This window comes from Salmo trutta, chromosome 33 (assembly GCF_901001165.1).
Source record: "Salmo trutta chromosome 33, fSalTru1.1, whole genome shotgun sequence".
NCBI classification, from domain to species: Eukaryota; Metazoa; Chordata; class Actinopteri; order Salmoniformes; family Salmonidae; genus Salmo; species Salmo trutta.
The window spans coordinates 40,826,345-40,898,433 of NC_042989.1; the positions used below are offsets into that span (position 1 = coordinate 40,826,345).

The 72,089-nt window shown below is 44.4% G+C and overlaps 1 protein-coding gene and 1 pseudogene across 1 annotated transcript in view; both read left to right on the forward strand.

Annotated features, from left to right (window-relative positions):
* Positions 1 to 8,840: 8,840 nt before the first annotated feature.
* On the forward strand, positions 8,841 to 54,680 carry LOC115172171 (thyroid receptor-interacting protein 11-like; annotated as a pseudogene).
* Positions 54,681 to 69,566: 14,886 nt separating this feature from the next.
* fbln5 (fibulin 5) overlaps positions 69,567 to 72,089 on the forward strand; it is a 46,955-nt gene continuing 44,432 nt past the window's right edge. The window contains exons 1-4 of the mRNA XM_029730968.1: positions 69,567 to 69,921; positions 70,200 to 70,254; positions 70,751 to 70,799; positions 71,349 to 71,657. Of these exons, the coding sequence (XP_029586828.1) occupies positions 69,878 to 69,921; positions 70,200 to 70,254; positions 70,751 to 70,799; positions 71,349 to 71,657 (457 nt within the window). The 5' untranslated portion in view covers positions 69,567 to 69,877. The remainder of the gene's footprint in view (positions 69,922 to 70,199; positions 70,255 to 70,750; positions 70,800 to 71,348; positions 71,658 to 72,089) is intronic.

Consider the following 72,089-nt stretch of genomic DNA (forward strand, 5'->3'; position numbering starts at 1 on the left):
TAACCAGGTAGACTAGTCCTACTTCTATATGGGTAACCAGGTAGACTAGTCCTACTTCTATATGGGTAACCAGGTAGACTAGTCCTACATGTGTAACCAGGTAGACTAGTCCTACTTCTACATGTGTAACCAGGTAGACTAGTCCTACTTCTATATGCGTAACCAGGTAGACTTTCCTACTTCTATATGGGTAACCAGGTAGACTAGTCCTACCTCTATATGCGTAATCAGGTAGACTAGTCCTACTTCTATATGGGTAACCAGGTAGACTAGTTCTACTTCTATATAGGTAACCAGGTAGACTAGTCCTACTTCTATATGGGTAACCAGGTAGACTAGTTCTACTTCTATATGGGTAACCAGGTAGACTAGTCCTACTTCTATATGGGTAACCAGGTAGACTAGTCCTACTTCTATATGGGTAACCAGGTAGACTAGTCCTACTTCTATATGGGTAACCAGGTAGACTAGTCCTACTTCTATATGGGTAACCAGTAGGACTAGTCCTACTTCTATATGGGTAACCAGGTAGACTAGTCCTACTTCTATATGGGTAACCAGGTAGACTAGTCCTACTTCTATATGGGTAACCAGGTAGACTAGTCCTACTTCTATATGGGTAACCAGGTAGACTAGTCCTACTTCTATATGGGTAACCAGGTAGACTAGTCCTACTTCTATATGGGTAACCAGGTAGACTAGTCCTACTTCTATATGGGTAACCAGGTAGACTAGTCCTACTTCTATATGGGTAACCAGGTAGACTAGTCCTACTTCTATATGGGTAACCAGGTAGACTTGTCCTACTTCTATATGGGTAACCAGGTAGACTAGTCCTACTTCTATATGGGTAACCAGGTAGACTAGTCCTACTTCTATATGGGTAACCAGGTAGACTAGTCCTACTTCTATATGGGTAACCAGGTAGACTAGTCCTACTTCTATATGGGTAACCAGGTAGACTAGTCCTACTTCTATATGGGTAACCAGGTAGACTAGTCCTACTTCTATATGGGTAACCAGGTAGACTAGTCCTACTTCTATATGGGTAACCAGGTAGACTAGTCCTACTTCTATATGGGTAACCAGGTAGACTAGTCCTACTTCTATATGGGTAACCAGGTAGACTAGTCCTACTTCTAATGTGTAACCATGTAGACTAGTCTACTTCTATATGGGTAACCAGGTAGACTAGTCTTACTTCTATATGGGTAATCAGGTAGACTAGTCCTACTCTGTATGCGTAACCAGGTAGACTAGTCCTACTTCTATATGGGTAACCAGGTAGACTAGTCCTACTTCTATATGGGTAACCAGGTAGACTAGTCCTACATGTGTAACCAGGTAGACTAGTCCTACTTCTACATGTGTAACCAGGTAGACTAGTCCTACTTCTATATGCGTAACCAGGTAGACTAGTCCTACTTCTATATGGGTAACCAGGTAGACTAGTCCTACCTCTATATGCGTAATCAGGTAGACTAGTCCTACTTCTATATGGGTAACCAAGTAGACTAGTCCTACTTCTATATGGGTAACCAGGTAGACTAGTCCTACTTCTATATAGGTAACCAGGTAGACTAGTCCTACTTCTATATGGGTAACCAGGTAGACTAGTCCTACTTCTATATGGGTAACCAGGTAGACTAGTCCTACTTCTATATGGGTAACCAGGTAGACTAGTCTTACTTCTATATGGGTAATCAGGTAGACTAGTCCTACCTCTGTATGCGTAACCAGGTAGACTAGTCCTACTTCTATATGGGTAACCAGGTAGACTAGTCCTACTTCTATATGGGTAACCAGGTAGACTAGTCCTACATGTGTAACCAGGTAGACTAGTCCTACTTCTACATGTGTAACCAGGTAGACTAGTCCTACTTCTATATGCGTAACCAGGTAGACTAGTCCTACTTCTATATGGGTAACCAGGTAGACTAGTCCTACTTCTATATGGGTAACCAGGTAGACTAGTCCTACTTCTATATGGGTAACCAGGTAGACTAGTCCTACTTCTATATGGGTAACCAGGTAGACTAGTCCTACTTCTATATGGGTAACCAGGTAGACTAGTCCTACTTCTATATGGGTAACCAGGTAGACTAGTCCTACTTCTATATGGGTAACCAGGTAGACTAGTCCTACTTCTATATGGGTAACCAGGTAGACTAGTCCTACTTCTATATGGGTAACCAGGTAGACTAGTCCTACTTCTATATGGGTAACCAGGTAGACTAGTCCTACTTCTATATGGGTAACCAGGTAGACTAGTCCTACTTCTATATGGGTAACCAGGTAGACTAGTCCTACTTCTATATGGGTAACCAGGTAGACTAGTCCTACTTCTATATGGGTAACCAGGTAGACTAGTCCTACTTCTATATGGGTAACCAGGTAGACTAGTCCTACTTCTATATGGGTAACCAGGTAGACTAGTCCTACTTCTATATGGGTAACCAGGTAGACTAGTCCTACTTCTATATGGGTAATCAGGTAGACTAGTCCTACTTCTATATGGGTAACCAGGTAGACTAGTCCTACTTCTATATGGGTAACCAGGTAGACTAGTCCTACTTCTATATGGGTAACCAGGTAGACTAGTCCTACTTCTATATGGGTAACCAGGTAGACTAGTCCTACTTCTATATGGGTAACCAGGTAGACTAGTCCTACTTCTAAATGGGTAACCAGGTAGACTAGTCCTACTTCTATATGGGTAACCAGGTAGACTAGTCCTACTTCTATATGGGTAACCAGGTAGACTAGTCCTACTTCTATATGGGTAACCAGGTAGACTAGTCCTACTTCTATATGGGTAACCAGGTAGACTAGTCCTACTTCTATATGGGTAACCAGGTAGACTAGTCCTACTTCTATATGGGTAACCAGGTAGACTAGTCCTACTTCTATATGGGTAACCAGGTAGACTAGTCCTTGCTCTATATGCGTAATCAGGTAGACTAGTCCTACTTCTATATGCGTAACCAGGTAGACTAGTCCTACTTCTATATGCGTAACCAGGTAGACTAGTCCTACTTCTATATGCGTAACCAGGTAGACTAGTCCTACTTCTATATGCGTAACCAGGTAGACTAGTCCTACTTCTATATGGGTAACCAGGTAGACTAGTACTACTTCTACATGGGTAATCAGGTAGACTAGTCCTACTTCTAAATGTGTAACCAGGTAGACTAGTCCTGCTTCTATATGGGTAACCAGGTAGACTAGTCCTATTTCTATATGGGTAACCAGGTAGACTAGTCCTATTTCTATATGGGTAATCAGGTAGACTAGTCCTACCTCTGTATGCGTAACCAGGTAGACTAGTCCTACTTCTGTATGGGTAACCAGGTAGACTAGTCCTACTTCTATATGGGTAACCAGGTAGACTAGTCCTACATGTGTAACCAGGTAGACTAGTCCTACTTCTACATGTGTAACCAGGTAGACTAGTCCTACTTCTATATGGGTAACCAGGTAGACTAGTCCTACCTCTATATGCGTAATCAGGTAGACTAGTCCTACTTCTATATGGGTAACCAGGTAGACTAGTCCTACTTCTATATGGGTAACCAGGTAGACTAGTCCTACTTCTATATGGGTAACCAGGTAGACTAGTCCTACTTCTATATGGGTAACCAGGTAGACTAGTCCTACTTCTATATGGGTAACCAGGTAGACTAGTCCTACTTCTATATGGGTAACCAGGTAGACTAGTCCTACTTCTATATGGGTAACCAGGTAGACTAGTCCTACTTCTATATGGGTAACCAGGTAGACTAGTCCTACTTCTATATGGGTAACCAGGTAGACTAGTCCTACTTCTATATGGGTAACCAGGTAGACTAGTCCTACTTCTATATGGGTAACCAGGTAGACTAGTCCTACTTCTATATGGGTAACCAGGTAGACTAGTCCTACTTCTATATGGGTAACCAGGTAGACTAGTCCTACTTCTATATGGGTAACCAGGTAGACTAGTCCTACATGTGTAACCAGGTAGACTAGTCCTACTTCTACATGTGTAACCAGGTAGACTAGTCCTACTTCTATATGGGTAACCAGGTAGACTAGTCCTACCTCTATATGCGTAATCAGGTAGACTAGTCCTACTTCTATATGGGTAACCAGGTAGACTAGTCCTACTTCTATATGGGTAACCAGGTAGACTAGTCCTACTTCTATATGGGTAACCAGGTAGACTAGTCCTACTTCTATATGGGTAACCAGGTAGACTAGTCCTACTTCTATATGGGTAACCAGGTAGACTAGTCCTACTTCTATATGGGTAACCAGGTAGACTAGTCCTACTTCTATATGGGTAACCAGGTAGACTAGTCCTACTTCTATATGGGTAACCAGGTAGACTAGTCCTACTTCTATATGGGTAACCAGGTAGACTAGTCCTACTTCTATATGGGTAACCAGGTAGACTAGTCCTACTTCTATATGGGTAACCAGGTAGGCTAGTCCTACTTCTATATGGGTAACCAGGTAGGCTAGTCCTACTTCTATATGGGTAACCAGGTAGACTAGTCCTACTTCTATATGGGTAACCAGGTAGCCTAGTCCTACTTCTATATGGGTAACCAGGTAGACTAGTCCTACTTCTATATGGGTAACCAGGTAGACTAGTCCTACTTCTATATGGGTAACCAGGTAGACTATTCCTACTTCTATATGGGTAACCAGGTAGACTAGTCCTACTTCTATATGGGTAACCAGGTAGACTAGTCCTACTTCTATATGGGTAACCAGGTAGACTAGTCCTACTTCTATATGGGTAACCAGGTAGACTAGTCCTACTTCTATATGCGTAACCAGGTAGACTAGTCCTACTTCTATATGGGTAACCAGGTAGACTAGTCCTACTTCTATATGCGTAACCAGGTAGACTAGTCCTACTTCTATATGGGTAACCAGGTAGACTAGTCCTACTTCTATATGGGTAACCAGGTAGACTAGTCCTACTTCTATATGGGTAACCAGGTAGACTAGTCCTACTTCTATATGGGTAACCAGGTAGACTAGTCCTACTTCTATATGGGTAACCAGGTAGACTAGTCCTACCTCTATATGGGTAACCAGGTAGACTAGTCCTACCTCTATATGCGTAATCAGGTAGACTAGTCCTACTTCTATATGGGTAACCAGGTAGACTAGTCCTACTTCTATATGGGTAACCAGGTAGACTAGTCCTACTTCTATATGGGTAACCAGGTAGACTAGTCCTACTTCTAAATGTGTAACCAGGTAGACTAGTCCTACTTCTATATGGGTAACCAGGTAGACTAGTCCTACTTCTATATGGGTAATCAGGTAGACTAGTCCTACCTCTGTATGCGTAACCAGGTAGACTAGTCCTACTTCTATATGGGTAACCAGGTAGACTAGTCCTACTTCTATATGGGTAACCAGGTAGACTAGTCCTACTTCTACATGTGTAACCAGGTAGACTAGTCCTTCTGCTATATGGGTAACCAGGTAGACTTGTCCTACTTCTATATGGGTAACCAGGTAGACTAGTCCTACTTCTATATGGGTAACCAGGTAGACTAGTCCTACTTCTATATGCGTAACCAGGTAGACTAGTCCTACTTCTATATGGGTAACCAGGTAGACTAGTACTACTTCTACATGGGTAATCAGGTAGACTAGTCCTACTTCTAAATGTGTAACCAGGTAGACTAGTCCTACTTCTATATGGGTAACCAGGTAGACTAGTCCTATTTCTATATGGGTAATCAGGTAGACTAGTCCTACCTCTGTATGCGTAACCTGGTAGACTAGTCCTACTTCTATATGGGTAACCAGGTAGACTAGTCCTACTTCTATATGGGTAACCAGGTAGACTAGTCCTACATGCGTAACCAGGTAGACTAGTCCTACTTCTACATGCGTAACCAGGTAGACTAGTCCTACTTCTATATGCGTAACCAGGTAGACTAGTCCTACTTCTATATGGGTAACCAGGTAGACTAGTACTACTTCTACATGGGTAATCAGGTAGACTAGTCCTACTTCTAAATGTGTAACCAGGTAGACTAGTCCTACTTCTATATGGGTAACCAGGTAGACTAGTCCTATTTCTATATGCGTAACCAGGTAGACTAGTCCTACTTCTATATGCGTAACCAGGTAGACTAGTCCTACTTCTATATGGGTAACCAGGTAGACAAGTCCTACTTCTATATGGGTAACCAGGTAGACTAGTCCTACTTCTATATGGGTAACCAGGTAGACTAGTCCTACCTCTATATGCGTAACCAGGTAGACTAGTCCTACTTCTATATGGGTAACCAGGTAGACTAGTCCTACTTCTATATGGGTAACCAGGTAGACTAGTCCTACATGTGTAACCAGGTAGACTAGTCCTACTTCTACATGCGTAACCAGGTAGACTAGTCCTACTTCTATATGCGTAACCAGGTAGACTAGTCCTACTTCTATATGGGTAACCAGGTAGACAAGTCCTACTTCTATATGGGTAACCAGGTAGACTAGTCCTACCTCTATATGGGTAACCAGGTAGACTAGTCCTACCTCTATATGCGTAATCAGGTAGACTAGTCCTACTTCTATATGGGTAACCAGGTAGACTAGTCCTACTTCTATATGGGTAACCAGGTAGACTAGTCCTACTTCTATATGGGTAACCAGGTAGACTAGTCCTACTTCTATATGGGTAACCAGGTAGACTAGTCCTACTTCTATATGGGTAACCAGGTAGACTTGTCCTACTTCTATATGGGTAACCAGGTAGACTAGTCCTACCTCTGTATGCGTAACCAGGTAGACTAGTCCTACTTCTATATGGGTAACCAGGTAGACTAGTCCTACTTCTATATGGGTAACCAGGTAGACTAGTCCTACATGGGTAACCAGGTAGACTAGTCCTACATGGGTAACCAGGTAGACTAGTCCTACATGGGTAACCAGGTAGACTAGTCCTACATGGGTAACCAGGTAGACTAGTCCTACATGGGTAACCAGGTAGGACTAGTCCTACATGGGTAACCAGGTAGACTAGTCCTACATGGGTAACCAGGTAGACTAGTCCTACATGGGTAACCAGGTAGACTAGTCCTACATGGGTAACCAGGTAGACTAGACCTACTTCTATATGGGTAACCAGGTAGACTAGTCCTACTTCTATATGGGTAACAGGTAGACTAGTCCTACTTCTATATGGGTAACCAGGTAGACTAGTCCTACTTCTATATGGGTAACCAGGTAGACTAGTCCTACTTCTATATGGGTAACCAGGTAGACTAGTCCTACTTCTATATGGGTAACCAGGTAGACTAGTCCTACTTCTATATGGGTAACCAGGTAGACTAGTCCTACTTCTATATGGGTAACCAGGTAGACTAGTCCTACTTCTATATGGGTAACCAGGTAGACTAGTCCTACTTCTATATGGGTAACCAGGTAGACTAGTCCTACTTCTATATGGGTAACCAGGTAGACTAGTCCTACTTCTATATGGGTAACCAGGTAGACTAGTCCTACTTCTATATGGGTAACCAGGTAGACTAGTCCTACTTCTATATGGGTAACCAGGTAGACTAGTCCTACTTCTATATGGGTAACCAGGTAGACTAGTCCTACTTCTATATGGGTAACCAGGTAGACTAGTCCTACTTCTATATGGGTAACCAGGTGTGTGTTTTCGTGTCATGCCTATTATTACTGTGTTTTGACTGTTATTTTATAAAATAATTACACACCACTTTCAATTATTACGCAATTAAATTAATCATATAACAATTAATGAAGTAGTAATCTGGGGCACCACGGGAAAATTTATTTAACGAGTTGCTATCTCCCGACTAAACTCTAAAGATATAAATATGTATTACATCAGTCACGGTCAATTCATTCATTCTTATTTACCATATCAGTCTCATTCTGTATGTCGCAAAATTCTTGGATATCTGCACGAGCCGTATCATAAATGATGAATCGGCAATATACAAATTGGTTTAATTATTTACTAACTAAATAATCACGCAGAATTACATAAACACACAAACAGGATAGCTGACACATTGATTACTACATAATGCAATGAAAAGTCCCTAGCGGACTAACCCGATTTATGATGGCTTGTTACCAAATGAAAAGGGAGGGGCATGTAAGAAAGAGCGGGAGAAGAGACAAAGGACTTCACCTATCGTACATACAGTTGAATAATACGCTGGTATAATTAAACTGTATTTAACAGTAAATGTACTACTGGTGATACTGGTGTTTCATCCCGCGGCCTCTGCAATGGATTAGTCCGCTGAGACAGGCCTCCACAATGGATTAGTCCACTGAGACGGGCCTCCACAATGGATTAGTCCACTGAGACGGGCCTCCGCAATGGATTAGTCCACTGAGACGGGCCTCCGCAATGGATTAGTCCACTGAGACGGGCCTCCGCAATGGATCAGTCCACTGAGACGGGCCTCCGCAATGGATCAGTCCACTGAGACGGGCCTCCGCAATGGATCAGTCCACTGAGACGGGCCTCCGCAATGGATCAGTCCACTGAGACGGGCCTCCGCAATGGATCAGTCCACTGAGACGGGCCTCCGCAATGGATCAGTCCACTGAGACGGGCCTCCGCAATGGATCAGTCCACTGAGACGGGCCTCCGCAATGGATTAGTCCACTGAGACGGGCGTGAATCAGACAGGTGTCTCGTGTGCCATAACTTATTTGTATATATTTCCACGGCTCTACAAAAACAATCTCTGTTGACAAACAGCCTATTGACCAAACAGTGGACCAGGGGACTAAATGGGGTCATCCCTAGTGTAGCTACAGTACACGCCCATTAGACATAACATGGTAAACTAAAACCTGATTGGTTTAGCAAACCTTTCATATGCATTCTATTACAATATGAGACGTGAATATGTGGAGGTAGCATGGCTGTGAATGGCGGTCTACTTGTTATCACACAGTTTTTCATACTTTTCTTTCAGGTGTTTCCTCTGGGCTGCAGGTGTCCGGTTCTAAGATGGAACAAGTGGAGGCTGAGGTACAAGGGTTCTCACCGTAAAAGAGCTGGTTTCTCAGACACACATTAATTTCAGTCCAGACTTAAAGGCTATTTTTAATGGAGATTCACTGTTTCTTCTTCTTTCTATGTTGCAGTATGCCCCAAGTAATCTGTTCTGTCTATGTTGCAGTATGCCCCATGTAATCTGTTCTCTCTATGTTGTAGTATGCCCCATGTAATCTGTTCTGTCTATGTTGCAGTATTTACATTTACATTTACGTCATTTAGCAATCTTTTCTGTCGATGTTGCACTATGCCCCATGTAATCTGTTCTGTCTATGTTGCAGTACGGGCGTTTAACTCTATATTTCCTCTTGTTTCAGTATGAGCGTTTAAAGAGGATCCATGCAGAGCTGGAGGAGAAGCTGGAGGCCTCAGAGATCCAGAATAAACAGCAGTCTGCTGAGTACAGGACCCTGATGCAACAGAGAGATGTACGGTCTGATACATGGAGAACTATATGACACTCAATGAAGAACGCAGTCTTATAAATCATCCTATCAGCGACAGAGGTCGGCCTAGTCCAGGAGTATTCAAATCCTACCCTGGAGGTCTAGAGTACTGCTGCTTTTCTTTCCTACACGATCATTTGTTGTACCCACTTGGTGTCCCAGGTCTAAATCAGTCCCTGATTTAAAGGGGAAGAATGTAAAATGGCAGAACTGATCCACTTGGTGTCCCAGGTCTAAATCAGTCCCTGATTTAAAGGGGAAGAATGGGGTAAAAAGCAGTGGATCTGGCTTCCAGGTCCAGATTTGAATTTAAATAATATATAATCTAGAATATTATAGGCCTAGCTAGAAGTATATGAGGGGTCTAGCCTAATGATAGTATAGCCACCTTGGGACCACATACACCCCTGGAGAGGAAATGGATGATCCCCCTAGAGAGGAAATGGTGATCCCCCCCCTCCTAGAAAGGAAATGGATGATCCCCCTAGAGAGGAAATGGATGATCCCCCCCCCCCTAGAGAGGAAATGGATGATCCCCTCCTAGAGAGGAAATGGATGATCCCCTCCTAGAGAGGAAATGGATGATCCCCTCCTAGAGAGGAAATGGATGATCCCCCCCCTAGAGAGGAAATGGATGATCCCCCCCCTAGAGAGGAAATGGATGATCACCCTAGAGAGGAAATGGATGATCACCCTAGAGAGGAAATGGATGATCCCCCTAGAGAGGAAATGGATGATCCCCCTAGAGAGGAAATGGATGATCCCCTAGAGAGGAAATGGATGATCAGGTTGTGGTTTGACACTCACTTTTAGTCTGATGCTATCAAACAAAAGTCTGTAAAACATTTATATTAGTTAGACACACAGCAATGTAACACTTCCTGGATCTGGAACAGTGTCCCGCCCAATGCCGGAAGTAGTGCACCATGCACTGATATATTGACCGTGTATAGGAAGTAGGGTGTTGATATTACTATATATACTTCTTCTTCTACTACAAATCTACCATTCCAGTGTTTTACTTGCTATATTGTATTTACTTTGCCACCATGGCCTTTTTTTGCCTTTACCTCCCTTATCTCACCTCATTTGCTCACATTGTATATAGACTTATTTTTTTCTACTGTATTATTGACTGTATGTTTCTTTATTCCACGTGTAACTCTGTGTTGTTGTATGTTGTCGAACTGCTTTGCTTTATCTTGACCAGGTCGCAATTGTAAATGAGAACTTGTTCTTAACTTGCCTACCTGGTTAAATAAAGGTGAAATAAAAATAAATAAAAATATTGGCCGTGTATAGGAAGTAGGGTGTTGATATTGTGATTTACACCACCTCTTCGACCATGTTGAAAGAGAAAGACCATCAGGGATTACCATATGTTTTTAATGATTTTATCCCCTTTACAGAATTTAGACTTAGCAAAGTAAGACTTCCTATAAAATGGTTATTGAGAGGTGCTATTATTCTGTTCTTGTGTCTCCATGCAGCATGTGATCTCAGTGAAGGAGAAGCTCTCTGTTCAGCTGAAGGAGTCTGAGACTGAGGTGTCCAGGCTGCAGTCAGAGCTCAGTACCACCACCGACCAGAGGGTGGCGCTACAGGAAGAACTACAGGCCCAGCAGGTGAAACTGAGCCAGAGTGCTTACACCCTGAACGACCTCCACATGGGCAAGCAGCAACTGGAGGCCACCGTCAAGGAGTTGAGGGAGAAACTTGGACGGGCAACAGCGATGGGCAAAGAGACCCAGATGCTCCAGAGAACCGTACAGGAGAGGGAGGAGAAGCTCTCTGCTGCCCGGGCAGAGCTGTGTGAGGCTGGGGAGAGAGCGAGAGAATCCGGGGGGTCCAGAGAGGAGCTGGAGGATCTCGGGAGAGAGCTGGCTGAGATGAGGAGCTCTCAGGAGAAGGTGATGTCAGAAGACTATGAGATGAAGATGGAGAAGCAGAGGCTGAAGACAGAGACTGAGCAGGCCCAGGGGAGAATAGAGGAGCTGGCCAGGCAGGTCAGGGAGGTCCAGGATGCTCTCGGCAGGACGGTCCTGGAGAAGGACACCCTCATCGAGGCTCTGAAGCTGGAGAAGAGCCAGCTGGAAGGGGACCTGGTCCAGGCAGAGAGGGGCCTCCAGGAGCAGGTCAGGAAGTACCAGCAAACCATTGAGGAGTTGACCACTGCCCGTTCCATGGACACCTCGGCACTGCAGGTCCACTGTTGTTTCACTACTGTTTTTACTATCTTCATGTATCTACATTCATTTCGTATGTCTGGAAATGTATTGTTTTATCTTTTCACTTTTGTGTTATTTCATTAGTGCTTTGACAATGAACTGTATTTTTTGTGGTCCCGTGTGGCTCAGTTGGTAGAGCATGGTGTTTGCAACGCCAGGGTTGTGGGTTCGATTCCCACGGGGGACCAGTACAGAGAAGAAAAAAAATGTATGAAATCTATGCATTCACTACTGTAAGTCGCTCTGGATAAGAGCGTCTGCTAAATGACTAAAAATGTAAATGTTTTGTAAGGAATGTGCTGTACTAATAGCTTGATTATTTTCAGACGGCGTATGAGAGGACGGTGATGCTGAACCAGGAGAAGGACCTGGAGATCTCCCGGTTGAGGAGAGACGTGGAAAAGATGGCCTCCGAACACAGAGACACCAATGAGATGCTCTCCGTCACCGTGGCCGAGGAGAAAAAACAGCTGATAGACCTCCTCCAGGTCAGCTCACAGACCATAGAGCTAGATGGAGGACTCGTGTGTTGGAACGGGTTATATCCATCTAGAGTCCTCTATCTAACTCTATGTGACAGACCTCTCTAACATCTTTACTTTATCCTGTCCACTCTGCTTGGAAATATCCTTTTTCTATTTTGTTGTTTTTAAATTGGAATTTTGTTTTTATGAATTGTGTTTGCTGCTAAATCAAAGCAAATCAAATGTATTTATATAGCCCTTCTTACATCAGCTGATGTCACAAAGTGCTGTACAGAAACCCAGTCTAAAACCCCCAAACAGCAAGTAATGCAGGTGTAGAAGTCCTCATTGAGGACTTTGAAAATGTTCTGAATGTGAATCTCTAGGAGAAGGACTCCTTCACGGAGAGCCTGAGAGCTAACATGGCCGCCACCCAGAGGGAGCTGGAGGCTGTTGTTCAGGCAGCCACAGAGGAGGCAGAGACCCTGAGAGGAGCTCTGGAGGAGAAGGACTCCTTCACGGAGACCCTGAGAGGAGCTCTGTAGGAGAAGGACTCCTTCATGGAGAGCCTGAGAGCTAACATGGCCGCCACCCAGAGGGAGCTGGAGGCTGTGGTCCAGGCAGCCACCCAGGAGGCTGAGACCCTGAGAGGAGCTCTGGAGGAGAAGGACAAGCAGCTGGGAGGCATGAAGGAGGACAACAACCACCTGAAGGTACGTCCACAACATGTATGACATGGGTAATATGCAATGTACTGTACTGTGTAATGTACTGTGTCTATTTTGTATACAGTGGTACTGTGTGTGTTGGAGACAATTTTTCCCTCGGGACATTAACATTAATCCTATCCTATAAGGAGGAGATGGATCGTCTGAGGGACCAGCTGAGTAGACCCCAGCCCCCATGCCTGGCCGAGCCACGCCCCCCTGCCTGGCCGAGCCACGCCCCCCGGCCTGGCCGAGCCCCGGCCTGGCCGAGCCACGCCCCCCGGCCTGGCCGAGCCACGCCCCCCTGCCTGGCCGAGCCACGCCCCCCGGTCGGTAACACATCCTGTCATATCTCTTGTTGTTTAAAAAAAATAAAAAAATAATCTATGTATTGTATTTGCTGCTAAAAATGAACAGTCTTATTGAGGACGTTAACATGAACCACAGAACTGGAGACGGAGATCACCCAGCTGAAGACCTCAGGAGATGCCTCGAGGAGGACCATAGAGGAGCAGCAGGGGCACCTCCTCCTCTCCTCCCAGCAGTCTCTCCTGACGCAGCAGAATGAGTTGGAGCAGGCACACCAACGCCACGAGCAGAGCAGAGAGAACTACGATAGGCTAATCCACGCCAAGGACGAGGAGATTAGACGCCTGCAGCAGGAAGTAGATCACCTCGGCCCTACCCAATACTCCCAGGAACAGGAAGTGGTCATTCTCCAACGGGAAGACAAGAGTCAGTCGTCCCTGAATAACAGGGAGAACGGCAATGAGAAACACGACCTGTCCAAGGTGGAGGTAGAGAGACTAGTGAAGGTATTTCCTGAATTGGTGTTGTACTCAACAGCAGCTGATGATTCGGGATGAATTGCCATTCAGGATAATAAAGCATATCTGATCTCAATTTGAAGGGCATTAAGGAGACGGAGATCAGCCAGCTGAATGAGAGGAACCTGAACCTCACCAGACAGCTGGACCAGCTGGTGGTCTCCAGAGAGGAAATGGGGAAGCTCAGCCGGATAGTCCAGCGGAAAGACGTAGAGATCCAGGCGCTGCACTCCCACGTCTCCCTGGGGGGAGGAGGCCACAGCCAAGACGTGATGAATCCTCCAGCAGCAGCTGCAGGCCTACGCCGTGGAGAGAGAGCAGGTCAAAATCACAAATCAACTTATTAGAGTTGCAAAATCCGGGTCATTTTCCTAGAATGCCTAGATTTTCCAGAAATCCAAGTTGAAGGATTTCCTGCCTATTCCCTCCTGGATTCCAGGAATCTTCCAACCAGGAATTTTGTTAAAGTTATTGGAATTTTACAACCCCAATCATTTAAAGAATTTACTTGACCTGTTTTACTGTAGGTCCTGGCGGTGCTGAATGAGAAGGCGAGGGAGAACAGCCAGCTGAGGGGGGACTACCAGCACATCATGGACATTGTAGCAGGGAAGGAGGCTGTGCTCCTCAAGGTCCAACAGGAGAACATGAGGCTCTCCACCATGTCTGACCCCTCAGGGAGTCGAGAGATGTTCAGAGAGACCATTCAGAACCTGTCTCGGATCATCAGGTATTGTTTTGTAATATATACAGTACCAGTCAAAAGTTTGGACACACCTACTCAAGGATTTTTCTTTATTTTGACTATTTTCTACTTAATAATAGTGAAGACATCAAAACTATGACATAACACATATGGAATCATGTAGTAACTGAACATTAAAATATATTTTAGATTCTATAAAGTAGCCTCCCTTTGCCTTGATGACAGCTTTGCACACTCTTGGCATTCTCTCAACCAGCCTCATGAGGTAGTCACCTGAAATAGAGAAGATAGCCCTATTTGGTAAAAGACCAAGTCCGTATTATGGCAAGAACAGCTCAAATAAGTATGCTTCTGCTGCCATGGTGATCATGTATTGTCAGGGTGTATTTCGCTGCCATGGTGACCAGGTATTGTCAGGGTGTATTTCACTGCCATGGTGACCAGGTATTGTCAGGGTGTATTTCGCTGCCATGGTGACCAGGTATTGTCAGGGTGTATTTTGCTGCCATGGTGACCAGGTGTTGTCAGGGTGTATTTCGCTGCCACGGTGACCAGGTAAATGTCAGGGTGTATTTCGCTGCCATGGTGACCAGATATTGTCAGGGTGTATTTCGCTGCCATGGTGACCAGGTATTGTCACGGTGTATTTCGCTGCCATGGTGACCAGGTATCGTCAGGGTGTATTTCGCTGCCATGGTGACCAGGTATTGTCAGGGTGTATTTTGCTCTCGGGATTCATTTTGATTGCGTACTTGGACACAATGCTCCATTTTTAAAGGTAATTTCCGATATATAGCCGACATAATGCAGCGTTTTAGCATTCGGACTCTGCGGACGTGTGAACATAGTGTGATCGGATTGAATCCCGTCCTTAGTAATGTCACGTTCTATTTCCTGTTTTATTCTGTCAGTGTCCTTGGGTATCTTGATAGGTGCAAATATAATGAAATATTATTGTATTTTGTTGTTATTATTATCATCAGAGAGAAGGACATTGAGATGGACGCGCTGACACAGAAGTGCCAGACCCTGGTGTCGGTGCTGCAGGCAGGAGACTCTGGAGGCGTCAGCTCCAACCAGTTTGAAGAGCTGCTGCAGGAGAGGGACACACTGAAACAACAGGCAAGATAAGATTTTAGCATTTTATTGTCTTGGTTTTTATAGAAATGTGCCTTGTTTCACAAAACAAGACAAACTCCTTACAGGATATAAAAACAACAGACAATACAGGAAAAATATGACATGGGTAAAAACATTATTCACATCACAGATCAGGAATCACACAGATGTGTGTATTGTAGTGTGTGTGTGTATTGTAGTGTGTGTGTATTGTAGTGTGTGTGTATTGTAGTGTGTGTCTATTATATTTAACCTTTTGAGTCATGCAAAGACACAAGGTCTCTTTTATAGATGACTGCTGTAATTTATAATATTTTATTAATGTGCAGTGTAGAATGTGCAGTATTGTATGTGCAGTATTGTACTGTATGTATTGTACTGTATGTATTGTACTGTATGTATTGCCATTGTCCAGGTGAACAGTGTGTGAATCGAGGTGTGTGTGTATGTATTGTAATGTATCCAGGTGAAGAAGATGGAGGAGTGGAAGATGCAGGTGATCACCACGGTAAAGAACATGCAGCATGAATCTGCCCAGCTGGTCGAGGAGCTCCACAAGCTACAGGGACAGGTAACCGTCATAATATATTATAATAATGAATCATATGTAATATAATGAATCTGGCCAGCTGGTCGAGGAGCTCCACAAGCTACAGGGACAGGTAACCATCATAATATATTATAATAATGAATCATATGTAATATAATGAATCTGGCCAGCTGGTCGAGGAGCTCCACAAGCTACAGGGACAGGTAACCATCATAATATATTATAATAATGAATCATATGTAATATAATGAATCTGGCCAGCTGGTAGAAGAGCTCCACAAGCTACAGGGACAGGTAACTATGATAATATATTATAATAATGAATCATATGTAATATAATGAATCTGGCCAGCTGGTAGAAGAGCTCCACAAGCTACAGGGACAGGTAACCATCATAATATATTATAATAATGAATCATATGTAATATAATGAATCTGGCCAGCTGGTAGAAGAGCTCCACAAGCTACAGGGACAGGTAACCATCATAATATATTATAATAATGAATCATATGTAATATAATGAATCTGGCCAGCTGGTAGAAGAGCTCCACAAGCTACAGGGACAGGTAACCATCATAATATATTATAATAATGAATCATATGTAATATAATGAATCTGGCCAGCTGGTCGAGGAGCTCCACAAGCTACAGGGACAGGTAACTATGATAATATATTATAATAATGAATCATATGTAATATAATGAATCTGGCCAGCTGGTCGAGGAGCTCCACAAGCTACAGGGACAGGTAACTATGATAATATATTATAATAATGAATCATATGTAATATAATGAATCTGGCCAGCTGGTAGAAGAGCTCCACAAGCTACAGGGACAGGTAACCATCATAATATATTATAATAATGAATCATATGTAATATAATGAATCTGGCCAGCTGGTCGAGGAGCTCCACAAGCTACAGGGACAGGTAACTATGATAATATATTATAATAATGAATCATATGTAATATAATGAATCTGGCCAGCTGGTCGAGGAGCTCCACAAGCTACAGGGACAGGTAACTATGACACCCACTGGACTCTACCCACACACCCACTGGACTCTACCCACACACCCACTGGACTCTACCCACACACCCACTGGACTCTACCCACACACCCACTGGACTCTACCCACACACCCACTGGACTCTACCCACACACCCACTGGACTCTACCCACACACCCACTGGACTCTACCCACACACCCACTGGACTCTACCCACACACCCACTGGCCTCTACCCACACACCCACTGGACTCTACCCACACACCCACTGGACTCTACCCACACACCCACTGGACTCTACCCACACACCCACTGGACTCTACCCACACACCCACTGGACTCTACCCACACACTCACTGGACTCTACCCACACACCCACTGGACTCTACCCACACACCCACTGGACTCTACCCACACACCCACTGGACTCTACCCACACACCCACTGGACTCTACCCACACACCCACTGGCCTCAGTTTTCAAATAACTTAATTCTGAAACTTGTCATTCTATTCTTGTTCTGAGAGATAAAGGCTATTCCATGTGAGAAATTGCCAAGAAACTGAAGATCTCGTACAACTCTGTGTACTACTCCCTTCATAGAACAGCGCAAACTGGCTCTAATTAGAATAGGAGGGTGAGGCCCCGGTGCACAACTGAGCAAGAGGACAAGTACATTAGAGTGTCTAGTTTGAGAAACAGACGCCTCACAAGTCCTCAACTGGCAGCTTCATTAAATAGTACCCGCAAAACACCAGTCTCAAGGTCAACAGTGAAGAGGCGACTCTGGGATGCTGGCCTTCTAGGCAAAGTTCTTCTGTCCAGTGTCTGTTTTTTTGCCCACCTTAATTATTTATTTGTATTGGCCAGTCTGAGATATGGCTTTTTCTTTGCAACTCTGCCGAGAAGGCCAGCATCCTGGAGTCGCCTCTTCACTGTTGAGACTGGTGTTTTGCGGGTACTATTTAATGAAGCTGCCAGTTGAGGAGTTGTGAGGCGTCTGTTTCTCAAACTAAACACTAATGTACTTGTCCTCTTGCTCAGTTGTGCACCGGGGCCTCCCACTCCTCTTTTTATTCTAGTTAGAGCCAGTTTGCGCTGTTCTGACGAGTTTCAGAACAGTTTCAGAAGAAAGTTATTTGTTTCTGGCCATTTTGAGCCTGTAATCGAACGCACAAATGCTGATGCTCCAGATACTCAACTAGTCTAAAGAAGCCAGTTTTATTGCTTCTTTAATCAGAACAACAGTTTTCAGCTGTGCTAACATAGTTGCAAAAGGGTTTTCTAATGATCAATTAGCCTTTTAAAATGATTAGCTAACACAACGTGCCATTGGAACACAGGAGTGATGGTTGCTGATAATGGGCCTCTGTACGCCTATGTAGATATTCCATAAAAGAATCAGCCGTTTCCAGCTACAATAATCATTTACAACATTAACAATGTCTACACTGTATTTCTGATCAGTTTGATGTTATTTTAATGGACCACAAAATGTGCTTTTCTTTAAAAAAAAAAACAAGGACATTTCTAAGTGACCCCAAACTTATGATTTTAGTATACACTGACACTCCAACACACACACACACACACACACACACACACAGAGTCTTTCACACTCTTCCCATATAGTGCTGCTATTGTTTATCATCTATCCTGATTGAGTAGTCACTTTTACCCCTACCCTACATGAACATATTACCTCAACTACCTAGTACGCCTGCATTGACTCAGTACCGGTACTCCTTGTATATAGCCTCATTATTGATAAAAAGTTATCAAAATAAAATGTATCTCTGCATTGTTGGGAAAAGGCTCGTAAATTAGCATTTCACGGTAAAGTCAACACCTGTTGTCTTCGGGCGCGTGTGACTAATACATTTTGATTTGATGGTGACTTTATTATCCTCATGGGGACATGGTCACTTCTTTTTGGTCACTCCTTTTGCCCATTTCTAACGTTACATCAAATAGTAACTGAATGCCTCGATGCCTGTCTGCCTGCTTTATATAGCAAGTCACGGCCACATGACTCAATATCTGTAGGAGCGATCCATTTTCGTGAACGGGGTGGTGTACCTAATAAACTGGCCGCCGAGTGTATCATCAAGCATGCAGGCACACAGTGACACATTTAGACAATGAATACAGGAAGTATAGGACAAATGCATATGATGGGTGATCCATAATGATTCAACTGTACACTATGCACACTATACACATTAGCACTCTGTCAACCCTCATGTGAAGTGTAGGTCAGCCCGCTGAACCTACTAGTGATTGTCATTCAGCAGTCTTACTGGGATGAATAAAGGACTGTTTGGCTCAAATCTCAAATCTCTCCGTGGATTACAGCCGTCTAATCCACAGCTATGAGCAGAAGGAAAGGAAACTAGGCAGTCTCAGTCACGAATTAGCCCACGTCCAACAGACCATCAGCCAGCTGAGCAGTACTAAAGATGTCCTCCTGGGGAAACTGGACAGTGTGGCGCAGAGTCCCCAAGTCACCACACTGTCTGCTGCTCTGACGTCTACTGCCCTGCCTCCTGCTGCAGTGAGACCTCCCAGACACCAGGTGGCAGCACCTGCAACACCAGGGAACCAGGAAGGACTGAGACAAGAGCTGGAGTCTCTGAGAGCCCTCGTGTCTGAGAGGGAGACTATGATCAGGACCTTGCAGGAGAACAACCACCGCTTGTCTAACTCAGCCCAGGTTTCGGACAGCGAGCAGCGCGGCCAGGCCAACGAGGCCAGACAGGTCAGAGAGAGACTGGACGCTCTGCAGCGCTCTGTCAGGGAGAAAGACCTGCTCATCAAGACTAAAGGAGACCAGCTCAACCAGGTTAGAGAGAGGCATGCATTCACCAACATACACGCATATGATGCATACTAGCATGTACACACACTAGAGGTCGACCGATTATGATTTTTCAACACCGATACCGATTATTGAATTATTTAATTAATATTCAATTATTTAACAACAATACTGAATGAACAATGAACACTTTTATTTCAACTTGATATAATACATCAATAAAATATATTTAGTCTCAAATAAATAATGAAAAATGTTCAATTTGGTTTAAATAATGCAAAAACAAAGTGTTGGAGAAGAAAGTAAAAGTGCAATATGTGCCATGTAAAAAAGCTAACGTTTAAGTTCCTTGCTCAGAACATGAGAACATATGAAAGCTGGTGGTTCCTTTTAACATGAGTCTTCAATATTTCCAGGTAAGAAGTTTTAGGTTGTAGTTATTATAGGACTATTTCTCTCTATACCATTTGTATTTCATATACCTTTGACTATTGGATGTTCTAATAGGTACGTTAGTATTGCCAGCCTAATCTCGGAAGTTGATAGGCTTGAAGTCATAAACAGCGAAGAGCTGCTGGCAAACGCACGAAAGTGCTGTTTGAATGAATGCTTACGAGCCTGCTGCTGCCTACCATCGCTCAGTCATTCTGCTCTATCAAATCATAGACTTAATTATAATATAATAACACACAGAAATACGAGCCTTTGGTCATTAATACGGTCGAATCTGGAAACTATCATCTCGAAAATAAAACGTTTATTCTTTCAGTGAAATACGGAAGCGTTCCGTATTTTATCTAACGGGTGGCATCCATAAGTCTAAATATTCCTGTTACATTGCACAACCTTCAATGTTATGTCATAATTACGTAAAATTCTGGCAAATTAGTTCGCAACGAGCCAGGCGGCCCAAACTGTTGCATATACCCTGACTCTGCGTACAATGAACGCAAGAGAAGTGACACAATTTCCCTAGTTTAATATTGCCTGCTAACATGAACTTCTTTTAGCTATATATGCAGGTTAAAAAATATATACTTCTGTGTATTGATTTTAAGAAAGGCATTGATGTTTATGGTTAGGTACAGTCGTGCAACGATTGTGCTTTTTTTCGCAAATGTGCTTTTGTTAAATCATCCCCCGTTTGCCGAAGTAGGCTGTCTTTGTTAGGAAGAAATAGTCTTCACACAGTTCGTAACGAGCCAGGCGGCCCAAACTGCTGCATATACCCTGACTCTGTTGCACAGAACGCAAGAGAAGTGACACAATTTCCCTAGTAAAAATAAATTCATGTTACCAGGCAATATTAACTAAATATGCAGGTTTAAAAATATATACTTGTGTATTGATTTTAAGAAAGGCATTGATGTTTATGGTTAGGTACATTGGTACAACGACAGTGCTTTTTTCGTGAATGCGCTTGTTAAATCACCCATTTGGCGAAGTAGGCTGTGATTCAATGGTAAATTAACAGGCACCGCATCGATTATATGCAACGCAGGACAAGCTAGATAAACTAGTAATATCATCAACCATGTGTAGTTAACTAGTGATTATGTTAAGATTGATTGTTTTTTATAAGATGCGTTTAATGCTAGCTAGCACCTTGGCTCCTTGCTGCACTCGCATAACAGGTGGTCAGCCTGCCACGCAGTCTCCTCGTGGAGTGCAATGTAATCGGCCATGATCGGTGTCCAAAAACGCCGATTACCGATTATGAGAACTTGAAATCGGCCCTAATTAATCGGCCATTCTGATTAATCGATCGACCTCTAACACACACACTGTGGAAGGCGCTAGCGGTACATACACACGGTGTGTGTGTGTGTGTGTGTGTGTGTGAACATTTAATCTGAAGGAAGTGTACGATTAAACCCTTGGTTGCCATGGGATCACGTCTCTATTTAACCAGGTAACTCTGATCTTCATTTCTCCAGGTGAGTGAGAACCTGAGGAACCGAGAGAGCGACAACGAGCCCTTATCCTGGAGATGGATACCAGGAAGCTTAAGGTAGGTGGCTGGGTTCACTTCCTCAAGACATTCCCCTACTGTTGGGCCCTTGAGCAAGGCCCTTAACATCTGCTCGTATCAACTGTGATGTGTGCCGTCTGGGGTGGCGCTGGTGAGAAGGAGCAGAAGACACATTTTCCTTGTTGGCTGAAACCTGGACCATAAAGTTGTGTTGTATTGAAGGATGAAAACGAGGCTGTGGCCCAGCGGAGCAGGGAGAAGGAGTCAGAGTTCAGAGCCCTGCAAGAGACCAACATGCAGGTGTCCCTCCTCATGAGGGAGAAGGAGTTTGAGAGGAGCGCCATGTCGGAGAAGGCTGCCGCCATGGAGAAGATGCTCAAGGACAGAGAACAGGTTATTCATAATTTACAGATCGTATACAAATGAATGACTGTCTGTTCCTCATATTTAGCTTTTAATAATAGATAACATCTAGTGAAGAATGACAGAGAAATGCAGTCAAAGTCAAATAGACTATTAAATAGTTTAAATACATTATTGGTTAAATATTTTCACTAACAGATTATTATATAATGTTTTTCTTTCCTGACCCCTTTACATTGATCTGTTTCCCGGCGCAACGTTCGGAGGTCAGGGGAGCTGAAACAGCTTCTGAATGAGCTGAGGTCCAGGCAGGAGAAAGCTGTGGCCTTCCAGCAGGAGAGAGACCAGGTCACGCTGGCTCTCAAACAGAAACAGATGGAGACCACAGCCGTACAGACTGAGGTAGGATGGCTGGACACACACACACACACACACACACACACACACACACACACACACACACACACACACACACACACACACACACACACACACACACAGAGACTGAGGTAGAATGGCTGGACGCACACACACACAGACTGAGGTAGGATGGCTGGACACACACACACACACACACACACACACAGAGACTGAGGTAGGATGGCTGGACACACACACACACACACACACACACACACAGACTGAGGTAGGATGGCTGGACACACACACAGACTGAGGTAGGATGGCTGGACACACACACACACAGACTGAGGTAGGATGGCTGGACACACACACACACACACACAGACTGAGGTAGGATGGCTGGACACACACACAGACTGAGGTAGGATGGCTGGGGACACACATAGACTGAGGTAGGATGGCTGGACACACACACACACACAGACTGAGGTAGGATGGCTGGGGACACACACACAGACTGAGGTAGGATGGCTGGACACACACACAGACTGAGGTAGGATGGCTGGACACACACACACACACACACACAGACAGAGGTAGGATGGCTGGACACACACACACACACAGACTGAGGTAGGATGGCTGGACACACACACACACACAGACTGAGGTAGGATGGCTGGACACACACACAGACTGAGGTAGGATGGCTGGACCCACACACACACACAGACTGAGGTAGGATGGCTGGACACACACACACACACAGACTGAGGTAGGATGGCTGGACACACACATACTGAGGTAGGATGGCTAGACACACACACACACACACACACAGACTGAGGTAGGATGGCTGGCTAGACACACACAGACTGAGGTAGGATGGCTGGACACACACACCCACAGACTGAGGTAGGATGGCTGGACACACACACACACACACACACACACACACACACACACACACACACACACACACACACACACACACACACAGAGACTGAGGTAGGATGGCTGGACGCACACACACACAGACTGAGGTAGGATGGCTGGACACACACACACACACACACACACACACAGAGACTGAGGTAGGATGGCTGGACACACACACACACACACACACACACACACACACACACACACACACACAGACTGAGGTAGGATGGCTGGACACACACACAGACTGAGGTAGGATGGCTGGACACACACACACACAGACTGAGGTAGGATGGCTGGACACACACACACACACACACAGACTGAGGTAGGATGGCTGGACACACACACAGACTGAGGTAGGATGGCTGGGGACACACATAGACTGAGGTAGGATGGCTGGACACACACACACACACAGACTGAGGTAGGATGGCTGGGGACACACACACAGACTGAGGTAGGATGGCTGGACACACACACAGACTGAGGTAGGATGGCTGGACACACACACACACACACACACACACACAGACAGAGGTAGGATGGCTGGACACACACACACACACAGACTGAGGTAGGATGGCTGGACACACACACACACACAGACTGAGGTAGGATGGCTGGACACACACACAGACTGAGGTAGGATGGCTGGACACACACACACACACAGACTGAGGTAGGATGGCTGGACACACACACACACACAGACTGAGGTAGGATGGCTGGACACACACATACTGAGGTAGGATGGCTAGACACACACACACACACACACACACACACACACAGACTGAGGTAGGATGGCTGGCTAGACACACACAGACTGAGGTAGGATGGCTGGACACACACACCCACAGACTGAGGTAGGATGGCTGGACACACACACACACACACAGACTGAGGTAGTTTGGCTGGACACACACACACACACACACACACACACACACAGACTGAGGTAGGATGGCTGGGGACACACACACAGACTGAGGTAGGATGGCTGGATGCAAACACACACAGACTGAGGTAGGATGGCTGGACGCAAACACACACAGACTGAGGTAGGACGGCTGGACGCAAACACACACAGACTGAGGTAGGACGGCTGGACACACACACACACAGACTGAGGTAGGATGGCTGGACACACACATACTGAGGTAGGATGGCTAGACACACACACACACACACACACAGACTGAGGTAGGATGGCTGGCTAGACACACACAGACTGAGGTAGGATGGCTAGACACACACACACACACACACACACACACACAGACTGAGGTAGGATGGCTGGACACACACACCCACAGACTGAGGTAGGATGGCTGGACACACACACCCACAGACTGAGGTAGGATGGCTGGACACACACACACAGACTGACGTAGGATGGCTGGACACACACACACACACACACACACAGACTGAGGTAGGATGGCTGGACACACACACACACACACAGACTGAGGTAGGATGGCTGGACACACACAGACTGAGGTAGGATGGCTGGACACACACACACACACACACAGACTTTGGTAGGATGGCTGGACACACACACACACACACACACACACACACACACACACACACACACACACACACACACACACACACACACACAGACTTTGGTAGGATGGCTGGACACACACACACACACACACACACAGACTGAGGTAGGATGGCTGGACACACACACACACACAGATTGAGGTAGGATGGCTGGACACACACACACACACAGACTGAGGTAGGATTGCTGGACACACACACACACACAGACTGAGGTAGGATGGCTGGACACACACACACACACAGACTGAGGTAGGATGGCTGGACACACACACACAGACTAAGGTAGGATGGCTGGACACACACGCACGCACGCACGCACGCACACACAGACTTTGGTAGGATGGCTGGACACACACAGACTGAGGTAGAATGGCTGGGGACACACACAGACTGAGGTAGGATGGCTGGACACACACACACAGACTGAGGTAGGATGGCTGGACACACACACACACACACACACACAGACTGAGGTAGGATGGCTGGACACACACACACAGACTGAGGTAGGATGGCTGGGGACACACACAGACTGAGGTAGGATGGCTGGACACACACACACACACACAGACTGAGGTAGGATGGCTGGACACACAGACTGTGGTAGTATGGCTGGACACACACACACACACACAGACTGAGGTAGGATGGTTGGACACACACACACACAGACTGAGGTAGGATGGCTGGACACACACACACACACACACACACACACACACACACACACACACACACACACACACACACACACACACAGACTGAGGTAGGATGGCTGGACGCAGACGTACAGACCATGAATACAAACTAGTCACCTTTCGTCGAAATTCGCCGTTTTGAATCCAAAATAGGTGACCTACGTGATTCGTGTTGATCCGAAGAGAAAATTTTGGCGGAGGGGTTGGATGACTACTGGCTGTAAGCGAACAAGTGATGCGCGTTTGGAGCAAAACTGTCTGTATCCAAGGCTCAGCCAATCGTTCACATAACAACAGAAAGCATCACCCAACTGAAGAGAGAAGAGACAACCAACTTCCTAGTTACAGCATCAACGCCGCGGTCTCAGGAAAGAGCGGGAGAGTGGAAAGGCAGTTTGTCAGTTACAGCAGAGCAGTCCCCCTGAACGGTAACGGAACGGTAACGGGTTAGTGTTAGGGTGGGGGGGTAGGGTAGGGTGGGGTAGGGTAGTTAGGGTAGGGTGGGGTAGGGTAGGTTAGGGTACGGTGGGGTAGGGTAGGGTGGGGTAGGGTAGTTAGGGTAGGGTGGGGTAGGGTGGGGTAGGGTAGGTTAGGGTAGGGTGGGGTAGGGTAGGGGTAGGGTAGGTTAGGGTACGGTGGGGTAGGGTAGGGTGGGGTAGGGTAGTTAGGGTAGGGTGGGGTAGGGTGGGGTAGGGTAGGTTAGGGTAGGGTGGGGTAGGGTACGGTGGGGGAGGGTAGTTAGGGTAGGGTAGGGTAGGTTAGGGTAGGGTGGGGTAGGGTACGGTGGGGTAGGGTAGTTAGGGTAGGGTAGGTTAGTGTTAGGGTGGGGTAGGGTAGTTAGGGTACGGTGGGGTAGGTTAGGGTTAGGGTGGGGGTAGGGGTAGGATGGGGTAGGTTAGGGTTAGGGTGGGGGTAGGGTTAGGTTAGTGTTAGGGTAGGGTGGGGTAGGTTAGGGTTAATTTAGTATATGAATAATAATATTGTTAGTAGACAATCCCCTATTATTGTCAGGCCTTGGACTGCTATGATGTGCTGCTACTGTTTATATTTAGATGCAGGACGGTGGTACAAAAAGGACACAATTGTCAAAATAGAAAATGACTCAAGTAAAAGTCACCCAGTAAAATACTACTTGAGTAAAAGTCTATAAGTATTTGGTTTTTAAATATACTTAAGTATCAAAAGTAAAAGTAAAAACGAAGCATTTGTGTTTTGTGAGTCTGCCAGATCAGAGGCAGTAGGGATGTTCTGTCGATAAGTGTGTGAATTGGACCATTTTCCTGTCAGAAGTGCCAGGCCTTGGTGTCGGGAGATCCACAATACTTTTTGAGGTGATATTTTCTAAGAGCAGCTGGAGCTCCAGCAGTGAAACCGGTACTCAGATCCCAGGTCAACCACTGACTATTGGTAAAGATCTAACACCTATTCCCCCCCCCCCCCTCTCTCTCTCTCTCTCTCTCTCTCTCTCTCTCTCTCTCTCTCTGTGTCTCTGTCTCTCTCTCTCTCTCTCTCTCTCTCTCTCTCTGTCTCTGTCTCTGTCTCTGTCTCTGTCTCTGTCTCTGTCTGTCTCTCTCTGTCTCTCTCTGTCTGTCTCTGTCTCTCTCTCTCTGTCTCTCTCTGTCTCTCTCTCTCTGTCTCTCTCTCTCTGTCTCTCTCTCTCTGTCTCTCTCTCTCTGTCTCTCTCTCTCTGTCTCTCTCTCTCTGTCTCTCTCTCTCTGTCTCTCTAACTCGCTGTGTCTCTGTCTCTCTCTCTCTGACTCTCTCTCTGTCTCTGTCTCTCTCTCTCTCTCTGACTCTCTCTCTGTGTCTCTCTCTCTGACTCTCTCTCTGTCTCTGTGTCTCTCTCTCTGACTCATCCCCCTCTGTCTCTCTCTCTGTCTCTGTCTCTCTCTCTCTGTCTCTCTCTCTGACTCATCCCCCTCTGTCTCTCTCTCTGTTTCTCTGTTTCTCTCTCTCTCTCTTTCTGTCTCTCTGTCTCTCTCTCTCTGTTTCTCTCTCTCTCTCTTTCTGTCTCTCTCTGTGTGTCTCTCTCTCTGTCTCTGTCTCTCAGCTGCAGCATGTGAAGGACAGAGAGCAGCGGTTAAAGTTGGAGCTGGACCGGCTACGTAACCACCTGCTGGAGATAGAGGACACCTACACACGGGAGGCCCTCGCCTCCGAGGACAGGGAGGCGGAGCTACGTAGGAGGGTCACGCTATTGGACGACAGACTGGCTACATCCTTCAGTCAGGTGGAGACCACCAGGTAGGTGTAAAGGACATTGAGTTACTTGCATAGCGATTTTACCTTTTTCTTCCTGATTCAGTTTATACCGAGGCTCGAACTCAGGGCCTCTGCCTCGCAAACACACAGGATTTGTCTCCTGAAGCGTCTTTACCCAAAAGCAAGCTATTCACGCCACCGAAAAGCAAGCTATTCGGCAGTGCAAGTGGAGAGGAGTGAGTGACCGGGGCAGCTGACTGTTCCCTGGCAACCTGGTTCCTAACACACAGGTGTGAAGTAGCCTTCTGCAGTAGGACAATAGACTGGCTGAGGCCAGGGGTTGATATCCTACCTTAGCTGTAAGAAGACACAAAGTTTGTCTCTTATTTCCCAGGGCCAGAAGGAGGGTTCTGAGTGGTACTCATGGGCAACTGTAAGGGTTTCCTACAATATTTATATATTTATTGTCTAATATTGTTCCTCCTTCACGACGTGTAGCCACTAGGCCAACAAAGTAATTCATCTTCTCCTTCATCTTCCTCCTCTCTTCTTCTTTGTTCTCCGTGTAGCCACCAGACGTCTCTCTAGGTGGAGTCTCTCCAGGAGCAGCTGAGTGGAACGGTGAGGCAGAGAGACGAGGCCTTGATCCAGCTCAGAGCAGCACAGGACCAGGTCAACCAGTACGCTGTGTCCATGTCCAACCTCCAGATGGTGCTAGAGCAGTTCCAGCAAGGCAAGACTTATGGCCTCCACTCCTTCTCTCTTCTTCTTGTATCTATCAGTTCCAGCAAGGCAAGACTTCTGGCCTCCACTCCTTCTCTCTTCTTCTTGTATCTATCAGTTCCAGCAAGGCAAGACTTCTGGCCTCCACTCCTTCTCTCTTCTTCTTGTATCTATCAGTTCCAGCAAGGCAAGACTTATGGCCTCCACTCCTTCTCTCTTCTTCTTGTATCTATCAGTTCCAGCAAGGCAAGACTTCTGGCCTCCACTCCTTCTCTCTTCTTCTTGTATCTATCAGTTCCAGCAAGGCAAGACTTCTGGCCTCCACTCCTTCTCTCTTCTTCTTGTATCTATCAGTTCCAGCAAGGCAAGACTTCTGGCCTCCACTCCTTCTCTCTTCTTCTTGTATCTATCAGTTCCAGCAAGGCAAGACTACTGGCCTCCACTCCTTCTCTCCAGCCCCATGTGTTGGAATGAGAGTGAATTATTCTTGTATCTATCAGTTCCAGCAAGGGGGGCTCCTTTCTTTTTACATCATACACCTTATGAACCTCGTGTTTTAATCAACGTTGATTATTCCTAAAGCAGGGCCCTATAAAATCTGCGTTGAGGAGAATTAAACGGAATCACAGAATCCAGACATTAAAACAGAATTCAACAATACCATTTTTTTATTGAACTTAGTAGGGAATCAACTAAATATATTGACCTTTAGTAGGGAATCAACTAAATGTATTGATTGACCTTTGGTGGGGAATCAACTAAATATATTGACCTTTAGTAGGGAATCAACTAAATGTATTGACCTTTGGTAGGGAATCAACTAAATGTATTGACCTTTGGTAGGGAATCAACTAAATGTATTGACCTTTAGAAGGGAATCAACTAAATGTATTGACCTTTGGTAGGGAATCAACTAAATGTATTGACCTTTGGTGGGGAATCAACTAAATGTATTGACCTTTAGTAGGGAATCAACTAAATGTATTGACCTTTGGTAGGGAATCAACTAAATGTATTGACCTTTAGTAGGGAATCAACTAAATGTATTGACCTTTGGTAGGGAATCAACTAAATGTATTGACCTTTGGTAGGGAATCAACTAAATGTATTGACCTTTGGTGGGGAATCAACTAAATGTATTGACCTTTAGTAGGGAATCAACTAAATGTATTGACCTTTAGTAGGGAATCAACTAAATGTATTGACCTTTGGTGGGGAATCAACTAAATGTATTGACCTTTAGTAGGGAATCAACTAAATGTATTGACCTTTGGTAGGGAATCAACTAAATGTATTGACCTTTAGTAGGGAATCAACTAAATGTATTGACCTTTGGTAGGGAATCAACTAAATGTATTGACCTTTGGTAGGGAATCAACTAAATGTATTGACCTTTGGTAGGGAATCAACTAAATGTATTGAGCTGTAGTAGGGAATCCATGAATTTATTGTAAGACATGAACGAAATGCATCAGTGATGCAAATTCTGTAATCACATGAGCGCTGCTTAAACATCTCCAACTAAACAATGATCTCTGGCTGGTGCACAGTTCAATTAAAGGTTAACCTCTCTTGGGTATGTGGGACGTGACCGTCCCACCTGCGGGACACACTATTCAACAGCCAGTGAAATAGCAGGGCGGCAAATTCAAAACAACCAAAATCTCATAATTAAAATTTCTCACACATACAAGTATTATACACCATTTTATAGATAAGACTCTCGTTAATCCAACCACATTGTCCGATTTCAAAAAGACTTTACGGGGCGAAAGCAAAACATTAGATTATGTTAGGACACCACCTAAACAAGAAAAGCCACACAGCCATTTTTCAAGCAAGAAGAGGCGTCACACAAACCAGAAATACAGCTAAAATTAAGCACTAACCTTTGATGATCTTCATCAGATTGCACTCATAGGACTTCATGTTACACAATACATGTATGTTTTGATCGATAAAGTTCAAATTTATATCCAAAAACCCCATTTTACATCGGCCCGTAATGTTCAGAAATGTTTTTCCTTCAAAAACTTCCTGTGAATGAGCACATCAATTTATAGAAATACTCATCATAAACGTTAATAAAATATTAAACTGTTATTCAAAGAATTATAGATAAACATCTCCTTAATGCAACCGCTGTGACAGATTTCAAAAAAGCTTCACGGGGAAAGCACACTTTGCAATAATCTGAGTACGGCGCTCAGAAACATACACCAGGCAATACAGATACCCGCCATTTTAGAGTCATCTAAAATCATAAATAGCATTATAAATATTCACTTACCTTTGATGATATTCATCAGAATGCACTCCCAGGAATCCTAGGTCCACAATAAATGTTGTTTTGTTCGATAAAGTCCATAATTTATGTCCAAATACCTCCTTGTTGTTTGCGCGTTCAGTAAGCTACTCCAAATGTAGGAAGCGCGCCGAAAATTTCACGACGAAAAGTCAAAAGTTCTATTTACGTTCGTAGAAACATGTCAAACGTTGAATAGCATCAATCTTTAGGGCCTTTTTAACATAAAACTTCAATAATATTCCAACCGGACGATTCCAATGTCTTGAAAAATTTTATGGAACACAGCTACCTCTCACGTCAACGCGCGCCAATTAACTCATGTCCTTTCCTGAGTCAACAACTTCCAACTTCCTTTGTTCGCTCTCTGTTCACCATAGAAGCCTCACACAACTTTCTAAAGACTGTTGACATCTAGTGGAAGCCTTAGGAAGTGCAAAATGAACCCTAAGTCACTGTGTGTTAGATAGGCAATCACTTGAAAAAACTACAAGCCTCAGATTTCCCACTTCCTGGTTGGATTTTTCTCAGGGTGTTGCCTGCCATATGAGTTCTGTTATACTCACAGACATCATTCAAACAGTTTTAGAAACTTTAGAGTGTTTTCTATCCAAATCTACTAATAATATGTATATCCTACCTTCTGAGCCTGAGTAGCAGGCAGTTTAATTTGGGCACGCCTTTCATCCGGACGTCAAAATACTGCCCCCTACCCTAGAGAAGTTAACAACACCCCCCTCAAAAATGTATTTGGTTTTTCCCAAACCTCAAAAGAGTTATCCTGGGGCTGTAAGCATTGTTGTGGATTTAGAACATCACATTGTTGTTGTATTTAATATTTAACGAAGTGTGATTTTTGGGAGTGAAAATCTGGAGAGAAAAAAATAATAAAATGTAAACTAAAACGGAATTTTTGGGGAAATTGTTTTATCTGGCAAAAATGTTTAACAGATTTTACATCGACCTACTAAAGGCAACACTAACTCTCATGATAGGAAAGTAACCTGTGCTGAATACAACAGGTGTAGACCTTACAGTGAAATGCTGAATACAACAGGTGTAGTAGACCTCACAATGAAATGCTGAATACAACAGGTGTAGTAGACCTTACAGTGAAATGCTGAATACAAAAGGTGTAGTAGACCTCACAATGAAATGCTGAATACAACAGGTGTAGTAGACCTCACAGTGAAATGCCGAATACAACAGGTGTAGACCTCACAGTGAAATGCTGAATACAACAGGTGTAGTAGACCTTACAATGAAACTCTTACTTACAGGCCCTTAACCAACGATGCAGTTTTAAGAAAATACCCCAAAATTTAAAATGTAAAAAAAAATGAGATAAGAAAGACAAATAAAGAGCAGCATTGAATAACAATAGCGGGGTTAAATACAGGGGGTACCAGTACAGATTCAATGTGTCAATGTGCGGAGGCACCGCTCAGGTCTGTTGTTGTATGGTTGTAGTCATGGCTATCAGCTCAAATAAATCTGACACCAGGCTAATTCTGACCTTCATGTAAACTATTAATAATGTATCCATCTTCTCCTCTGGCATCCTTGTAGAGGAAAAAGTGATGTATTCATCAGAGCTTGATAAGTACAAGACGGAGAAGGATGAGTGGAGAAGAAAAGCAGTTATTCTGGAGGACAGAGCCTCTGCTCTTCAGGTAGGACACTTCCTAGCAACACATTCCATTATATTACATCTACATTTCTCATTTTGGTCATTTAGCAGATGCTCTTATCCAGAGAGATTTACAGCTAGTGAGTTCATACATTTTTCATACTTCATTTTTTTTGCACATATCATATCCAGCGCTTTCTCTTTCTCTCTTTCGTTCTCTCTTTCTCTCTCTCTCTCTCTCTCTCTCTCTCTCTCTCTCTCTCTCTCTCTCTCTCTCTCTCTCTCTCTGTCTCTCTTTCTCTCTGTCTCCCTGTCTCGCTCTCTGTCTCGCTCCCTGTCCCCCTGTCTCTCTATCGCTCTGTCTCTCTATCGCTCTGTCTCTCTATCGCTCTGTCTCTCTATCGCTCTGTCTCTCTATCGCTCTGTCTCTCTATCGCTCTGTCTCTCTATCGCTCTGTCTCTCTATCGCTCTGTCTCTCTATCGCTCTGTCTCTCTATCGCTCTGTCTCTATCGCTCTCTCTCTATCGCTCTCTCTCTATCGCTCTCTCTCTATCGCTCTCTCTCTATCGCTCTCTCTCTATCGCTCTCTCTCTATCGCTCTCTCTCTATCGCTCTCTCTCTGGCTCTCGATTTCTCTCTCTCTCTCTCTCTCTCTCTCTCTCTCTCTCTCTCTCTCTCTCTCTCTCTCTCAGATGAACCTAGATGAGGCTAACGCAGCACTGGACTCAGCCACCAGACTCACTGACCAGCTGGACCTGACGGAAGAGCAGTTAGAGGAGCTTAAGAGACAAGGTCAGGGGGGTGGGGTGGGGGGGTGGGGGGGGTCAAGGCCTCACCGATCCACTCAGCTGCTCCTGGAGAGAGATTTTAAGTGTTATTGTCATGTTCACAAGCACAGTGAAATGCCTTTCTTGCAAGTCTCTTTCCCAAACAATGCAGTATTCAATATCAATAGTATAAAAGTCAGGTTGACTTTATCTAGCTATAAAAGTCAGGTTGACTTTATCTGGCTATAAAAGTCAGGTTGACTTTATCTGGCTATAAAAGTCAGGTTGACTTTATCTGGCTATAAAAGTCAGGTTGACTTTATCTGGCTATAAAAGTCAGGTTGACTTTATCTGGCTATAAAAGTCAGGTTGACTTTATCTGGCTATAAAAGTCAGGTAGACTTTATCTGGCTATAAAAGTCAGGTAGACTTTATCTGGCTATAAAAGTCAGGTAGACTTTATCTGGCTATAAAAGTCAGGTTGACTTTATCTGGCTATAAAAGTCAGGTTGACTTTATCTGGCTATAAAAGTCAGGTTGACTTTATCTGGCTATAAAAGTCAGGTTGACTTTATCTGGCTATAAAAGTCAGGTTGACTTTATCTGGCTATACAAGTCAGGTTGACTTTATCTGGCTATACAAGTCAGGTTGACTTTATCTAGCTATACAAGTCAGGTTGACTTTATCTAGCTATACAAGTCAGGTTGACTTTATCTAGCTATACAAGTCAGGATGAGTATAGGGCTTGTGCCACAGACAAATAGAGTTTTGGCCCTACTGGTCATGTTCCAGGACAATTGTTCCTATCCGTCTCGAAGGACCAGACAATTCTTTTACCACCTCTCTAGGTTTCTTCCTAGCTTCCTCTCTAGGTTTCTTCCTAGCTTCTTCTCTAGGTTTCTTCCTAGCTTCTTCTCTAGGTTTCTTCCTAGCTTCCTCTCTAGCTTCCTCTCTAGGTTTCTGCCTAGCTTCCTCTCTAGGTTTCTACCTAGCTTCCTCTCTAGCTTCCTCTCTAGGTTTCTCTCTAGCTTCCTCTCTAGGTTTCTCCCTAGCTTCCTCTCTAGCTTCCTCTCTAGGTTTCTTCCTAGCTTCCTCTCTAGCTTCCTCTCTAGCTTCCTCTCTAGGTTTCTTCCTAGATTCCTGCCTTTCTAGGGAGTTTTTCCTAGCCACTACTTTTCCTAGCCAATACTGCTTTAGTTCAACTTAATATCAAGTACTGGTGTATACTTTAAGGCAAGGAAATTAGTACTTGGATACAACATCAAAGTACTTCAACAGGAAATAGTTTGTCATAATGCTTCTACATCTGCTTCTACATCTGCATTGCTTGCTGTTTGGGGCTTTAAGCTGGGTTTCTGTATAAGCACTTTGTGACATCTGCTGATGTAAAAATAGGGTTTTATAAATACATTTGATTGATTGTCTTAGGCTCAGATTTGATACAGTGGGCAAGGCTTTGGGATTGGTCCCCGGGTCAGTCTTTATAAAGCTCATAGATCCAAACCCCGGGTCAGTCTTTATAAAGCTCATAGACCCAACCCCGGTCAGTCTTTATAAAGCTCATAGATCCAACCCCGGTCAGTCTTTATAAAGCTCATAGACCCAACCCCGGTCAGTCTTTATAAAGCTCCGGGTCAGTCTTTATAAAGCTCATAAATCCAAACCCCGGGTCAGTCTTTATAAAGCTCCGGGTCAGTCTTTATAAAGCTCATAGACCCAACCCTGGGTCAGTCTTTATAAAGCTCATAGATCCAAACCCGGGTCAGTCTTTATAAAGCTCATAGATCCAAACCCGGGTCAGTCTTTATAAAGCTCATAGATCCAAACCCGGGTCAGTCTTTATAACGCTCATAGATCCAAACCCGGGTCAGTCTTTATAAAGCTCATAGATCCAAACCCGGGTCAGTCTTTATAAAGCTCATAGACCCAACCCCGGGTCAGTCTTTATAAAGCTCATAGATCCAAACCCGGGTCAGTCTTTATAAAGCTCATAGACCCAACCCGGGTCAGTCTTTATAAAGCTCATAGACCCAACCCTGGGTCAGTCTTTATAAAGCTCATAGACCCAACCCTGGGCCAGTCTTTATAAAGCTCATAGATCACTTTCCTTTTCATTCGTAAGGCTGCAGTTTTGATTAATGTTGTATCTGCCTATAATATTATAAAGCTTGCAATTAGAATAAATGACTAGATACAATCTTTACTCTGATAACACATTGTCTCCACTGTGTTATAATGAAACAGTGATTGACTCCACTGTGTTATAATGAAACAGTCATTGACTCCACTGTGTTTGTTTCCACTGTGTTATAATGAAACAGTCATTGACTCCACTGTGTTATAATGAAACAGTCATTGACTCCACTATGTTATAATGAAACAGTCATTGAAACAGTCATTGTCTCCACTGTGTTATAATGAAACAGTCATTGACTCCACTGTGTTATAATGAAACAGTCATTGTCTCCACTGTGTTATAATGAAACAGTCATTGTCTCCACTGTGTTATAATGAAACAGTCATTGTCTCCACTGTGTTATAATGAAACAGTCATTGACTCCACTGTGTTATAATGAAACAGTCATTGGCTCCACTGTGTTATAATGAAACAGTCATTGGCTCCACTGTGTTATAATGAAACAGTCATTGGTTCCACTGTGTTATAATGAAACAGTCATTGTCTCCACTGTGTTATAATGAAACAGTCATTGTCTCCACTGTGTTATAATGAAACAGTCATTGAAACAGTCATTGACTCCACTGTGTTATAATGAAACAGTGATTGACTCCACTGTGTTATAATGAAACAGTCATTGACTCCACTGTGTTTGTTTCCACTGTGTTATAATGAAACAGTCATTGACTCCACTGTGTTATAATGAAACAGTCATTGACTCCACTATGTTATAATGAAACAGTCATTGAAACAGTCATTGTCTCCACTGTGTTATAATGAAACAGTCATTGACTCCACTGTGTTATAATGAAACAGTCATTGTCTCCACTGTGTTATAATGAAACAGTCATTGTCTCCACTGTGTTATAATGAAACAGTCATTGTCTCCACTGTGTTATAATGAAACAGTCATTGTCTCCACTGTGTTATAATGAAACAGTCATTGACTCCACTCTGTTATAATGAAACAGTCATTGGCTCCACTGTGTTATAATGAAACAGTCATTGACTCCACTGTGTTATAATGAAACAGTCATTGTCTCCACTGTGTTATAATGAAACAGTCATTGTCTCCACTGAGTTATAATGAAACAGTCATTGACTCCACTGTGTTATAATGAAACAGTCATTGACTCCACTGTGTTATAATGAAACAGTCATTGACTCCACTGTGTTATAATGAAACAGTCATTGTCTCCCAACCCAACATGTGTCTTTAATGAGCTGATTTCTGTCTGGATCAAACACCTGTCCTCCTCACCTGCTGCTGTAGCTAGAGATGTTCTGGGTGATATGCATTCCTGTTCCATGCCCTGCTGTCTCCTGTCTGTACATTTCATACCTGTTTTCATCGCCAAGTTCCTCTTTGAAAACCGGTCTGCTTTTTTCATTCTTTCTACAGTAGCTGTAACTAGGCTTTACTGAGTCCCAAATGGCACCCTATTCCCTATATAGTGCACTACTTTTGACGAGTCCCCATAGGGAATAGGGCATCATTTGGCATGCTGTCCCAAGTCTTTTGTGCCAGGTTCCCCAGTCTAAGCTCAAGGCCTAGCCAGTGTAGTCTGGTCAAATACTGTGCCCTGTGTAGGAAATTAGGTGCCATTTCATTTGGGATGCAGACAGTGATGGAACTTAAAGTAACTGTCCAGTGTTTCCAGATGTCTGTGAAATATGGTCTACAGGCCTCCCAAGTAGCACAGCGGCCTAAGGCACTGCATCTCAGTGCTTGAGGCATCACAACAGACCCGGGTTTGAGCCCAGGCTGTGTCACAACCGGCCGTGACCGGGAGTCCTATAGGGTGGTGCACAATTGGCTCAGCGGGTTCGGCTCACTTCCTCTTCTGATTCACCAATCAAAAGACTTGATCAGTTCGACTGACTTCCTGGCTAAACAAGCACTGCGATAAGAAGAAGCAGCAGAGGCGTGTTTCGGAGGAAGCAGCAGAGGCTTGTTTCGGAGGAAGCAGTAGAGGCTTGTTTCGGCGGAAGCAGCAGGGGCATGTTTCGGAGGAAGCAGCAGGGGCGTGTTTCGGCGGAAGCAGCAGAGGCGTGTTTCGGAGGAAGCAGCAGGGGCATGTTTCGGAGGAAGCAGCAGAGGCTTGTTTCGGAGGAAGCAGCAGAGGCATGTTTCGGAGGAAGCAGCAGAGGCTTGTTTCGGAGGAAGCAGTAGAGGCTTGTTTCGGCGGAAGCAGCAGGGGCATGTTTCGGCGGAAGCAGCAGGGGCATGTTTCGGAGGAAGCAGCAGAGGCTTGTTTCGGAGGAAGCAGCAGAGGCATGTTTCGGAGGAAGCAGCAGAGGCTTGTTTCGGAGGAAGCAGTAGAGGCTTGTTTCGGCGGAAGCAGCAGGGGCATGTTTCGGAGGAAGCAGCAGGGGCGTGTTTCGGCGGAAGCAGCAGGGGCATGTTTCGGCGGAAGCAGCATAGGCGTGTTTCGGCGGAAGCAGCAGAGGCATGTTTCGGAGGAAGCAGCAGAAGGGTGTTTCGGAGGAAGCAGCAGAAGGGTGTTTCGGAGGAAGCAGCAGAAGGGTGTTTCGGAGGAAGCAGCAGAAGGGTGTTTCGGAGGAAGCAGCAGAAGGGTGTTTCGGAGGAAGCAGCAGAGGCATGTTTCGGAGGAAGCAGCGGGGCATGTTTCGGAGGAAGCAGCAGAGGCATGTTTCGGAGGAAGCAGCAGAGGCATGTTTCGGAGGAAGCATGTCTCGATGTTCAACTCTCCCAAGCTCGCTGGGAGTCGCTGCGATGAGACAAGGCCTTAACTTCGGATTGGATACCACGACATTGGGAGAAAAAAGGAATCAATTCCTGACGAAACGAAGAAAAGGATTTGATGATTAGTTGACAACTAGAATCATGTCTGTCTGAATTATTCAAATACATGGGATGGCTGTGGGTCCCCGAGGAGAGGTCTGAAAACCCCTGGTCTGGAGTCCAACTACGTTACCCAGTAGACATCTGGCAATTCCATTCCAGAATGTTCTACAGGAACCATTTCACATGTTGTTATCAGCCAACCGCTCAAATAACACAAATGGAGTAAATCACATTATTATAGTAACTGTGCTAACACTACAGGAATCAATCCCCCCAGGAATAGAGGTTCCCACATTCAGTCTGCATTCTCAGACACACACACACACACACACACACACACACACACACTGTAAGCTGCAGTGGTCTACTGATTTCGCTATCAGCTGTAGACAGGGTTATTACATCATAATGCATTCTCACACACCTACACCACCTCTGGTCTGTTTTTCATTCACTACAGGAATCCACATGTGGACTGGTTAGAGGCTGAACTGGTTAAAGGCTGTGGACTGGTTAGAGGCTGAACTGGTTAAAGGCTGAACTGGTTAGAGGCTGAACTGGTTAGAGGCTGAACTGGTTAGAGGCTGAACTGGTTAGAGGCTGTGAACTGGTTAGAGGCTGTGGACTGGTTAGAGGCTGAACTGGTTAGAGGCTGTGAACTGGTTAGAGGCTGAACTGGTTAGAGGCTGTGGACTGGTTAAAGGCTGTGAACTGGTTAAAGGCTGTGGGCTGGTTAAAGACTGAACTGGTTAGAGGCTGTGAACTGGTTAGAGGCTGAACTGGTTAGAGGCTGTGGACTGGTTAGAGGCTGAACTGGTTAGAGGCTGAACTGGTTAGAGGCTGAACTGGTTAGAGGCTGTGGGCTGGTTAGAGGCTGAACTGGTTAAAGGCTGTGAACTGGTTAGAGGCTGAACTGGTTAGAGGCTGTGAACTGGTTAGAGACTGTGAACTGGTTAAAGGCTGAACTGGTTAGAGGCTGTGGGCTGGTTAAAGACTGTGGGCTGGTTAAAGGCTGTGAACTGGTTAAAGGCTGAACTGGTTAAAGACTGTGAACTGGTTAAAGGCTGTGGGCTGGTTAAAGGCTGTGAACTGGTTAGAGGCTGTGAACTGGTTAAAGAATGAACTGGTTAGAGGCTGTGAACTGGTTAGAGGCTGTGGGCTGGTTAAAGGCTGTGAACTGGTTAAAGGCTGTGGGCTGGTTAAAGGCTGTGGACTGGTTAAAGGCTGTGAGCTGGTTAAAGGCTGTGAACTGGTTAAAGACTGTGAACTGGTTAAAGGCTGTGGGCTGGTTAAAGGCTGTGAGCTGGTTAAAGGCTGTGAACTGGTTAAAGGCTGAACTGGTTAAAGGCTGAACTGGTTAGAGGCTGTGAACTGGTTAAAGGCTGTGGACTGGTTAAAGGCTGTGGGCTGGTTAAAGGCTGTGAACTGGTTAAAGGCTGTGAACTGGTTAGAGGCTGTGAACTGGTTAAAGGCTGTGGGCTGGTTAAAGACTGTGGACTGGTTAAAGGCTGTGAACTGGTTAAAGGCTGTGAACTGGTTAGAGGCTGTGAACTGGTTAAAGGCTGTGAGCTGGTTAAAGGCTGTGAACTGGTTAAAGGCTGTGAACTGGTTAAAGGCTGTGGGCTGGTTAGAGGCTGTGGGCTGGTTAAAGGCTGTGAACTGGTTAAAGGCTGTGGGCTGGTTAGAGGCTGTGAACTGGTTAAAGGCTGTGAACTGGTTAAAGGCTGAACTGGTTAGAGGCTGTGAACTGGTTAAAGGCTGAACTGGTTAAAGGCTGTGAACTGGTTAAAGGCTGTGAACTGGTTAAAGGATGTGGGCTGGTTAAAGGCTGTGGGCTGGTTAAAGGCTGTGAACTGGTTAGAGGCTGTGAACTGGTTAGAGGCTGTGAACTGGTTAAAGGCTGTGAACTGGTTAAAGGCTGAACTGGTTAGAGGCTGTGAACTGGTTAGAGGCTGTGAACTGGTTAGAGGCTGTGAACTGGTTAGAGGCTGTGGGCTGGTTAAAGGCTGTGAACTGGTTAAAGGCTGAACTGGTTAAAGGCTGTGAACTGGTTAAAGGCTGTGAACTGGTTAAAGGCTGTGAACTGGTTAAAGGCTGTGAACTGGTTAAAGGCTGTGGACTGGTTAAAGGCTGAACTGGTTAAAGGCTGTGAACTGGTTAAAGGCTGAACTGGTTAAAGGCTGTGAACTGGTTAAAGGCTGTGAACTGGTTAAAGGCTGAACTGGTTAAAGGCTGAACTGGTTAAAGGCTGTGAACTGGTTAAAGATTTAACTGGTTAAAGACTGTGAACTGGTTAAAGGCTGTGAACTGGTTAAAGGCTGTGAACTGGTTAAAGGCTGTGAACTGGTTAAAGGCTGAACTGGTTAAAGGCTGTGAACTGGTTAAAGGCTGTGATCAGTATCCTTTTAGTTAAACTGGTTAAAGACTGTGAACTGGTTAAAGGCTGTGATCAGTATCCTTTTAGTTAAAGACTGTGAACTGGTTAAAGGCTGTGAACTGGTTAAAGGTTGTGATCAGTATCCTTTTAGTTAAAGGCTGTGAACTGGTTAAAGGCTGTGAACTGGTTAAAGGCTGTGAACTGGTTAAAGGCTGTGATCAGTATCCTTTTAGTTAAACTGGTTAAAGGCTGTGATCGGTATCCTTTTAGTTAAAGGCTGTGAACTGGTTAAAGGCTGTGATCGGTATCCTTTTAGTTGAACTGGTTAAAGGCTGTGAACTGGTTAAAGGCTGTGAACTGGTTAAAGGCTGTGATCGGTATCCTTTTAGTTAAACTGGTTAAAGACTGTGAACTGGTTAAAGGCTGTGAACTGGTTAAAGGCTGTGATCGGTATCCTTTTAGTTAAACTGGTTAAAGGCTGTGAACTGGTTAAAGGCTGTGAACTGGTTAAAGGCTGTGATCGGTATCCTTTTAGTTAAACTGGTTAAAGGCTGTGAACTGGTTAAAGGCTGTGAACTGGTTAAAGGCTGTGATCGGTATCCTTTTAGTTAAACTGGTTAAAGGCTGTGAACTGGTTAAAGGCTGTGAACTGGTTAAAGGCTGTGATCGGTATCCTTTTAGTTGAACTGGTTAAAGGCTGTGATCGGTATCCTTTTAGTTGAACTGGTTAAAGGATGTAATCGGTATCCTTTTAGTTGAACTGGTTACAGGATGTGAACTGGTTAAAGACTGTGATCGGTATCCGTTTAGATGAACTGGTTAAAGGCTGTGAACTGGTTAAAGGCTGTGAACTGGTTAAAGGCTATGAACTGGTTAAAGGCTGTGATCTGGTTAAAGGCTGTGATCTGGTTAAAGGATGTGAACTGGTTAAAAGCTGTGAACTTGTTAAAGGCTGTGAACTGGTTGGTTAAAGGCTATGAACTGGTTAAAGGCTGTGAACTGGTTAAAGGCTGTGATCGGTATCCGTTTAGTTGAACTGGTTAAATACTGTGAACTGGTTAAAGGGGCCATCTGGTTTGTGGACCGTCGGAAGGCCAACATGCCCTGATCTGCACCTCTGACTGAATCTTTAGTTTGGCACGGCTGTCTGTTACACAAATATATGTCAACGTTTTAGTCCCATCAGTCAGACTTAACTGTTCAATGTATCCACGCTAGCCATGCTTCAGACTTCTGGGAAGCTGCAGAGCATTGAAATGAAGTGTGTGTGTGTGTGTGTGTGTGTTACAGTTGACGTGAGGCAGGAGATGTTGGAAGAAGTTCAGGACAAGTTGACGAACCTGCTGAATAGCACAGAGGGTAAAGTAGACCAGTAAGTCCAATGCTACACTGACTTGAGTAGATTTTAAAGGCAGACTCGGCGTTATCACGTCGTCACAAGCGACACCGCAGATTTCTGAGATGAGCGCGATGCAAAACTGTGGCCTTCCCTGTGGCTCAGTTGGTAGAGCATGGTGTTTGCAACGCCAGGGTTGTGGGTTCGATTCCCACGGGGGACCAGTACAACAACAACAAAAAATGTATGAAATGTATGTATTCACTACTGTAAGTCGTTCTGGATAAGAGCGTCTGCTAAATGACATAAATGTAAATGTGGCTCTCACACAGTCACACACACACACACACAGTGTTGCTTCACGCTGCTACAATGTGGTAGTATATAGCTGTATGTGGGTAGGTCGTATTAATAGAGCTGTATGTACTAGAGGGTAGGTCGTATTAATAGAGCTGTATGTACTAGAGAGGGTAGGTCGTATTAATAGAGCTGTATGTACTAGAGAGGGTAGGTGGTATTAATAGAGCTGTATGTACTAGAGAGGGTAGGTGGTATTAATAGAGCTGTATGTACTAGAGAGGGTAGGTCGTATTAATAGAGCTGTATGTACTAGAGAGGGTAGGTCATATTAATAGAGCTGTATGTACTAGAGAGGGTAGGTGGTATTAATAGAGCTGTATGTACTAGAGAGGGTAGGTGGTATTAATAGAGCTGTATGTACTAGAGAGGGTAGGTGGTATTAATAGAGCTGTATGTACTAGAGAGGGTAGGTCGTATTAATAGAGCTGTATGTACGAGAGGGTAGGTGGTATTAATAGAGCTGTATGTACTAGAGAGGGTAGGTCGTATTAATAGAGCTGTATGTACTAGAGAGGGTAGGTGGTATTAATAGAGCTGTATGTACTAGAGAGGGTAGGTGGTATTAATAGAGCTGTATGTACTAGAGAGGGTAGGTCATATTAATAGAGCTGTATGTACTAGAGGGTAGGTGGTATTAATAGAGCTGTATGTAGTAGAGAGGGTAGGTCGTATTAATAGAGCTGTATGTACTAGAGAGGGTAAGTCGTATTAATAGAGCTGTATGTACTAGAGAGGGTAGGTCGTATTAATAGAGCTGTATGTACTAGAGAGGGTAGGTGGTATTAATAGAGCTGTATGTACTAGAGAGGGTAGGTGGTATTAATAGAGCTGTATGTACTAGAGAGGGTAGGTCGTATTAATAGAGCTGTATGTACTAGAGAGGGTAGGTCGTATTAATAGAGCTGTATGTACTAGAGGGTAGGTGTTATTAATAGAGCTGTATGTACTAGAGAGGGTAGGTCGTATTAATAGAGCTGTATGTACTAGAGAGGGTAGGTCGTGTTATTTTGTCTGCCCAGACGTCCTGTCCAGGGGGTTGTACTTGAACCTCAAGCTGGCTCACACTACAGAAACAGAGATCCTCCTGCCCCTATGGGCCTTTCTGGCTCGGACAAGGCTTACCTACTTTTTATTCTGTCTGCTCAGGGCTCTGATGCGGAACCTGTTCATGGGGTACTTCCACACCCCGAAACCCAAACGCTCTGAGGTGCTGAGGCTCATGGGTAGTGTCCTGGGACTAGACAAGGATGAGGTCAACCAGGTGAAACACTCTTCTTCTCCTCTTTACTCCCTCTCTTCTTCTTCTCTTTACTCCCTCTGCTCTTCTTCTCCTCTTTACTCCCTCTCTTCTTCTTCTCTTTACTCCCTCTGCTCTTCTTCTTCTCTTTACTCCCTCTCTTCTTCTTCTCTTTACTCTCTGCTCTTCTTCTTCTCTTTACTCTCTGCTCTTCTTCTCCTCTTTACTCCTCTGCTGCTCTTCTTCTCCTCTTTACTCCCTCTGCTCTTCTTCTCCTCTTTACTCCCTCTTCTCTCTTTACTCCCTCTGCTCTTATCTCTTTACTCCCTCTGCTCTTCTTCTTTACTCCCTTGCTCTTCTCCTCTTTATCCCTCTGCTTCTTTCTCTCTTTATCCCTCTGCTCTTCTTCCTCTTTACTCCTCTGCTCTTTCCTCTTTACTCCCTCTCTTCTTTCTCTTTACTCCTGCTCTTCTTCTTCCTACTCTATGCTCTTTCTTCTCCTTTACTCCCTCTGCTCTTCTTCTTCTCTTTACTCCCTCTCTCTTCTTCTCTTTACTCTCTGCTTCTTCTTCTCTTTACTCTCTGCTCTTCTCTCTCTTTACTCCCTCTGCTCTTCTCCTCTTTACTCCTCTGCTCTTCTTCTCTTACTCCCTCTGCTCTTCTTCTTCTACTCCCTCGCTCTTCTTCTCCTCTTACTCCCTCTGCTCTTCTTTCTCCTCTTACTCCTCTGCTCTTCTTCTCCTCTTTACTCCCTCTGCTCTTCTTCTCCTCTTACTCCCTCTGCTCTTCTTCCTCTTTACTCCCTCTGCTCTTCTTCTTCTCTTTACTCCCTCTGCTCTTCTTCTCCTCTTTACTCCCTCTGCTCTTCTTCTCTCTTTACCTCCTCTCTTCTTCTCCTCCTCTTTACTCCCTCTCTTCTCCTCCTCTTTACTCTCTGCTCTTCTTCTTCTCTTTACTCTCTGCTCTTCTTCTTCTCTTTACTCTCTGCTCTTCTTCTCCTCTTTACTCCCTCTGCTCTTCTTCTTCTCTTTACTCTCTGCTCTTCTTCTTCTCTTTACTCTCTGCTCTTCTTCTTCACCTTTCCTCTCTGCTCTTCTTCTTCTCTTTACTCTCTGCTCTTCTTCTCCTCTTTACTCTCTGCTCTTCTTCTCCTCTTTACTCCCTCTGCTCTTCTTCTTCTCTTTACTCCCTCTGCTCTTCTTCTTCTCTTTACTCTCTGCTCTTCTTCTTCTCTTTACTCTCTGCTCTTCTTCTTCACCTTTCCCTCTGCTCTTCTTCTTCTCTTTACTCTCTGCTCTTCTTCTCCTCTTTACTCTCTGCTCTTCTCCTCTTTACTCCCTCTGCTCTTCTTCTTCTCTTTACTCCCTCTCTTCTTCTTCTCTTTACTCTCTGCTCTTCTTCTCCTCTTTACTCTCTGCTCTTCTTCTCTCTTTACTCCCTCTGCTCTTCTTCTTCTCTTTACTCCCTCTGCTCTTCTTCTTCTCTTTACTCTCTGCTCTTCTTCTCCTCTTTACTCCCTCTGCTCTTCTTCTCCTCTTTACTCCCTCTGCCCTTCTTCTTCTCCTCTTTACTCCCTCTGCTCTTCTCCTCCTCTTTACTCTCTGCTCTTCTTCTCCTCTTTACTCCCTCTGCTCTTCTTCTTCTCTTTACTCCCTCTGCTCTTCTTCTCTTTACTCCCTCTGCTCTTCTTCTTCTCCTCTTTACTCCCTCTGCTCTTCTTCTTCTCTTTACTCCCTCTGCTCTTCTTCTCTTTACTCCCTCTGCTCTTCTTCTCTTTACTCCCTCTGCTCTTCTTCTCCTCTTTACTCCCTCTGCTCTTCTTCTCCTCTTTACTCCCTCTGCTCTTCTTCTCCTCTTTACTCCCTCTGCTCTTCTTCTTCTCTTTACTCTCTGCTCTTCTTCTCCTCTTTACTCCCTCTGCTCTTCTTCTTCTCTTTACTCCCTCTGCTCTTCTTCTCTTTACTCCCTCTGCTCTTCTTCTTCTCTTTACTCCCTCTGCTCTTCTTCTCTTTACTCCCTCTGCTCTTCTTCTTCTCTTTACTCCCTCTGCTCTTCTTCTTCTCTTTACTCCCTCTGCTCTTCTTCTCCTCTTTACTCCCTCTGCTCTTCTCCTCTTTACTCCCTCTGCTCTTCTTCTTCTCTTACTCCCTCTCTTCTTCTTCTCTTTACTCTCTGCTCTTCTTCTCCTCTTTACTCCCTCTGCTCTTCTTCTCCTCTTACTCCCTCTGCTATCTCTCTTACTCCCTCTGCTCTTCTTCTTCTCTTTACTCCCTCTGCTCTTCTTCTCCTCTTTACTCCCTCTGCTCTTCTTCTCCTCTTTACTCCCTCTCTTCTTCTTCTCTTTACTCCCTCTGCTCTTCTCCTCTTTACTCCCTCTCTTCTTCTTCTCTTTACTCCCTCTGCTCTTCTCCTCCTCTTTACTCCCTCTGCTCTTCTTCTTCTCCTCTTTACTCCCTCTGCTCTTCTCCTCTTTACTCCCTCTGCTCTTCTTCTCCTCTTTACTCCCTCTGCTCTCTTTCTTTACTCCCTCTGCTCTTCTTCTCTTTACTCCTCTTCTTCTTCTCTTTACTCCCTCTGCTCTTCTTCTCCTCTTTACTCCCTCTGCTCTTCTTCTCCTCTTTACTCCCTCTGCTCTTCTTCTCCTCTTTACTCCCTCTGCTCTTCTTCTCCTCTTTACTCCCTCTGCTCTTCTTCTCCTCTTTACTCCCTCTGCTCTCTTCTTCTCTTTACTCCCTCTCTTCTTCTCCTCTTTACTACCCTCCTCGTCTATACTTCCTCTCTGTTCATTCTCTGTTGCTGTGAATCTCTAGCCTGGTCCCATCTGTGCTTTCTCTTGTGGTTGTTGTCATTTACTATTTAACCCCTGACCTCTCGAAGGCTGTGTCCAAATTTGAAATAAGTCAAAAGTAGTGCACTATATAGGGAATAGGGCTCTAGTCTAAAGTAGTGCACTATATAGGGAATAGGGCTCTGGTCTAAAGTAGTGCACTATATAGGGAATAGGGTCCTGGTCTAAAGTAGTGTACTATATAGGGAATAGGGCTCTGGTCTAAAGTAGTGCACTATATAGGGAATAGGGTGCCATTTGGGACACAGTCTGATTATTATGGTACATTCTGATGGCCAACTATCAAGTCATATGTTTTGGTTGGCTTGTCCCCTCTCTAATGATATAGACATATTCATTACTATGAACTCAGCTCCTTCCAATGCTGTGGAGGGAATATTCATTCCTTTATTATTGAAAACAAAGAGATTCTCTGGCGGTAATTTTATGGAGATATGCGAGTGACATTTCTGTTTTATAAGAGATTATTTTAAAAGTTTTATAAGAGTTTATTCACAACAGAGACATTTTCCCGAGGTAATGAGATTAAAGATGGTGTTTTATTACACATTATCCCAAAGTTACTGCTGGGACATCAAGTAAACATAGTGCTTTATAATTTATTGAAATGCTCTCTCAGGATACTCCTATTTTAGCTCTTACTATCACCTACTGATGCAATCTGTGTCCCCTTTTCTAGTTCCGTCCGTGTACTGTTCGGTTTAATGCAATTCAGGATTGTGCAGCAGAACATCATTTTTTTTGGTGTTTCAACTTCCAAGTCAATGAACAAGACTGGCCTAAGTAGATAATCCCAAAGTCTGATACCTTTAAACTTCAACAGTCCCTACAAAACCCCCTGACTAATCTGATTTGATCTGATCCCAACCACACACACACACACACACACTGAGTCCAACCAACCGCTTAGAAAGCATTTCCTCCTCCAGAGCTAGAGAGCTGCCGCTGGCTGGACCCTGTGGGACCACAGCCAACTATTTAAAATGTATTACCCAATACACAAACACACACAGACACACACAGACACACACAGACACACACAGACAGACACAGTCTATTTCCCAATACTAGCTTCGGCCTTAAAGGAAACCAGATTGAAGGAGTAGGATGAGCAGTAAATGTGATTCCTACCTCTCTGAAGACTCGTTTTAACTCCTGAGATTCCTTCATCTCTATTTTATTTTTCTCCCACTTTTTCCCATTGGCTCTCATCTCCCCTTTTCCCATTGGCTCTCATCTCTCCTTTTCCATTGGCTCTCATCTCTCCTTTTCCATTGGCTCTCATCTCTCCTTTTCCATTGGCTCTCATCTCTCCTTTTCCCATTGGCTCTCATCTCTCCTTTTCCCATTGGCTCTCATCTCTCCTTTCCCCAATTGGCTCTCATCTCTCCATCTCTCCTTTTCCATTGGCTCTCATCTCTCCTTTTTTCCCATTGGCTCTCATCTCTCCTTTTCCCATTGGCTCTCATCTCTCCTTTTCCCATTGGCTCTCATCTCTCCTTTCCCCCATTGGCTCTCATCTCTCCATCTCTCCTTTTCCATTGGCTCTCATCTCTCCTTTTTTCCCATTGGCTCTCCATCTCTCCTTTTCCCCATGGCTCTCATCTCTCCATCTCTCCTTTTCCATTGGCTCTCATCTCTCCTTTTTTCCCATTGGCTCTCATCTCTCCTTTTCCCATTGGCTCTCATCTCTCCTTTTCCCATTGGCTCTCATCTCTCCATCTCTCCTTTTCCCATTGGCTCTCATCTCTCCTTTTCCCATTGGCTCTCATCTCTCCTTTCCCCCATTGGCTCTCATCTCTCCATCTCTCCTTTTCCATTGGCTCTCATCTCTCCTTTTTTTCCATTGGCTCTCATCTCTCCTTTTTTCCCATTGGCTCTCCATCTCTCCTTTTCCCATTGGCTCTCATCTCTCCTTTTCCCATTGGCTCTCATCTCTCCTTTCCCCCATTGGCTCTCATCTCTCCATCTCTCCTTTTCCATTGGCTCTCATCTCTCCATCTCTCCTTTTCCCATTGGCTCTCATCTCTCCTTTTCCCATTGGCTCTCATCTCTCCTTTCCCCCATTGGCTCTCATCTCTCCTTTTCCCATTGGCTCTCATCTCTCCTTTTCCCATTGGCTCTCATCTCTCCTTTTCCCATTGGCTCTCATCTCTCCTTTTTCCCATTGGCTCTCATCTCTCCATCTCTCCTTTCCCATTGGCTCCCATCTCTCCTTTTCCCATTGGCTCTCATCTCTCCTTTCCCCCATTGGCTCTCATCTCTCCATCTCTCCTTTTCCATTGGCTCTCATCTCTCCATCTCTCCTTTTCCATTGGCTCTCATCTCTCCTTTTTTCCCATTGGCTCCCATCTCTCCTTTTTCCATTGGCTCTCATCTCTCCATCTCTCCTTTTCCATTGGCTCTCATCTCTCCTTTTTTCCCATTGGCTCTCATCTCTCCTTTTTCCATTGGCTCTCATCTCTCCATCTCTCCTTTTCCATTGGCTCTCATTTCTCCTTTTTTCCATTGGCTCTCATCTCTCCATCTCTCCTTTTCCATTGGCTCTCATCTCTCCTTTTTTCCATTGGCTCCCATCTCTCCTTTTTCCCCTTGGCTCTCATCTCTCCTTTTCCATTGGCTCTCATCGCTCCTTTGGCCTTGGATCTCATGTCTCCTTCATACGATTGAAATGTTCCACTTGAGTTGTGTTTACAACTTTAAATGTTCCACAAAACCGACCCTGTTTTCAGAATGGGCCTCAGTGGGGAAGTCCCCCCCCCCCCCCCCCATACAATCCCTCTCCCTTCCATTTGCAGCTTCCCAGCATTTCTTAGTTTGTTTTGTTTTGTAGTTCAGGTCGCCAGTGTAGAGTAATCCTAAAATTCTTAGTTTCCCCTCCTCTTGCCATTGTTTGTTAACAGTGTTTTGGACCATTCGTTCAGTAAGTATTACACAGGGTGTCTGTAGGCGTCTTTAGATCCCCTGAAGAAAAATATATTCTTCCCTGGTTTACGTTTACCACTGAGCCTATTGATCAGTGACCTTTTGACCTGGTCAGAGTCCAGCCCCCCCTCCCCCCACATCCACCTCCCAAACAAATATACCCCCTTTTTAAGGCATGTCCTAATGATAATGTATTTCTGTTGTGTGTCCCCCTGGGAGTCCAGTCTTCTCCAACTCTGTCTGTCCTTGCAGATGGGAAGGGGTTTTATTTTAACTCAGCGTAGACCTGGCCATAATCTATATCCCTGAGCGGGTTGGCATCTCTCTCTGGCCCTGACTGTCACCTCTGACCTCTGACCTCTATTAAAAATGAAATGCAGAAATATTATTTTTTCCATAAGTATTCATACCCCTGAGTCAATACTTTGTAGAAGCACCTTTGACAGCGATTACAGCTGTGAGTCTTTCTGGGTAATTCTCTAAGAGCTTTGCACACCTGGATAGTACAATATTTGCCCATTTATTATTTTCAAAATTCTTCAAGCTCTGTCAAATTGGATTTTCACGTCTTGCCGTAGATTTAAGACAAAACTGTAACTCGAACACTCAGCAACATTCACTGTCTTCTTGTTAAGCAACTCCAGTGTAGACGCGTTCTGTCTCCTAGAGATTAACGTACTTGGGTGCGAAAAGTGCAAATCAATCCCAGAACATCAGCAAAGGACCTTGTGAAGATGCTGGAGGAAACAGGTACAAAAGTATCTATATCCAGATATCAACAATAACCTGAAAGGCCACTCAGCAAGGAAGAAGCCACTGTTACAAACCCGCCATAGAAAATGTGCAGTTTGCAATGGGGACAAAAATCGTACTTTTTGGAGAAATGTCCTCTGGTCTGATGAAAGAAAAATAGAACTGTTTAGCCATAATGACCATCGTTATGTTTGGAGGAAAAAGGGGGAGGCTTGCAAGCCGAAGAACACCATCCCATCCAGGAAGCACGGGGGTGGCAGCATCATGTTGTGGGGGTGCTCTGCTGCAGGAGGGACTGGTGCACTTCACAAAATAGATGGCATCATGAGGAGGAAAATTATGTGGATATATTGAAGCAACATCTCAAGACATCAGTCAGGAAGTTAAAGCTTGGTCGCAAATGGGTCTTCCAAATGGACAATGACCTCAAGCATACTTCCAAAGTTGTGGCAAAATGGCTTAAGGACAACAAAGTCAAGGTATTGGAGTGGCCATCACAAAGCCCTGACCTCAATCTTATAGAAAATTTGTGGGCAGAACTGAGAAAGCGTGTGCGAGCAAGGAGACCTACAAACCTGATTCAGATACACCAGCTCTGTCAGGAGGAATGGGCCAAAATTCACCCAACTTATTGTGGGAAGCTTGTGGAAGGCTACCCGAAACGTTTGACCCAAGTTAAACAATTTAAAGGCAATGCTAGCAAATAGTAATTGAGTGTATGTAAACTTCTGACCCACTGGGAATGTGATGAAAGAAATAAAAGGTGAAATAAATCATTCTCTCAACTATTATTCTGACATTTCACATTCTTAAAATAAAGTGGTGATCCTAACTGACCTAAGGCAGGGAATTTTTACCAGGGTTAAATGTCAGGGATTGTGAAGAATTGAGTTTAAATGTATTTGGCTAAGGTGTATGTAAACTTCCGACTTCAACTGTATATAACCAAGTTATAGTTACTCATTGTGTATTTATTATTACGTGTTATTGCTTTTCTATTAGTTCTCCATTTTCCTTCTCTCTGCGTTGATGGGAAGGACCTGTAAGCATTTCACTGTTACATGCTGACCACACCAAGCGTTACGTGCGCGAGCGTTGCGAAATAAACGTACACATACATGTTATTCAATCATTTCATCTAAACTGCTTGCGTGCATCAACGAGCGTCTGCGTAGCCAGGCGCTAATATAGAACTTGATTCTATTTGTGACCCTTGACGCTCTGCAAGTCCCGCCTCTCCCATCTCCTCGTTGGTTTTTAGGAGCATATTCCCACGTGGGTGATTGAAAGATGAACTGAGGTCCACACTCCAGTCCAGTTGGTGGTGGTAATGCACCTTAAAGTTGGTTGCCAACCACCATATAAAGTTCACAGAAGAAGAAGAAGAAGCCTGAAGGAGGAGAGATGACTAGAAACAAACTCTGTTTACCCTTTTATCTGTGGATTAGTTGTCAGAGTAGAGGACCTTGTGCATTTCAGGTAAAATAACATTTCCATAAATGTTTCATGCTTTTCGACCTGTCCCCAAATTAATATAGTTGGTTCAGAGTTCGTTTTGATATTTCAACCTGCGTGTCCTGATTTGTGCGTGGACAAAATCAACGCACGCGCGCCCGGTCTGAACACGTGGATGTGGATTAAGGCAGCCCCCCTGCTGCACCTCTCTGGTTAAATGAGGAAAACACATTTCAATTGAAGGCATTCAGTTGAACCACTGACCAGGTATTCCCCTTTCCATTTCTAGTCAGCATGTTAGTCTACACCTGTTGTTTACAAAGCATGTGACAAATACAATTTCTTCTCCAGTCTTTCACTGAGATGTTTGTGAAGTTCCTGGAGGTGGAGTCTAGCCCGGTGCTTCCCGCCCCCAGACTTCCTGTCTATGACATCAAACCCCTCAGTGCCCCGCCCCCTGGCAGGACCACCAGCTCAGCCTGGGCTCAACAACCAGAAGGTAATGTTGTCATGGTAACATTGTTCCAGGTAATGCTGTCATGGTAATATTGTTCCAGGTAATGCTGTCATGGTAATATTGTTCCAGGTAATGCTGTCATGGTAATATTGTTCCAGGGTGAAGTAATGCTGTCATGGTAATATTGTTCCAGGGTGAGGTAATGTTGTCATGGTAATATTGTTCCAGGGTGAAGTAATGTTGTCATGGTAATATTGTTCCAGGGTGAGGTAATGCTGTCATGGTAATATTGTTCCAGGGTGAAGTAATGTTGTCATGGTAATATTGTTCCAGGTTGAGGTAATGTTGTCATGGTAATATTGTTCCAGGGTGAAGTAATGTTGTCATGGTAATATTGTTCCAGGTTGAGGTAATGTTGTCATGGTAATATTGTTCCAGGGTGAAGTAATATTGTCATGGTAATATTGTTCCAGGTTGAGGTAATGTTGTCATGGTAATATTGTTCCAGGTTGAGGTAATGTTGTCATGGTAATATTGTTCCAGGTTGAGGTAATGTTGTCATGGTAATATTGTTCCAGGTTGAGGTAATGTTGTCATGGTAATATTGTTCCAGGTTGAAGTAATGTTGTCATGGTAATATTGTTCCAGGTTGAGGTAATGTTGTCATGGTAATATTGTTCCAGGTTGAGGTAATGTTGTCATGGTAATATTGTTCCAGGGTGAGGTAATGTTGTCATGGTAATATTGTTCCAGGTTGAGGTAATGTTGTCATGGTAATATTGTTCCAGGGTGAAGTAATGTTGTCATGGTAATATTGTTCCAGGTTGAGGTAATGTTGTCATGGTAATATTGTTCCAGGGTGAAGTAATGTTGTCATGGTAATATTGTTCCAGGTTAAGGTAATGTTGTCATGGTAATATTGTTCCAGGGTGAGGTAATGTTGTCATGGTAATATTGTTCCAGGGTGAAGTAATGTTGTCATGGTAATATTGTTCCAGGTTGAGGTAATGTTGTCATGGTAATATTGTTCCAGGTTGAAGTTTAGGTCCTGGCTGAGACTGAGGGCAGTAGGATAGTGGGCAGTGTAGCAGTGCTTCTGGCTAGGATTGAGACTGAGCAATAGCACCCGTGTATGGAAGGGGTGATTTCCAGTGGCAGACAGCTCGGCAGCTCCCAGAGGGATCGTTCTTTATCTTCTTCTGTTGGAATACCAACCCTCAGTTTCACCCTCAGCCAGAACCTCAGTAGAGACTTATTTTGTTTACTTCTTATTAAGTAAACAAGCAAACATTGAGCATAAGGTCTGGCGATCTACAGCCCTACACGGCATACATTTTAAACCCTACCCATGCCTGCATCGTTCAGGCCCTACCCTAGCCAGGCCCGATTGCTTCTGACAAACGTAAGGCCCAACCCTGCCTGAAACCATTAGTAAATCCATTAGCTGTTATTCTCTGTCTGTCACTCACTCCCTGAGTGCAGCTCACTCTGCATGCGCTCTATTCATGGCGGCTCGGTCTGTGAGTATCCATAGCAACGTCTTCGCTTGGCCTGCTCTGCTCTGCTCAACGAAGAGACATGAGAGAGCAGTTAGCATGTTGGCTACTTTCCGTCACTCTAAACTCGGACAACTCAAGGAACCTTTATTATTTTCTGTGAAATAAATCTCTCCTGTCTTTATATTGGGATGAGGTTTAAGTACTTCTGACACCCATGTTATGATCTTAGTCAGATATATGACTGTACTGCAGCAGCAGAGCACGAACAAACGGCTCAGCTTCAAAATGTTAGTGATCAATTTAGTAATACTCAAGCCCTACCTGTACCCTAGTTATTGATGAGAAAACAGGCCCTACCTGGCCCTAATCCGATGTTAGGGCCAGCCCGTCAGGCTTTGGTCGGGTAGCAGAGCTCTACTGCCATCTCAACCTGTCACCTCCAGCTTCATCTGACCTCTAACCTCTAACCTCTGACCTCTGTTTTCTCCTAGGAGGGGCGGCAGCCGGCAGGGAACAGAGAGCAGCAGGGGAGACCAACCCTTTCCTAGCTCCCCGCTCTGCGGCCGTGCCACTGATGCATCATGGGAGTGGTAGTTCCAGTGGGTCGGGAGGACACCACCTCCTGATGAAACCTATCTCAGACAACCTTCCCACCTTCACGCCTCTGCCTGTCTCTGCCGAGAACGAAGGACGGGTGCTCAAAGACTTACTCAAGCAGTGATTGGAGCCGTGGCCTGTCAATCAGAGCTCCTCATCCAATCAGGAGGAACGTAGACACTACATAGACTGAGATGGAGGAGGACCGTTATTACTGTGCTCCTTTCTTCCAACAGTCACTCAGTGACGTCACTAACTTCCTCCACACAGCAGGACATGTCACCCTCTCTGATTCACTGGCAGTTTGTTGTCCTTTTTAAAAAAAATATATATATTTTTTTAGAAAGGGGTTGAAATAGTCTTTTTTTTTTTTTAAATGTACTAAAGAAGGATCCATTCCGTTGGCTATGTTAAGGAGACGATCAGGACTCCCATTCACTCAGTCTGTGTAACCTTTTCTGCCACAGTATTGTTACAGACGCATTGAACAGAGAGGGAATTGTTTGTGTACGCGTCCTGTTTCATAGCCGTGCATTATAACGTGAGGGAGAACATCTCAGCTGTACTATAACATCACTGTTTGGATAATTGGAGATGTAGGTATATAAGTTTTGTATTATTTTAATTGAATTTTAGCCATAAGCCTCAACTCTGGTTCTGGCCCAAATAGCACCCTAATCCTTACTTTTGACCTGAGCCTTACGGTGCATGGTCAAAGGTAGTGCACTATGTAGGGAATAGGGTACCATTTGGATCGTAGACTCGTCTGATCTGATGCAAGGCTTGCCTGATGCTTCCTGGCAACAGCAATGCTGTAGAGATTTAATGTGAGGCTGCTCTATGCATCTGGTGAAACCATCCAGACATTTCTGCTAAATCTTCTGTTTTCCAGACAGAGAGACGGTGATTAGCCACACGGCATTACTGTGGTAAAACTGGTAATAACAGGCTGTGGTTTGATCAGATTGCTTGACTATCGTTCCGTTCCAATTAGCACCTTATTGCTTATAAACATACAGTGCAATTGTGTGTGGGTGTGTGGGTGTGTGGGTGTGTGGGTGTGTGTGTACCAGTCAAAAGTTTTAGAACACCACCATAGTAGAATAATAGTGAAGACCATCAAAACGATGAAATAACACATATGGAATCATGTAGTAAGCTAAAAAAAAGTGTTAAAGAAATCAAAATATTAGTTACATTTTTAGATTCTTCAAAGTAGCCACCATTTGCCTTGGTGACAGCTTGGCACACTCTTGGCGTTCTCTCAACCAACTTCACCTGGAATGCTTTTCCAACAGTTTTGAAGGAGTACCCACATATGCTGAGCACTTGTTGGCTGCTTTTCCTTCTCTCTGCGGTAAAACTCATCCTAAACCATCTCAATTGTGTTGACGTCGGGTGATTGTGGAGGCCAGGTCATCTGATGCAGCACTCCATCACTCTCTATCTTGGTCAAATAGCTCTTACACAGCCTGGAAGCGTGTGTTGGGTCATTGTCCTGTTGAAATACAAATTATAGTCGCACTAAGCGCAAACCAGATGGGATGGCGTATCGCTGCAGAATGCTGTGGTAGCCATGCTGGTTAAGTGTGCCTTGAATTCTAAATAAATCATAGACAGTGTCACCAGCAAAGCACCATCACACCTCCTCCTCCATGCTTCACGGTGGGAACAACACGTGGAAATTATCCGTTCACCTACTCTGCGTCTCATAAAGACATGGCGGTTTTAACCAAAAATCTCACATTTGGACTCATCAGACCAAAGGACAGATTTCCAACGGTCTAATGTCCATTGCTCGTGTTTATTGGCCCAAGCAAGTCTCTTCTTCTTATTGGTGTCCTTTAGTAGTGGTTTCTTTGCAGCAATTCGACCATGAAGGCCTGATTCACGCAGTCTCCTCTGAACAGTTGATGGTGAGATGTTTCTGTTACTTGAACTCTGAAGCATTTATTTGGGCTTCAATTTCTGAGGCTGGTAACTCTAATGAACTTATTCTCTGCAGCAGAGGTAACTCGGGGTCTTCCTTTCCTGTGGCGGTCCTCATGAGAGCCAGTTTCATCGTACCGCTTGATGGTTTTTGTGACTGCACTTGAAGACGCTTTCAAAGTTATTTTCCAGATTGACTGACCTTCATGTCTTAAAGTAATGATGGACTGTCATTTCTCTTTGCTTATCTGAGCTGTTCTTGCCATAATATGGACTTGGTCTTTTACCAAATAGGGCAATCTTCTGTATACCACGCCTACCTTGTAACAACCCAACTGATTAGCTCAAACGCATTGAGAAGAAAATAAATTCCACAAATTAACTTTTAACAAGGCACACCTGTTAATTGAAATGCATTCCAGGTGACTACCTCATGAAGCTGGTTGAGAGAATGCGAAAAGTGTGCAAAGCTGTCATCAAGGCAAAGGGTGGCTACTTTGAAGAATCTCAATTATAAAATATATTTTCATTTGTTTACCACTTTTTTTTTGGTTACTAAATGATTCTAATGATTCTATTTGGTTACTAAATGATGTGTTATTTCATAGTTTTGATGTCTTCACTATTATTCTACAATGTAGAAAATAGTAAAAAATAAAAACCCTGGAATGATTAGGTGTCCAAACTTTTGACTGGTACTGTATATATGTATGTATGTGCGTACATGGGTGTCTATAAATATGAAATATAAAACTTTCAGAACTACCTTAAGTGCCAATTTTTCTGTTCAGATAGGTATACTGTATGATTTTGGTTTGTAAATGAAGAAATATAAATATATATTTACAAAGTTGTAAAAACATAACAAAAACTGCACATTAAAAAGGTTTACGTGATGTCTTGCCCACTCTGTAAAGTTAGCTCTACATTTTTGTACGAATGTCCTCCACAACCGACTACTGCCAAATGAATGTCACAGATGCTTTCTCGAAAGTAAATAGACTAACATATATATTAACATATATTCATGTACCTCCTTAACATGTGTTAAAGATGCTCAGACTGAAGTTCGAAATTCTTAATGGATGATTAGAAAACCCTAAAACTGAGACTCTGATCATCGTGATAAGGACCAGTGATTTTCTTTTGTTGGTTGTTATGATAAAAATAAAGGAATCACTATAGTAATATATATATACTATATATTACCCTTAATCACATAGGTTGTCTGCTCCGTTTTGAGTTGAAGCTATTGGCTGTGTCTCAAATTACACCCTATTCTCTGTACATAGTGTTGTGAAGATTACCACCCAGGGACACCTGAAGTCAATATTGAATTCATTATTATTATGAGGAAGCTGGTGAGGTTCCAACAAACTTAATGCACCATAGTGCACGTCGGTCTGGAGCTCTGCCAGGGCAGTCCCGTTAGTTCTCTTATAGTTAAAATTTGCACGATTTACATGATTCATAATGAATTCATTAATGTTTGGTTCCTGCATGTGACTGACCAAATACCTCACGAGGCTTTTTCTCTCCAAGCTAAGACCTTGAAACTGAGAGAACCCCTTTTCGGTTCTCAAAGCAATGTTCTGGGCGTACTGCTAAATTGCTTATACTGATAGTGAGGATTCTACCCCAGGCACAATCAATCAGTCACTTGCATGAACCCAGTCCAATTTGCTTATTAGAAAAGCACAAACAACATTTTTCCCTCACAATAGTGCCCTACTTTTGATCAGGGCCCATAGGGTTCCGGCCAAAAGTAGTGAACTATATAGGGAATCGGGAGCCTTTTGGGATGCATTTTTTTAATTTAACCTTTTATTTAACGAGGCAAGTCAGTTAAGAACAAATTCTTATTTACAATGATGGCCTAGGAACAGTGGGCCATCAGGAACAGTGGCCTTGTTCAGTGGCAGAACGACAGATTTTTTTTAACCTTGTCAGCTCAGGGATTCGAATAACAACTTTTCAGTTACTGGCCCAACATTCTAACCACTAGGCTACCTGCTCTAACCACTAGACTACCTACCTATAACCACTAGACCACCTACCACTAGGTTACCTGCCGCCCCAAGAGCGTATACCTAAGAGACCCAGTGATTTATTATTTTGATATTCTTCCACCTTGACCAACAGAATGCAGTAGTTACAATGTTCAGCAAAGAACCACTAGCCTCTGTATACACTGCAACTCAGAACCACTAGCCTCTGTATACACTGCAACTCAGAACCACTAGCCTCTGTATACGCTGCAACTCAGAACCACTAGCCTCTGTATACGCTGCAACTCAGAACCACTAGCCTCTGTATACACTGCAACTCAGAACCACTACATTTACATTTTAGTAATTTAGCAGACGCTCTTATCCAGAGCAACTTACAGTAGTGAATGCATATATATATATATTTTTTTTTCCCATACTGGTCCCCCGTGGGAATCGAACCCACAACCCTGGTGTTGCAAACACCATGCTCTACCAACTGAGTCACACGGGACCTCTAGCCTCCATATACGCTGCAACTCAGAACCACTAGCCTCTGTATACGTTGCAACTCCTATGCATATCAGAAAAGTTACCTAACTTCCATTTCAAAGTGTCTGAATATTCTGCACTTGGACATATGTAACTAATTTATCTTCTAATGCTCTGCTGGGACACATTCAGCCACTAAACGTTATGGAAAGTTGCAGGTAGAAATGCCATGGATTGAGTCGATGTCGTAACTTTTAGTAGTGGTACATTTCCCGATCTCAAAACAGCCAGGGGTGGTTCCTCTCTACAAGAAGAGCAGTAAAACAAATGTAGGAAACTACAGGCCTGTGTCAATCCTCAGCACCTTATCTAAAGTTGTTGAGAGATTTTGTTTTTTTAATCAACTTGAGGGATACCTTTTCGAGAACAAACTTCTTTATGAACTCCAGTCTGGCTTTAGAACAGCTGATTCCACTGGTACTTGCCTTATCCACATTTTTGACCTCAATAAGCAGGAAAGTGAGAAGGGGGAACTATACAGGTAGGGTCATGTTAGACTTGCAGAAAGCTTTTGATACTGTGGACCATGATATTCTGCTGATGAAACTGAAATTCATGTTTCTAAATGATGTAGCTGTCACAAGCGTCGAAAGGGACAGACCAAGGCGCAGCGTGTTGAGTGCTCATCTTTTATTTTTTGAGAGAACACTTAAACAAAATAAACAAATGACAAACGACAGTTCTGTAAGGTACTAACTATACGAAAAAACAACCACCCATAAAACCCAAAGGAAAACAGGCTGCCTAAGTATGGCTCCCAATCAAAGACAACGAAAAACACCTGCCTCTGATTGGAAACCATACTCGGCCAAACATGGAAAATGAAACATAGAAATAGAAAACTACAACCAAAATCCCCTAGAACCAAAAAAACACAAAACACACAAAACAACCCCCCCTGCCATGCCCTGACCTGACCATTCTATTATGGCAAATTACCCTTTTTACTGGTCAGGACGTGACAGTAGCAGTGAATTGGTTTAGGTCTTATCTGACCAATGGAATACAAGTATAATGTTGAATATGTTCTGTCAGAGGCCAAAGAAATATCCCGTGGAGTACCACAGGGATCCATTTTAGGGCCTCTCTTATTTCTTATATACGTTAATGATATGCCAGATACAGTAAAGTGCAAACTCCTGCTTTATGCTGATGACTCAGCCATACTGGTATCAGGGAAGGATACAGTTTACATAGAAGAGACCCTGAGTAAGGAATTGCATTTTGTTAGAGATTGGTTGACTGACAACCCACAATAGCTGCTAAAATTATTTGTAAAATGAACAAATTGAAATGTTTATATGGTAACACTTGATATTTTAACATCAAAATTAAGAAACTGCTTGTCTCAACTCAGTGTCATTTTGATTATGCCTGAACTACTTGGTATATCGTTGCTCTCTGAAAAATAGAATGCAGGTCATGCAAAATAATGTTATCAGGTGTAACAAGCGTCGAAGAGATGAGACCAAGGTGCAGCGGAGTTAGTGTTCATCATAAAAGGTTTTAATTAAAAAACAAGAGAACACTACCAAAATGAACAAAAACGACAGCAAACAGATTTGCAGGCTAGACAAACAGCAGTGCAAATACAACTACCCACAACCTACCAAACAAACACACACCTACTTATAGGACTCCCAATCAGAGGCAACTAGAAACACCTGCCTCCAATTGAGAGTCCAGCACCCAAAACTAAACATAGAAAAACAAACCTAGAACCTATACCAAAACTAACACACCCCACAATACAAAACAAATATACCTCTGCCACGTCCTGACCAAATATAATACAAATAATACCTAAATATTGGTCAGGACGTGACATCAGGTATATGCTGAATATCCCTCTAGGACCCACATAGGGTCCGGGAGGTGGGCTTTGTTGCCTTTGGCGTCCAGAGTGGATCAACTTAAATGTAATCATATATTTGACATCCTTAAATGATTGTTCCCCAGGTTATATGAAAAACAACATTTGATATGGTCTATAACCAAGTCAGTTACAATTACCAGAGCTAATGTTATGTCTTGTAAAATCCCAAGAGTAAACAGTACTGCGAGGAGCACGTTTTTTTCCAAACAGGCATTTGTCTATGGAATAACCTTTCCTTAGAGATCAAGCAAAGAAAAAGTATAAATAGCTTTTTAAAAAGAAAAGCCAGCAAAGGTTTTAATTTGGACAGGGTTGTCTCAGTAAGAGAAACCACTCCACTGACCCTTGTGCCCCCTACTGCTGCTCAGTTGTATATATCTGAAGGGTCGGTATGATGTGCAATTAATAGATTGTTTTAATGTGAAATTAATACGGTGGATTTTTTTAAGGTTAGGGAGACGTGCAGTGAATAGTGCCCCTTAATAGGATGTCAATATAAATGAATGTATTTATGGTTGTTTTGTAAAAAAAATTATTGCCTTTTTAATCATTATATGTGTTATTGTTTGGAGAACCACTTTAGAAACAAGCGTTTTAATTAATACTTTCAAGTGATATCCTTTGGTTCCACAGTGTACATTTTTTGTTGTGTATGTCTGTTACCCAAAATAACCGTATTCTACCTGTCAGAGGCATGTTTGTTCTACATGGCATATTTCTATCTGAATGTTCCCAAACATTGTGTCCTGATGAACGCACCCCTATGGAGGCAGAATAGGATGCAATGCTTGTATGACCTTGTATTGTTCTGGTATTGGGGAGCAACATGATGATCATCAACTGAGATTATTTGATTTAACAGATCACTGCCTTTGTAACTGCTTAGCTTCCGTCCCTCTCCTCGCCCCAACCTGGGCTCGAACCAGGAACCCTCTGCGCACATCAACAACTGACACCCCACGAAGCATCGTTACCCATCGCGCCACAAAAGCCGTGGCCCTTGCGGCGCAAGGGGAACAACTACTTAAGGTCGCAGAGCGAGTGACGTCACCTGATTGAAACACTACTAGCGCGCACCACCGCCAACTACCTAGCTATTTCACATCGGTTACACCTTCATAGAACCATAATGGATTATTTGCATTGTGCTTTAAAGGAGTAGTTAGCGGTTTAGGTTTGTTCACAGAACATGTGGAGAATCTCAATTCGATTTTTTTTCAATAAATACTACCTAGTGTGATACATTGTCATTAGTGTGATTGCCCCCACCTGGATCATGACCTAATAAACTACCACATGATCTTGGCCAGTGTGGTTGTCTGTAGAGCATTGTGCTTGCAATGCTAAAGATTGTGGGTTCTATTCCCGTTAAGGCCACCCATATGTAAAATGTATGCACACATGAATGTAAGTCGTTTTGGATAAAAGCGCCTGTTAAATGTCGCTGGGACTTTACTTTCATTAATCTGATGACTGTTATTTATCTAATCAATTAACTCTGTTTAATTGTGACCAGATTTAAATTCATCATGTAACAATTAACTCATTAGGATTTGGGGCACCACGAGAGCGGTTCTTTAAAGAGTGACCATCTCCTGAATTAAACTCTAAAGGTCTTAACCTATCACATCTATTAACTGTCAACGTATTAATCATAACCTCGTATCATATCATTCTGAACAGTCGTAACCTCCTTGGATCTGCAAAAACCCCAGCCTTACTTATGATTCAGTACTACCCAAATTGGTTTACTTCATTATTTACCAGCTAACTAAATGGTAAAACAGGATAAACATACACACTTAATACATTAGAAACAGGTCCCTAGCGGACTGACACAATATGGCGGCTTGTTACAAAAGAGATGGAGAGGGGGGCAGAGAGTGACAGAGACAGAATTTGATACATTTAGAAACTACTCTCACAGTAATCATATACTTTGCACACGAACCGCCGCCCGTTTGGAGTAAGAAATCATGAATGTATTTACATGTAAATGTTTTGCTTCTTCATGTATTTCAATCGGGACCAGGCCTTCTTGGAAAAGGGTGTTGGGCCTTTTTGCAGCACACTTGTAAGGCTCCGATTGTCCAAAAGGGATAAACCACCTGTCTCCTATTGTTGTTCTCCTCTGCTGTTGTCCGGTATCCGGTGACCTGTCGTGTAGTCCTGAACAGAACTACAGAGTTGATTTTCCTTCCATTCGCTCTAGAAGATGCTCCTTTGTAGATAGGCTAGCCAGCCGCGTCGATGGTTCCCAATGGTTTGAAGAAAGTAGTAGAATGGTCCCACTTAAATTCGCTTTTCGAGATACTAGCTGTACCAGTGATTGTCTGGGAGGTAACTTTATCTTCTCTACCTCGTGTTGAGATTTAACGTTTAAACCACGTTAAATATGAGCTGCAGCTCATTGTCTTTCTGATCTGATATGTTAATTCTTAACCCATCATTTTATACTGTTGGTTCAAAAGGGGCGGTTCCGTCAGGGGAATTTGGAGAGGGAGATAGCTGAATGTTCTGTCCTTGATTTGTAACAGGGCATGAGCTGTCAATCCCCCATCAGTTCCCTTCTATCAGACCTCAGGATTAGACCCAGATGCAGTTCGAAATAACAGGTGTTCATTAACAAAACAGGGGGCATGCAGACGACAGGTCAGGGCCAGTCAGAGGTCAGTAATCCAGGGCAGAGTCAGAAAAATACAGAACGGCAGGGCCTGGAAAGAAGAGACAGAGGGCTGTGAGACAGAGGTTTAATCCTTGATACATGAAAAGTGGGATGTATACGGAGGGTGTGGGGCAACGGAAGATGAACAGCAGAGGGGCTAAGGATCTAAGAGATGGGGATAGGGGCGATAAAACGGGGGAGAAAGTTTGCGGGATTACACCTGGAAGGGAAGATCCCAAGTGGACAGCCATACCCTCTGCCTGAGACGATAACGGGGAGCTGAGGTCCAGTGGTGGTCCGCCTGTCGTCTATCTGGAGGTGGTCTTGAGAAGAGAAGACTGGGCTCTCTTCCATGTACGGCAACAGAGGCGGACAGACATCTGGACCGAGGGTATGTTGACCTCTTCCTCTTGCTCAGGAAAGAGCGGGGGCTGATATCCCAGCAAACACTCAAAAGGCGAGAGACCAGTGGCTGAGCAGGGTAAGGTGTTGAGTGCGTGTTCTACCCAACCTAGTTGCTGGTTTCAGGTGGTGGGGTTGGTGGAGACAAGGCAACGAAGAGTTGTCTCCAGGTCCTAATTATCTCGCACCATTAGACTGGGAGTAAAACGGGCGGGGGAGGCAGAAGGACGGATACACCCTGCTGCCAGCGAGTCCTCGATGTACACTACCGGTCAAAAGTTTTAGAACACCTTCACATTCAAGTGTTTTTCTTAAATAGTAAAGACATCAAAACTATATAATAACACATATGGAATCATGTAGTAAACAAAAAAGTGTTAAACAAATCAAAATATATTTTATATTTGAGATTCTTCAAATAGCCACCCTTTGCCTTGATGACAGCGTTGCACACACTTGGCATTCTCTCAACCAGCTTCATGAGGTAGTCACCTGGAATGCATTTCAATTAACAGGTGTGCCTTGTTAAAAGAATTTTGTGTAATTTCTTTCCTTCTTAATGAGTTTGAGCCAATCAGTTGTGTTGTGACAACGTAGGGGGGTATACAGAAGATAGCCCTGTTTGGTAAAATACCAAGTCTATATTATGGCAAGAATTGCTCAGATAAGCAAAGAGAAATGATAGTCCATCATTACTTTAAGACATGGTCAGTCAATGAGGTCAAGAACTTTGAAAGTTTCTTCAAGTGCAGTCGCAAAAACCATCGAGCTCTATGAGGAAACTGTTGCAAAAACCATCAAGCTCTATGATGAAACTGGCCCTCATAAGGACCACCACAGGAATGGAAGACCCAGAGTTACCTCTACTGCAGAGGATAAGTTCATTAGAGTTACCAGCCTCAGAAATTGCAGCCCAAATAAATGCTTCAGACTTCAAGTAACAGACACATCTCAACATCAACTATTCAGAGGAGACTGTGAAATCAGGCCTTAATGGTTGAATTGCTGCAAAGGACACCAATAATAAGAAGAGACTTGCTTGGGCCAAGAAACACGAGCAATGGACATTAGCCCGTGCCAAATTTGAGGTTTTTGGTTCCAATCGCTGTGTCTTTGTGAGACACGGTGTGGGTGAACGAATGATCTCTGCATGTGTATTTTCCACCATGAAGCATGGAGGATGAGGTGTTATGGTGTGAAGGTGCTTTGCTGGTGACACTGTCAGTGATGCATTTAGAATTCAATGCATTCTTAAACAGCATGGCTACCACAACATTCTGAAGCTGTACGCCATCCCTTCTGATTTGGGCTTAGTTGGACTATCAATTGTTTTTCAACAGGGCAATGACCCAACACACCTCCAGGCTGTGTAAGGGCTATTTGACCAAGAAGGAGAGTGATGGAGTGCTGCATCAGATGACCACAATCCCGCGACCTCAACCGAATTGAGATGATTTGGGATGAGTTGGACCGCAGAGTGAAGGAACAGCAGCCAACAAGTGCTCAGCATATGTGGGAACTCCTTCAAGACTGTTAGAAAAGCATTCCAGGTGAAGCTGGTTGAGAGAATGCCAAGAGTGTGCAAAGCTGACATCAAGGCAAAGGGTGGCTACTTTTTTGTTTACTACATGTGTTATTTCATAGTTTTGATGTCGTCACTATTATTCTACAATGTAGAAAATAGTAAAAATAAAGAAAAACCCTTGAATGAGGTGGTGTTCTAAAACTTTTGACCGGTAGTGAATACAGCCATCCCTAGGGTGGTGTAGTGCCCGGTAGAAGGTCGATCCCGCAGTCAAAGGGTTGATGCAGAGGAAGCGAAGTAGCCCAGGCATTGCTGTAAACCTCCCGGAGGTCCTGGTGCTCCGCGGGAAAGGTCGGAGAGGTTCGAGGCTTCTTCCGAGCCCACAGGAAGACGTCCCGGGGCAATGCTGCGCCAACTTCAGGCAATGGCCGTGGTAGAACGGGCTCCAGCCCATGATAGCACCAGCAGTCCAGTTGATAAGGGGATTGTGTCGCTGGAGCCAAGAAAACACCACGGGAACCTGAGGAGAACCTGAGGAGACTTAATGAGCATGAACTGCGTAGACTCACTGTGGTTCCCTGACACTCACAGGTTGATAGGAGTAGTATTGTGGTTGACTGCCTATAGAACACCCATCCAGCTCTCCAACGTCCATGGGAATGGAGAGGGGCTGAGTGGGGGATGTCCAGCTCTGACATCAGTGTAACTCTCATCGGCCCCAGAGTCAATGAGAACCCGGAGAGATTTCAACTGGTCGCCCCACAGCAGGATGGCATGGAGAGGGGTGCGAGTAAGGGGAGAAGGAAAATTCTCCATATGGCCCACCAGAGTACTTGTACCTACTGATGAGCCTGGTCTTTAAATGGACAGGTAGACACATAATGACTGGTAGTCCCGCAATACAGACAACTCTCGGTGTTAAGTCTGCATAAACGTTCGGCTGGAGACAGCCTAGCTCTGCCGAGTTGCATTGGCTCCGGAAGAGGCGATTCGGCAGACCTCGGAGGAACTCGGGTAACCTCAGATTCTCTCGAGAATGTAGACGCCGGGGACTTCCGGGATTCCTCAGAGGTGAGGTGGGATCCTTGGGCGAGTGAATGGGACCGGAATCAGACTGCCTCTCCCTCCTAAGTTCCCGTAGCCGCCCATCGATCCAGATGGTCCAGGCGATGAGCGTTTCGAGACCCGTAGGCAGCTCCCAGGATGCGAGCTCGTCTTTAACCTCCTCCAATAATCCATGAAGGAACGCGTCGAGGCGTTCTCCACTGTCAATGTGTGAAAATTCTCTGCATAGTTTGCCACACCATGAGAGTCCTGACGTAGTTGGAGAAGCTTACGAGCTGCCTCTCTTCCTGGACAACGGACAATGAAACTCTTTTACGTACCTCCGCCACAAATTCCTCCAGACAGAGACAAACTGCGAATTGTTGCTCCCACAACGCCGTAGCCCAGGCGAGAGCCCTCCCAGACATAAGCGTTATCAAGTACGCTATCCTCGAGCGATCCGAGGGAAACGAAAAGAGGGCTTCAGCTCAAAGAAGAGAGAACACTGGGTGAGAAACGCCCGGCAGGATCCTGGATCTCCAGCGTAGCGCTCCGGAGGTGGTAAGCGGGGTTCTTGGGAAGTCGGGGTAGGTTGGGGAGAGGCGCTGCTGGTATCGGGGTAACTGACAGTCTGGGGGGTTACTGTAGTGGCGGGCTGCCTAACAGATAATCCGCGGAATTGCTCCAGCAATGTATGGAAGGCACGGTCATGGCGTTCCGCCAAGGTCTAGAATCCTTCCTTAAGACCTTGAAGTAACTCCTTGTGTCTTCCAACGGTGGCTCCTTGGGAGGAGACGGCGTTGCAGGGCTGGTCCGAATCTGCTGGGTCAGTCGTGGCCAGTTCGTACTATCAGACCTCAGGACAAGACCCAGATGCAGAAAGTTCAAATAACAGATGTTTATTAATAAAATGGGGCAGGCAGACGACAGGTCAAGGGCAGGCAGAGGTCAGTAATACGGAGCAGTGTCCGACAGGTACAGAACGGCATGCAGGCTCAGGGTCAGGACAGGCACAGTGGTCAAAACTAGAAAAACAAGGGCTAGAGTGAAACAGGAGTATGGGGAAAAACACCCTGGTAGGCTTGACGAAACAAGACGAAATGGCAACAGACAAACAGAAAACACAGGTATAAATGCACAGGGGATAATGGGGGAAATGAGTGACACCTGGAAGGGGGGGTGTAGACAAGCACAAGACAGGTGAAACAGATCAGGGCGTGACACCTTCTCCCTCCCCCTCTGAGAGGTGGTCTGGTTGAAGTTATTTATTGCAAAGCTAATCTGACCTATTTGGATCCTTACAGGACAGTCATGACAATATAATAATGTAATTAGTATTATATGATTGAGACAAACAGTTTAGCAGCCTTACATAGCCTTGCTTATGCAACGAATAGTGTCTTAAACACAACACACCCTCCAGATAGGTGTAATGCGATGCTACTGGCGGAGACCTGGTCTGGACTTTCCACCGTAGTAGCACCAACGAAAACCCCTAAACACCTCCCCGAGCACTCTCACCACCACCCTGTGAGAGCCCTCTGTGGCAAAGAAAGAGTGGGGTCATGACAAACTAACCAGGGTAGGCCTAGCACCACGGGAAGCGCAGGAGAGTTAATAAGGAAGAGACTAATTCTCTCCTTGTGCCCCCCCTGCTTCACCATGCCCAGAGGAGCGGTGGCCTCCCTGATCAAACCTGACCCTAATGGTCGACTATCTAAGGCGTGAACGGGGAAGGGCACAGTCACGGGAACAATGGGGATCCCTAAACTATGGGCGAACGATCTATCTATAAAGCTCCCAGACGCGCCTGAATTGACGAGCGCCTTATGCTGGGAATGCGGTGACAACTCAGAAAAAGTGACATAGACAAACATATGAGCAACAGAGGGCTCATTGCTGCGTGCTCTCAGACGGGTTCCTCCACCCCTATACCCGGGGTACCTGCTCCTGCTGACTCCATAGTTTTGGTAATTCTGTAATGCGATGCTACTGGCAGCAGAGAAGTCAGGCGCAGGAGAGCGGAAACTCATTTACAACGGTTGTGTTTAATAACCATAAACCGCCGTCAACAGAATAATACAATAAATGGGTCAAACAAAACCCGGTAAATACCAGCATACCGTGCACAAGCACTACAACAAACAATTACGGACGAGGACATGGGGGGGAACAGAGGGTTAAACACACAACATGCAATTGATGGAATTGGAACCAGGTGTGATGGAAGACAAGACAAAACAAATGGAAAATGAAAAGTGGATCGGCGATGGCCGACCGCCGAACGCCGCCCGAACAAGGAGAGGGACAGACTTCGGCGGAAGTCGTGACAATAGGTTTTAAACATGCCTTGTAGAGTGATGGAAAGAATGACTGTGTACCAATGAATGGTGTTGTGACTGAGTACCAGTGAATGGTGTTGTAACAGAGAATGGTGTTGTAACAGTGAATGGTGTTGTAACAGTGAATGGTGTTGTAACAGTGAATGGTGTTGTAACAGTGAATGGTGTTGTAACAGTGAATGGTGTTGTGACTGAGTACCAGAGAATGGTGTTGTAACAGTGAATGGTGTTGTAACAGTGAATGGTGTTGTAACAGTGAATGGTGTTGTAACAGTGAATGGTGTTGTAACAGTGAATGGTGTTGTGACTGAGTACCAGTGAATGGTGTTGTAACAGTGAATGCTGTTGTAACAGTGAATGGTGTTGTAACAGTGAATGGTGTTGTAACAGTGAATGGTGTTGTAACAGTGAATGGTGTTGTACCAGTGAATGGTGTTGTAACAGTGAATGGTGTTGTAACAGAGAATGGTGTTGTGTTGATAGGTGAGACTCAACTGTGTTTACTGAACACCCACTGCCATGTAGGCCTCTGGTGAAAGCCCAGCGACTCAGGCCCAGACCGAGGCAAGCCTTTACATGTCAATGCAATAAGGCTAGATTAATTATAGGTAGTGGAAGTAGTCTCTCACCTTCCTACAGAATCAGAAAAATAGAATAGATTATAAAATAAGATAAAAAAATCACTTTGCTGTAGAATCAGAATCAGAACGGAGGAATGTAACAGAACTGTGTATGTCTTCAGAGTCCCATTGTAGAATCCTGTCCTGTTGATCTGCTCTTCGATAATTATTAATACATTTTCAAGTAGGCCCATACTTTGGATTAATGCGCCCTCTGATATCCCATCTGGGGCATTTCCCCCTCTCCCCTCTGCGGTGGTTCGAGGGGGCTGTCTCTCTTTGATTGAATCCAGCTGTTGTCAGAAATGCTTGAGGACCTGTCCCGGTCATTTGCATTGCTAAACTAAACTGTACAGTTTTAGAGAGAGGGGGGGGGGAAATAGACCAGACCGTTTTGAAAGACATTCCCTGTAAGGTGGGGCATATATCAAGGTTTCGGTCGACTGGATAGCTGTTTATCAAATCCTGGTTTAGGTTTTCGCCTAGTCTGGGCGGTGTGACTGGCGAGAGTAGCCCACCACATGCGCATTGGATTTTCGACTTCACAACAGTGTTCAAAACCTTTCTTGCTCCAAAGTATCCACGGGTCATCTGAGTATATCAGCAGGATCCATAGAACATGTTTTTGGACATACGTGGCTTGAATGTCTGGACTTACGCAAGGTTAGTGAATGATGTTGGTTGTGAAATAGTTGTGATAAAGTTGACCAAGTTTTGTTGTAAAACAGAGCCATAGATTTTACTTTTATGTCACCAATATAATCTTACTCTGGTACATGCAGTGGTTTGATATATCCTGATCCTTTTAAAACAGCCTTTAGCCTATATGGATTTGTCCCGTTGAATAATACAGGAGCCCAATATTGAGATTATGCCATACATGATCCATCCTTGTGAAATTAAGTTTATTTCTGACCAAAAAAACCCCTCAATCTTTTCAGAATGTTGACGGTTGCGGTGTTGGTGTTATGTAGCATCCACTCTGGATATGGCCAGGTAACACATGCATTTATTTCTCATGGTATTTATTGAGACGTCTGTCTGTCTGTCTGTCTGTCTGTCTGTCTGTCTGTCTGTCTGTCTGTCTGTCTGCCTGCCTGCCTGCCTGCCTGCCTGCCTGCCTGCCTGCCTGCCTGCCTTCCCTCCCTCCTTCCTTCCCTCCTTCCCTCCTTCCCTCCTTCCCTCCTGCCCATCTGTCTTCACGCATTTCATTCATTCCTGCATGCATCTACAAAGAGTAGAGTGAATGGTGATGGACAGTAGGAGGCTTCAGTGGAAAATGATAAACTATGAACAAGATAATGTACGAATGAATGAAACAAAGTTACTGCAATGTTCCAAGTGCTTAAAAATAAAACAGAAAAGCAGCTCAACTTAAAGCTTAAAGCTTAATGATGAATTAGTTGACTTCATAGTGTTTGTTTTTGCTTTCACTCACTGGTTGTCTGAATAATGCTCTTGGCCATCTGGTCTTTCCTATTCTTTCACGTAGACCTGCACGGAGGGGTTCGCCTATGATCGCAGAGCAAGAGTATGTGTTGGTGAGTTTAATCTCCCCTCCCCTCCCCTCCCCCACACACACCTACAGTATCCATTCTGTCTGTCTGTAGGCTGTGTTTTGAGCAGTGTCCATTCTGTCTGTCTATAGGCTGTGTTTTGAGCAGTATCCATTCTGTCTGTCTATAGGCTGTGTTTTGAGCAGTATCCATTCTGTCTGTCTGTAGGCTGTGTTTTGAGCAGTATCCATTCTGTCTATAGGCTGTGTTTTGAGCAGTATCCATTCTGTCTGTCTGTAGGCTGTGTTTTGAGCAGTATCCATTCTGTCTATAGGCTGTGTTTTGAGCAGTATCCATTCTGTCTGTCTGTAGGCTGTGTTTTGAGCAGTATCCATTCTGTCTGTCTATAGGCTGTGTTTTCAACAGTTTCCATTCTCTCTGTCTATAGACTGTGTTTTCAGCAGTATCCATCTTGCATCTTTATACATTATGTTTTGCAGGCAGATTGTTTACAAGGTGTCCAAGATAATGTTCCACTCTGGAACAATAAAGTTCCCCTCTTCTTATCCTTAACTGGTGTCCCTTCCTCCCTAGACATTGATGAGTGTCGTACGGTACCAGACGCCTGCAGAGGGGACATGCAGTGTGTGAACCAGAACGGAGGCTATCTCTGCATCCCCCGGGGGCTGTACAGCCAGCCTACCTACCCCCGGGCTGGTGGAGAAGGTGGAGGGGCAGGCAGGTCCCAGGCCAGCTACCCAGACACCTCCCTGGGCTTCCCAGTACCAGACCCCTACCCTCTACAACCCCCTCCAGGTCCCGTGGCACCCAGCTACCCCGTCGTAAGCCGCTCCGCTCCCTGCCTTCTGGGATACACCCTGGCAGAAGATGGGACTTGTCATGGTGAGTCTTAGTGATTATGTCCAATTACTATTTTTCATGAGAAGGTCTAATGGATTTGTCCCATGTCCCTGGTTGTTTTAAAGTTAGATATCTGTAATGGTGAGCACTTCTTTGTCACAAATGTCATAACATATTATACTCAACTAAAATGGCTTTTTCATAAATAGGCGCAAGGTGGATTTAGTGGGTTGTATATCTGGTGGTCTTGGTGGGATAGTGGGCTGTACATCTGGTGGGATAGTGGGCTGTATATCTGGTGGGATAGTGGGCTGTATATCTGGTAGGATAGTGGGCTGTATATCTGGTGGGATAGTGGGCTGTATATCTGGTGGTCTTGGTGGGATAGTGGGCTGTATATCTGGTGGGATAGTGGGCTGTATATCTGGTGGGATAGTGGGCTGTATATCTGGTGGGATAGTGGGCTTTATATCT